At 28.5% G+C, this 72,089-nt stretch overlaps 1 protein-coding gene across 1 annotated transcript; it reads left to right on the top strand.

The window, feature by feature from the left end:
- The first annotated feature begins 42,509 nt into the window (after nucleotides 1-42,509).
- Nucleotides 42,510-59,281, top strand: LOC129956450 (techylectin-5A-like). The gene is made up of 7 exons (XM_056068332.1): nucleotides 42,510-42,588; nucleotides 43,458-43,621; nucleotides 48,231-48,353; nucleotides 51,460-51,641; nucleotides 53,114-53,216; nucleotides 56,172-56,336; nucleotides 58,172-59,281. Coding segments are annotated over exons 1-7 (984 nt in total). The 5' UTR covers nucleotides 42,510-42,586; the 3' UTR covers nucleotides 58,417-59,281.
- The last annotated feature ends 12,808 nt before the right edge of the window (nucleotides 59,282-72,089 follow it).

Below are 72,089 nucleotides of genomic sequence, written 5' to 3'. Positions count from 1 at the left end.
GCGGCAGAGCAGAGTGAACCAGAGCCGTCGTCGTGAATTGGGTTGTGAACCAGGGGTGAGTAGAGTGGTGAACCAGTGGTGAATTGAGTAGTCGGAAGCGACAGAGAAGAGTGGTAGTGGACCAGTGGAGTCGTCGTAGTCGTGAACCGACCGTGAATTGAGTCGCGAACCAGTGGAGTCAAAGAGTAGTCAGAGTAGCGACGGAGAAGGGTTCGTTTTCCAGGGACTAGAGGAGCAGCGACGGAGTAGAGCTGCTGTGTATACTGTTGTATGCTGCTGTGTATGCTGTAGGTCTCGGCTGAAGATAATCGTCTTCTGTGCTGTATATAGTTGTCGTCTTTGTGCTGTCCTGTGTGTCTTCGTTTAAATAAACGTCGTCGTTTCATTTTCTACTGCCGCCTGCTGATTGAGCGTTCTTCACACCATATAACATCGACTATCCGAACGAACCCCGGGCAATTTCGTAACACTATATCAGTGTTGAAGTTAAGAAGAAATTTAGTTTTTCGTTTGCAACAGTTTTCATTTTTTCGATCTAGAATTATGGTCTTAAAATATTTTTGCTACTATAATTGCTGTATAATCATAATCTTCACAATATGCTCTGTATTGCAGTTCTACTCGCACAAAAATTCTAAATGCTCCCAAGATCTTTCGTATTTTCTAATTATAGTTTGAAGACACATGTTTGTCTATAATATTCATTTCACATATTTTGCAATATCTCACCATTGATTCTTGATCTAAAAAATTCTTAACATCTGCGGAAATATCTGGGACACAACTTTTCAGAGAAATATGGGCTTTTATGTTCTAAACTCAAATTTAAATTTCAAAAAAGTAATCCCCCCCCCCAAAAAAATATAAAGCAATAAAAAATAAGTAAAGGAAACTCAGATTCATATTTTCAAGCAATATATTGTTTGACAATAAAATAATAACTGTTGTAATTAATTGCTAGCACTTTTACAGTGCTTTAAATGTCTCATTCCGGTTTCAAAAGTTTTTCTTCCGGTTTATAATTTATACCATATTTTTGTTTGTACCAATTGTAAAATACCCCCGGGTGGTACCTCGAAATGAGTATGAGAAGTTTCCAGCATGGTGGTTGGTTCTGGAGGATAGACTAAAAGGTGGGGGTCTGGCTCCTGTCATTGATGACGGGACATATTTCCCTAGGGAAGGGGTATACCGTAGCTGGTGATGGCCCTTAAGACTCAACCACAGTTCTCGCCAGTATTGCTGTCGCGGCTGTCCTGTGTCATTCAGATTTTTCCGTATGCTTTCGGGTGGGTCGGAGAATCAGTGATATGACTACCAATAGTAAAAATAAAAATAAAGCATTTTCGAATACTTAAATGTATGGCCCAGCTCAGGTATTGCCCACGTCCTCTGGCCGCTACTCAAAATTACGAGGTCCGTTCCTAAATAGTCTAGTTTTGCTTTAAAATCTAATTTAAACTCATAATTTTCGGGAAAAAGGCATGTAGAGTAAAACAAATATTGAAACCGTATTTACTAACAAAAAAAAATATCTGAAACAAAGAAAATCTTATAAAAGATTATAACTTTTATTTGTAAGAAAACTTGTATACAGACACCAAAAATAACCAGATATTATCTACAAAAACGGTAAGAAAAAATATTAGGGTATCTTCAACAAAACTGTGTATTCCTTTCTGACGATGAAAGCAATTTAATGGAAAAATGAAAGTAATAGAGAAAGAAATCTTTTTCTGGACCTAAAACACCCTTTCTTCTCCTTGGAAAAGTGAAAATTGTTATTTTTTTGTTTCAGAAAAATGATTATAGTTGTAATTTAGTGCTTTGAATGGCACCAGACTCAGAAAACCTCTGTAATTTAAAACGCATTAGATGACCGTCTTCTAAAATTTGTATTGACTGAAGGAAACTAAGGATTCTAGAATGTGTTAGAATCCAATTTTCTAAAAGCCAAGAATTGATATTTATGACTTTCAACCTTAGGCGAAATCATTTCAAACTTCAAGAAAAAAAGACAACATTATTTATTCTCGGCTACTTTTAACTTACATGATGAATTAGAAAGTAGCATTTTTTAGCGTATTTGAAATTTTTATAATTTGTCTTCTACATTCAGTGTCATAACAGAAATGTTTACATTTAATATAATTAATAACGCAATTTTTTGAATTTTATACTGAAAAATTTATTTTTTTTACTAAATCAGTTCCTAAAAATGTTAATTTAATGTAAATTTAACATTCCTGTATTTTAAATATTATTTTAATACTGATACATTAATATTATATATTATTATTAACCAATTATTAGATATGGGCTTTCATTTTCGTTTGTATCAAATATAGATTTTAGCTTAGTTATATTATCGCCCTTTTTAAAGCAATATTAGGGCTGCCCTCGCCATTTTAAACCGAGATCAGATGACGAGGACGACACCTGAGCAGATATTACCTCTCTAAACTTCAGCATACCAGGTACGGAGTATAGAGAATATATTGTAATCATTAATAAATTCGAATTCATAATTTGATCGCCTTTTTTCTTGAAAATTTTGAAATCGAATTTCAAAGTTTTTCTTTCAAACCTTTGCTAGATTTACACCAAACATCTATATATCTAAAATATTGTTTTCCAATGACATGCAAGGCATTCCAATCTTGTGACTACAGCTGAAGTTCCATGCCCAGTTGGTTACATTTATCGGAGAAAACAAGCATCAAAAATTTAGATTACCACGATAGATTCAGTAAAATTGTTAGATTTACACTAAATATTTATATATCTTAAATACTGTTCGTCAATGACATGCAAGGAATTTGAGGCCGTCTAATCTTGTGACTACAGCTGCAGTTCCCTGCCCAGTTGGTTACATTTATCGGAGAAAACAAGCATCAAAAATTTAGATTACCACGATAGATTCAAGTAAAATTGTTAGATTTACACTAAATATTTATATATCTTAAATACTGTTCGTCAATGACATGCAAGGCATTTGAGGCCGTCTAGAAGGCATTAGAATCTTGTGACTGCCCAGTTGGTCACATTCATCGGAGAAAAAAAAATACTCAGAATTTAGATTACCACGATAGATTCAGTAAAAATGCTAGATTTGTACCAAAGATCTATATATCTAAAATATTGTTTTCCAATGACATGCAAAGCATTCCAATCTTGTGACTACAACTACAGTTCCATGCCCAGTTGATCACATTCATTCTAGAATAAAAGCATTCAATATTTATATTAACAGGATGCATTCAGTAAAAATGCTAGATTTACATCAAAGATCTATATACCGTAACTGTTTTTCGCTAATGACATGCAAAGTATTCTAAACCTTACTCAAGGTCAACAATTTTATAAGGGGGGGGGGTAGAGAAATAAGCTCTTCTTTTAAAAGTATACGAGAGACCTTTATTAAAGTATTTAGGGAAAAAAACTCAAATTGATTCAAAATGAAATTTAAAAAAAATTAATAGGACATATGATTTGATTTCATAGTTTATATCAAAAAATAAATAATGAAACAAATAATCGGCTTGATTTTAACTGATTAAATATAATTCAAGTTTGGATAATATTTTATTGAAGAAAAGCGTTTTGAGTAACCAAAGTTATCAATAATAAATGAAATAAGGCATTAAGGAAAACTTCTTCAGTTTTTAAATACCGTTTAGAATCCAAAATACAAAAAATATTTTCAGGAAAATATACTTTAATATTTCTTTTACAAAACAATAGGGGGTGTTCATCTGAGTATTTTTAAATTCTTAACTGAATCCAAGCGAATAATTGATGTTTAAAAACGAAAATTTGAAGTTTTTATTTTATTTCCGTCGGTATTCAAAGCGATGCACAAAGGCTCCTTTGCTTTTACTTGAAGAAATGAATGATCCTTTTGAACATTACTCTTTGGGGAAAAAAAAAAAAAAAAAAAAAAAAAAAAACCTTTTGATAAATCTTCTCACTCCATCTCTCTCAGTCAAAGTTTGAAGATAACTTCAACCGTGGGGGAATAAGATGAGATATTACTAGTGAATGTGGAAATTGAAATGTTGCTGTGAGACATCGGAGCTTTTGAAAAGTTCGAAAAGATTTTTCAATGCAGACTTTTCCTTTTGAGATAGTATACTAAAAAAAGATAAAGAAATCCTCCTGTAAACCACACAATGGAAGTAATTTATTTTATTTTATTCTTTACTTTAAGCCTGTGACGGTTTTGTCACTTTCTATCTACGTTACATGTACATGCGTTTATATTATTGATTTATGTCCTGCATTTTATATATGTATTACACTGAAATCTGTGCATATCATGTAATTTTGATTTTGCAGTTGAAATATCCTAACTGAGTGCCCGAACTTTAATTCTCATCGTAAGACGTATTTTTACTCCTTCCTCATAACTTAACATATGAGAAATAATGGAAGAATCTCCCCATCAGTATATTTTAGCTTTTTTAAAGGCTATTGAGTTTTATCATTTTAAATATATAGATGTTTATCGATAATTCACTTGTTTTACTTAAGTTACCTCTCAAGTTTTGTTTATCGCTGTTTCACCGAATTATTTTTAAGGTGCTTGATTTATTTAAACTTTAAACTCCTCAGGTGGTATCATCTCAAACCACATGATTGGCGCAATATAGCCTATTTTAGGCTCTGGCGTTATTAAACGAATTAACCAACCGACTACACTGAAATATGTTTGATAATTTATGCATTGAGTATTAAAAGCATATATTTTTGTGTACGCACAGTATGAACCAAGATTGAAGAGTTTTTAAAATTAGAGAATGTAAGAAGCTATACATCAAGTGCTCAATTTGTTTGATCTTTTATTATTACACCTGGAGGGATATAGTTGATAATTCCCGTTTATTTCCAAAATCCTTGTGAAATTTAACTATTCCAAGTAGCACATAATGTTTAACAACATGATACAATATTATGCGATATTATACCGTATTATTCAATATTCAACAATATTATACCGTATTATTCAATATTCAACAATATTATACCGTATTATTCAGTATTCAACAATATTATACAATATTTCGAATAAGTTTAATATCATTCAATAATGCACACTATAGGTGCGTTATTGGGGATAAAGATATGGCTGGTTGGAAAAATTTAATTTATATATATATACTTTTAAGCAAATTGCGTTTTTTATGAAGTTTGATTCTTTTATGCGATTTAGTAATATTAAGACAGAGACGAGCCGGCGTCCTGGCATAAGGGTAGCGCGTCTTCCCCGGGATCTGGACCTCCGGGGTTCGAGTCCCGGTTTGGGCATGGTTATTCGTCCATTGTTCAATGTGTGAATGTGCCCTCTTGTAAAAAGGGGTTGTGCAAGCGAATGCGTGAAGCGTGAGTAGATAAGTCGTACTCTTGGCCCTAGTTGGCGCTACTAAAAAAACAAGAGACGCTCTCCCACCGGCTTAAATCGCTGCCTTCGAAACAGCGGGCTTGTCCATGGCAAGTACCATAAGAAACAACAACAAAAGACATAGGCGAAAAATAAAACATTGAAATTTGCTTTCAAGATTAAAACTATTTAAACAGATATAATTTTGAGAACTACTTTTCTAGAAAACTTCTTTGTACGATTCTTAATAGCAAAGGGAAAGCTGTGACATTTATTTTAATAATCAAACAATTCTATTATATTAACAATGAGATTATTAATGCTGCATCAGAATTTATAACTATATTAATAATATAATTTTCACACCCAAATTAAAAGCAACATTTTATGTTGAATTTTTTGGAGAAATTTGAGATTGTTCAAATGTACATTATAATAATAGGTGCATAAAAATTTAATGTAATAAATAGAATACTTAAGATTGAGGTGAAAGTCAAATGGTTTTCTTTATCAATTTCAGTAGGAATATATCGATATAGTAATTAAAGAACTAAGCATTAATTTTGGTACATTATGATTCTCGAAAAATGTTTTTCAGTCCATATTCTAGTATTGAAAGAATTTTAGGCCAAATTAGCAACTCTGGTACTTTTCAAGATATGCGTAACAATAGAGACTTAAATTGTACTTACATATTCGTTTGAAATTGATAGATACATTATGGTAACATTTTTATCGAATGTAAAATGAAGCAGTTTTGAAATTTGGCAACGAAGGTAGATATTGTTCTGATTACAACTTTCTTAAATATATTGTAGATCGATCAAGAACTCGTTTCATTAACAAATGTTTTCAGAGAATAGATGTGTAATTAAAAATAAATAAAATTTCAAAACTTTATTTTTCGATTCTGTGTATGGTGCGTTGTAGCTCTGCTGAGATTAATGATTGATTTTTTTTCTCCTGTTGCTGTACCTATTTCTCATTAATGTGTTCAGACTTCATATTTTGTCATTTTGGAAATTTATGAATTTGATATCATTGGATATTTTATTCAAATAAAGATAATTTTTTTTATATAAATGTTATTTTTCATATTTCTTCTCTTTTGTTTTTTCATCTTTTCTTCAATCTCTGTGTTGATTTTTCTTATTTATATGGGTTATTTATTTATATTTTTTAACCTATATAAAATACTTATAGATAAATTCCATTCACTTTTTTGACAACATTCTTCTACTAAAGAAAACTATCTTAAACTTATCAAACAGATTAATGTTAGTAATTACTAATATCTAAACATTTTAATGAAGATCTTAAGGCATACGTACACAATTGAAACTTCGAAAATCGTTCAAAATATCGAATATTGTTTTTATTGCTTGATAATGTTTTCTGAACCTTTAGCTTTCAAACGATACTACGATATTGTCCATATTCGGAATATTTCTCGAGTTATAATTATTTTTCTTGATGTATTTTTAACTAACAATTCTAGTTCCAGTTTTTTTTAAAACTCATTCTATGAAGAATGATATTTTCCCATTATTTTGCTTCATTCAAATAATCATAACTCAACAAGAAATTAACCAAATATAATTATTTATACATCAAAATAATCTGTATAAAACAGTGGATGTTTTGTGCCTCAATCAAAGTTATATTTATAGAAATAAAGTTTTAACAGCTATTTAATATGTTAAAATTACAGAAAAAAACTCGCTTTTTCTATTTATCGTTGATGAAAAAATTGTTTATATATATATATATATATATATATATATATATATATATATATATATATATATATATATATATATATATATATATATATATATATATATATATATATATATATATATATATATATATATATATATATATATATATATATATAAAACTTGATTGAGGCAGACAACATGAAGACTAATATTAGGCATAATGTCCAACTAGAATTGGGTGTCTGTACAAATTAGAATTTAAGATATCATGTTTAAAAAAATATGCTAATTAGCTCTTTAAATATTAATTAATTAATTAATGATTAGTGTAATAAGGTTTTTTTCTCCCTGAAATGAGTTTAAACATACATTAATGACCTACTCGGAAATAACTGGATTTTTAAAGTTAAAATCTTCTAGTTTGTACATATACCTTAAAAATTGACTTTGACAATTGGCAATGACATCTTAATGAACATCTTAAACATCTTAATGACAATTTTCATCTTTTTTGATATTAAGTTTTTTTAAAAAACACTGCAAAATAAAACCTTAAACTAAAAGATATTAAAATACTTTCAGTTCCACTACATTTGAAATTTGTTTGTTTGGACAAGAGGAAATCCATTTTGTTGAAGGTGCCAAACACTTGATGCAATATCATACATTCGTTTAGGTTGGACACATGAGCATATGAGCTATATTTTAGAAAGGAATTCCAAGTTACTGAAGTAGCTAGCATTTTATACGTAAATACAATCGTCGAAATGTGCTAGTCCTGAGTGTCCTGAAGAAACAGCCTTTTCTTCAGAGATTTAATAAAGTTTTCTATTTTTATACGAATATATCGGTGAGAGAAAGATACCTCAGAAATATCTTAAAAATATAAACAAATTAAGGAAGTTTTAATTTTTCTTCTGTAACTGTTAGAATGAATATGAAATCACAATATGTGTCTTTTCTAAAATATGTTAAAAATTAATAATATTTATATAATTTAGAAAGTCAGAGTGTTTAGATGTAATCAATCACCCCTACCCAACAGTAATCTTTTAAATTTGTCAATGAAACTTTTGAATTTAATTTTATTTTATCGAATTATAGAAACATGAATAATTATCGTACTAAAAAGTGAAATTTTGATACGTAAATGCTTTGTTTAATATACATTTGTTTATGAATTTTCAAACAGAAAAATTGGGATTTATTCATTTTCTGTAGAGATACGTGTTTATCTAAAATATAAGTTTGTTGGAAATGTATACTAACGAATATTATGAAAATCTATAAATATATTGAAAAAATTACAAAAAATGTTCTTAAAATTTTCTTAAGGGAGCTAGTTGTTAGCTCATACGGAAGTTTTACTTGTTTCATAGTTTAGGCAGATAAACTTATCATGATAAAGTAATATTAAATTTGATTGATCAGTTCATTACGATTTTGTGACTGAAGACTCAACATTCACTAAGGTCGACAAATTAATATACAAGACGAAGAAGTGTGGGAAGAAACAGAAGCTTCATACGAATTATAAGTTAAAAACCCCTCACAATAAAATAGGAATGCTCCCTTTTTTTAAAAAAAGTTAATTTTAAAAAATGTTTAAAATTCTTATAAAATAGTTGCAATATAAATTCAGATATTTATATATAATTATAAAACATACATTTATCTTTAATATTAAAACAAAGATTAATATTTGGTAATAATAGTACTTTGGAATATCTTATTCATCAAATATACTTATTTTTAACTACAACAGCACTCATATTATTAATATACGAAATTTAATGTAGGAAATTTACTAATTTATTAGTTTTTCTTCCTTTTTATACATCTACCGCAAGCGCAAAGATAATATTACATAAGAATCCAGACATAAGAAGTCAGGTTTCAGATGAAGACAGTGCTAAATCTGTAACGATGAATTCCACTAAGAAGATAAAATTTCGATGCAATATTTTATGCAGAAAGTAAGACCAGATCATTGAAAATATAATCCTAAGGTTGAGTAACAAAAGAATTCTTTTCAATGAGTTTCACAAAGCATATAATTCATATGTGCATTTTTCATAACTTGAATATTGATGAAATGTTGCAATATCTATTTCCTTTGTAATTATTTCTTTCAATATTTTCCTTCCGACGGCAACGAAATCTCCCCTCTTAGTTAATTTACTATTTTTTTGTTGCAAATATTTTTTGATGAATTATTTGGTGTTATTTTTATCGAATTCCATTCTCCAGGCTTTTGACAGACTTTTTATAAAATTTCGTTCCATTCCCTTTATTAGTTTTAGATGCAAATACCTCTAAAAAGTGAATGTTTTTAGGGCACACTGCATTATTTATACAAATTTAAATTTTACATTTAAGAAGTATTTTTTATCTAAATTGTATTTTCTTGTGTGTTTTACTCCCGATTCTAATTTTACATTAGATATTATTTATTTTGCATCTATTCTCTTAGGATAATAAATTTGAATTTTATCTTAAATTTTTCTATCTTACGATACGTACAGTACGGATCCTTTGTTATCAGAAACATTAGCTATTCAAACAACTTTTCATTATAATCTAACAATTGTTAATTCTCTGGTAGACATTTCAAATGGACAATGGATAAATATTTGCCTCAATTGTTGAGACAAATTTAATTTAAAATAAACAAAATACTTGGTTAATATATTTGCTCAAGTTCTCTGTGCTAACAACCGGTTAATAGATAAATATTTTATGTATTCGTAAATGTAAAACCTGGCTAGTAGTTGCTTACTCTAATACTTTACTATAAAATGGAAGGCAAATGCTTTTGAATTCGATAAATTGACAACTTTTGGTTTCAGAAAACGAACAAAATGCTTTATTCACGATAATATTCATTTCAAATTAGAAAGAAAATATTTAACGGGATAATCGTTCCGAGATATAATTTAAATTTCATATACATCTCAAAAATTTTGATTTAAAAAAATAATGTAAAACATTGCTGTAAAAATACGTGCATTTTTTTTGTCAAAAACTGCATCATTAAATTCAAATTTGTGAGTATTAAGTGCAAAAACAATACAATACAAAAGTGCATTCAGAGCCTTCGCTGCAACAGGCAAATAAATAAATACATTCGTTTTAATATTTTTTTTCTAACTTTTAGCAGTGTTTTAGTATTTTTAATATGTTATTAATATTTAAACATTATCTAATGTGATCTTATTATTGTTTTTCCAAGAATTTTTATCATGCAAAAAGTTATAATCTAAAAATTAAGGAGCAATTTTTAAAAGAACATGAAAGAAAAATAGGAGTTGTAATCCAATTTTTATAGCACTATAAATCACTAAAAATAACTATTATTGTAAATTTAATTTAATTTATTCAGGTTATTCATTAAGACTTGATGATATTCATTGCATTTATTATTTTGCAATCATAAAATGTTTTGACAAAAATATTTAATCAATCTTCTTTTTATTTCTTTCATATTTAATTAGATAGTTCAAATAAAAATGATTTTCTGGTTCTCTTCAAACACAAAAAAGGAATAAATTAAAACGGAAAACATATTTTTCTTACGCATATTTAGGTTTTCAATTTCTTAATTTCTTTTTTTTTCGTTTGCTAAATACACATTGCAAAGTAAAGAAAAATGTCTGAAAAAATCCTCAAACGATTATATTTATTTGTTAAATTAAATGCTGGTTCCAAATGCATTATTTCCATAATATTCTGAAAGGAAATTGTCTTGAACCCTAAATGGTTTTTTATAATTCCACAGTTCAATTTTTTTAGGAAATTTTGCTATTATATGATTGGAAGTAAATAATTTTAAACATTTTTAAACGGTTATCGTTTTAATAACTTGCAAAATTTTTATACGAGATTTCAGCAGATATAAAAGTGCATTAAATTTTAAAATCGGCTTAAATTGAATTTTTAAAAATGCCTATATGTAAGCTTATGAAATGCAGTACTATTTAGAAAATTTAAAAAAAATCGAAAAAATTTAATTTAGAAAATGGAATTTTGCCATAGTTAACTATGCTGGTAACTTTGATTTATCACAAACTCATAGGATTGGATAGGATAGGATAGGATAATATTTTTGATATTGGGTATTAATATTGTGTATTATTCAATATTATATAATATTTTTATTATGAGACTATATGTACATATTATATTATCATTATATGAATATGATATAGGTCATATTTTTATTATATGAGTACGTATTTTCATATTAATAGTAAGAAATAATTTAATATAGTCTTCATCTGACTTTATTAGTTGTTATTGTCAAATTTCTTCTGCTCTTCCGACGTAAAGCTATCTGAAAAAGCAATTTGAATAATCTTTGTTCCTTTGCATATCAGAAATTTGAATATCTAAAATCAAAGTAATTTGTTAAGCAATGGTGAATGCTTTTCTTCTTTCGAGTATCGTTTTGCTGCAAATTGCTATTGTCTACGAAAGATGGAAAATACATTCTTTTTGAGAGAAAATAAAATAAAAAATGAGAATTCCAAACTTTTAAAACAATTACCATTTTGTGTTTTGATAAATTAAAGCACCCTATGCAAACACCTTTCATCACTCATAATATAGGAATTATCGGAATCTATAGTATTAATTTATCCAATTGTTAAAATAGCAATTTGGAGAAAAAGATTTTTTTTACAAATGAAGCTGCTAGTAAAATTGTTTTTATGCTACTCCTCATAAATTATTTGATATTAAAATGTTTTTAAAATGAACAATCGTTACAGATTTTTTATTCAAATAAATGCTTATTTTATAAATTGAGAATTTGTCATCAATTTAAATTCGTATTGACAAAATAAAAGAAAAAAAAAAGAAAAAAAATTCAAAACTTAATGAATTATTTTATATCTAAAATTATTTAAAACTAAAGTGATTTATTTTATATCTAATAATTATTTTAAGGCTAATGCATATATACCATAAGCTTCGTTCGTAGCATTATATAAATAAATATTTACACACACACACACACACGCACACACGCACGCACGCTCATGTACATTGCAAATTAAATATACCTAAAAACATTGTCAATATTTTACATTTAGATATCAATTACATTTATCACAAATGTACTTTCTATATTTTTAGATGATAAATTAAACTAAAAAAAGGGGCAGAGTTTTATATCACAGAGTAAATTAATTGAAAGGATAGAGTCCTTAGGTAAGTTCCGACATGAAACAATTCCAGTAGGATTATTTCTGTGGGAGGAAGAAATAATTAATCTCTTTGGCTTGGATCCACCTTCTGTGTGATTAAGGACTTTACTTCCCCAAAACCATGTGGGATTATTCTATGCTGTCCTGAAAATCCAATGGGGTCTATCGAAAGCATCTGAATTTCCTCTTCTGCTCCAAGAAAATCAATAAATCAATGACTAAACTATTGTGATAGCTTAAAGAATAAACACTGTTCAATAATTTACTAAGCATTTCTTGAAAAATTTGTTAGAAAAGATATTTTTGAAAGCTAATTACGTTTGGATATACTCTTAAATATCCAATTGGGAAATTCTCTAAATTACGTCTGGTTGTTGCTTAAATATTTCGAATATAAATGACTGTAATATAAAACTCAATGTATTTTTGCATTTATATGCATGTACTTGCATATATTTTTATAAAAACAGGAATCACAATTTATGATAAAGTACAGTAGTAATTTCAATTAGGGAATATATATATTGGATTTATAAATATAATTTTTTGTTAAAAAAGATATTTTTCTGTAATAAAAATAAAGGATTCCTTTATTGAAAAACTTTCCCTCAGAAACTATAACATTTTTCTATCTTCCTGGCAACAAATGAAACAATTTTTGATAATTGTGTGAAAATTGAATCTCCTTCCAGAAAGGGAATTCTGTATGGAGCGAATCAAATAATAGTTTGAAGGAGCAATATCTAGTAAATATGGTGGGAGAGGCAACAAATCCCAGCGAAATGATTCTAAAAAGTTTTTGTGACTTTTCTGGCAACCTGTAGGTGGCCATTATCACGCTAGAAAACCATCTCGGTATGTCGTCTTTTTAGAGATGTTTCTTCGTCAATGCTTTTGCATATATTTGGACATAAATTCTGCTTATTATCATTCCCAATTATTGATAACATATTATATTAGATTTGAAATGCAAATGTTAATCAAACTTTTTATAAGTGTTCTTCAAAATCGAAAATGTTAGATACTAACATTTAATAAAATTTTCAGTAAAAGAAAATCATACATATTTTTCAAAATAATAGATTATGGTGTTGAATTATATTTGCTTTATTTATTTAATTCGACAAAATCTTCAACTTTTTTTTTCACATTTTTACTCATAGAAATAGCTTGTAGAATCTAAATTTTGTTGAAAATTTATTAGTTTTATTTAGGAATGAATTTTGTAATCAAAATGCCTAAATGAAAGAGATAATATTTAAGTCTGCACATTGCTCTCTAGATTTCTATTTCACATTAATGTTACGACGTTTGACATTCGCAATCAATTTAAACAATTCTACAGTCTTACATTATGCGGTATCGTCAGTGGTATCAAGTCCTGGGTCCGCTGTCTTCCCTTTGTGAAGTCAAGCATTTACAAACTGTCAATCGCTGACCTCAGAGGGTATACTTTCTAACACAAATGCAGAAAATTGTGGTAGTGTTTATTCTAAAAGGAAGTGAAAATAATAAACACGTAAACTCAGGTCTTGTTGCTATTCGTTTATTTTTACGCAGTTAGTATTCAAACATCGAAACTTACAGTGAATTTGAAAAATAAAAAAAGAACTAGAAAAATATTCTATTTTGTGTTTAATAATTGAAAAAGAAATATATTGTAAATTCTATTGAAATTAATGAATAAGTTTATTAACATAAATTTATTTAGCGAAGAAACAGACTTTTTTTCGTTCCAGCTAACATTTTCTGGATTCATCTAAGTCATTTTTTTTTTATTTCACATTATCTTTTCATAAAATGCTAAAACTAATTTTTTTCTTATAAGCTGTATTATTATCAAATTTGGTTGCCTCAGTTTTACTTGTCACTTTATGTCCTCCCCCCTCCTTGATGGTAAGTGCAAATATGGATTGATTGGTTGCTACAATTATTGATTAATTGCAATATAATTTGTTTTTTATAAAACTGAGATATTGTTTGAAGTGATTAGCAAAAATTGAGTCACCTCTTCGTGAGAAAGCAATTAGCCATTTAAACTTCCATAATTTTAAGAATATAGAAATTGAATATTTTCATATATTTTAAAATATACAATACATATATGATTCAGAAAAAAAATAAAAAATTATAGGCCCCTTTATTATATAAAAATGATTTATGAAATATGCGTTCCATCCATTAGCAATATGTTCAGTATATTCTTATGGAAAATAATCCAAAATCTGTCGAATGGGTGCACTATAAGCAATATAGCAGACTCAATGGCAAATGAGAAGCTTTATTCTATACAAAAGCACGATGAAACAGGAGACTTAGCTGAAGCATTCACAAGAACAGCATTTGCAATAAACAACAGCGCTTAAGCAGCAAGTCAGATAAGTAGCAATCAACAATAACAGCACAAAGCGCTCAGAGAGAACACGCAGGAGAGAGACTTCGTACAAATACTCCTGTCTCTCTAATCGTCTGCTATTCTCAATTGACTACTCGCTTCAACTAATAGGAGATGTCGACTGATTATAGTCAGACTCTGAGCTTTGACTTTTGACATTTTAAAGTTTTCATAACAGAAATGTCAAGAACAATTGGAATATCTAGAGATCTAATGAAAATATTGCGATCATTTGGGTATCTTCTTGAATATTCGGTATTATGAAAAGTTGACAAATTGGCCCTCAAATTACCAAAAGACCGCAAAATTCATAGTCAAGACCGGTGGTCATTGACTATAGATTGGCTCGAAATACATTTAGTATCCATCAGAGCTATCAGTAAAACTTTCGTTATCTCGCTACTCGTTTCCTTACCACGAAAGCTACTGCTCAGCCAAACAGTATAATAAATGTTTCACAATTAATGAATATCGCTAATGCGATAATGGATATAATAATAAAGATAATGACAATATTTATGTCTTTTTGTGCGAACCTCTTAATAGAAAAATTACAGAAGAAGCAAGATTAAAAAAAAAATATTTCTGCATTTTAGAAGAGCAACAACATTCAGCTAAAGGAAGGAATCTAATTTGAGTTTAAAAAAATTAGAAAAAGATTTATCATCTCATTTCTTTTTCCACTCCGAAATTTTACATAAGAATTTAAAAATATAATGTCGACATAATGAGTTTAAAACTTACTTAATTTTATTATTTAATGATTTTCCTCAATCTGACATCTTGATGGAACAACATTTCTTCAGCCCAAACAAAGCTAACAAAAATGATTTTCTTTATTTAATTTATTAAGAAGCAGAACATATTACTTAATTTTAAGAAAAAGAAGTTAAAGATTAAAAAGCACCTTTTCTTAGCTTTGACCTGAAAAATTTCTATCCTCTTAACCTATTCCCTAAGAGATTTTGATGAGGGATTCTTTGCTTCTTGAGCTTCAAATAAATTTGATTAAAGGATTACAGAATCTCTGAAGCATAGACTGTTTTTCTTCAAGATTATAAATAATGAAAACTAATAATAAACTAACCGTGTTTTAAAAAGAAAACATCTTTTCGAATAATGTATAAAGGATAGCATTTTATTGCAGTCTTTTCAAAAGACTGGATCAACGAGTTTTCAGAGAGTATTTATATCGATGGGATGTTTAAATTTCTCTTTCAATGACAGATAATCAGATTACAAAATTTTTTTTTGCAAAAAATTATTGTTTCGGATAAAATAATAGCTGCTTTTGGTGATCAGCTGATTTTCTCGGAATATCGGTCTCTATATTTTTCAGTGAAGCACTTTTTTGCGATTTACTAGCTTCTTCAGCAAAATATTTTAAAGCTTTAAATTTTTATAGCATATAACTTTTACTGCTTAAAAAGTTTTATACCGGTTTTGCTCAGTATGTTATGCATTTCTCTAATTTTCTCTAATCTATTCTGAAATATGAACTTTTAATTTGAACTGGTAGTTATTAAATAAATTAAAACAAAAACGTTTTTTCTGGAACTAAATGCGTTTCTTTATTTAAAGAAAATATGAGTACAGAAGACAAAAATGTTAAACATTGAATATTATGTATACTATAAAACATTTTTATAATTAATGCAATATCTTGGAGGATTATTCAATAAATTCTTATTCCACATACAATTCAGCATATTACAATAATAAAGCATTAATTGAATATAGTTCACTATGGAATAATTTGATTGGCCAATGAAAATAATTGCAAAAACATCGCACATATTGCTTATTAAATTTAACTAAAATTAAATTTAATAATTAATTTAATTAACATTAAAATTAATTTAATTAAAGTTAAATTTAATAATTGATTTAATTAAAATTAAATTTAATAATTGAATTAATTAAAATTAAATTTCATTAAGTTTTAAAATTAAACTTAAAAACTTGTATGGAAACGGAACTAATATAGTTAAAATGAAAACTTTTCTGAATTTTAAGATACTGTAAAATTAAGTTTGTTCAATATTATTTTTACAGGATATGACAGAAAAGCATCATACTTGCTAACTTTTTGAGTAACTTATAATTAAATTTAATTTTTGGATGTTGTAAAATTTCGGTCTTTTATCTCCAAAAGTTTGTGTGCCCCAAATTTTATATAGAACGAAACTCTGTTGATTTATATAAAAGACATAGAAACAAATTTTCATGGATTAATGTTTTGCAAAATTTAGCACTTTTTGTCCTGAAACTTTGTGAAAAAGGTTGATGCTCCTTTTTTTATGTTATGCTTATCTCCATATTAAAGTTTTTGGCTTTCGTTATGCAGCTGAGTATTCTATACCGTTTAAGAGAAAAAATAGATATGATCTTTAATCTTAAAAAATCTATTAACAAGGATAATCATAACCACATAGTGGATCTGTAATTTACCTTGTCTAAAATTTTTCTCAATGATATTCTATATTCTTCTGTAGTTAACAATTGGAAATAATTGGAAAAAAGGATTGGTTTGAATTTCTAATTATTATTCAAAAGTAAAGTGGACAAGTTCTCATTTTTGATAGTGCATACTTCTTTTTCTATTAGTATTGTTACGAATAAGTAACGTTGCTTCTCAGCGCAGTTATAGTAAGAAAGACTGTTTACAGAAATGATAATACGAGAAGAAATTGATGTTTTGAAACTCGACATGTAGCATTGTACAATAAATTTAAAAAATAATATAAATAGAACAATATATAAATGAATTATTAAGAAATAATTGTATGTACGCAGTAATTATAGAATTTTTTTATGTTAATGTTTGCAAAGGGTTATAGATAAGGAAGTCATTTCTCTTTCCTTTTAATTTGATATGATAAAAACATATCATTTGATATTAACCAATTCTACTAACCTATTGGTTAATAAAATCAAAATTCCCGTATCCCGACATGATTACATAAAGCAGCATCTACAATAACAATAAATTTGTACTGAATTCTACTTATGTGGCGTTATTTAACGATCTTATGAAAGCCTGTATCAATATATCTTCGAAATACACTATTTCTATCAAAATATCAACTACGTAGAAAGAGATTTGGATATTCTTATTTGTGGTTGTAGGAAGTTATTTGTAAAACAAACGTGCTCTAAAAACGTCCTATATATCATTTCTTTATTTTAGCTTCTGTTTTCTAAATTCAGGTTTCTATGCATGATACACGAAGTATACTAAAAACATGATGACTTATTTTTTTCTGATTTTAAAATGTTATTGGAAATATTTTTTTCTGATTTTAAAATGTTATTGGAAAAATAAATGCAACTTAAATTATTTATTTAAAAAATTTAATCCACTCCACTATTTTATGATTTTGATATATGGAAACAAAATCTGACAAAGGCACTTAGCAACTGCAAATACAATAGGATTTCAAAGATTATATTTTAAGAGACACATATATTTTTTCTGTGCAAAATATGAACATAGAATTGTCAGAAAATCAATAAAATGGACAGAACAATATTTCGGCTGGCCATTGAAGGGCCATTGAATAGCTATTTTAGGTTCTAGTCAATTTTCTTATTATACATCTATAATGAAGTGAAAAATTTGAATACCTCCATAAAGTTCGGTTCTTCATTACTAAAGTAGTAAAGCAGAGCGGGGGGGGGGGGCTCCAAAGAAGTTTTTGACCCGAGCCCCAATTAGTCTAAGTCGGACCCTGACTTTAGAACATTGCTTTATTCTCTTATTCTATTCTGCTTTATTCTTTATTCCTGATTTATTCTTTATTCTATTATGTGATAAAGGCATTTACATATTTTTGTTTTTATTATTTATATCATGGATTTGAATTCTCTATCTTTCCAAACTATGATTAGAATCTATAATTAGACGGAATATTTATATAGAATTACATAACTGAGGAAAAGAACACAAAAACAAATCTTAACTAGGTAGAGCACTTGAGAAAATTTTAGCAGAATGTAACTCTCTAAATGATCTAAATATTTAGAAAAAGGAAAAGCTTTTAAATCGAAATCATAAGCGCCTGAATATAGACAAGATTTATGGACTTAAATCAAAATTTATAACACCTTTTATGAAAACTTCACGTCTAGCCCATATCTCATGAAGGTAAGCATTAAATATTTATTCTATAAATATCGTTCGTGCCACATTTATTCACGCTTAGTTGCACAGTGTTTCATTGAAGGTAAAAGTTGAGAAGAACTTTGTTTCACTTTCTTACTATTTATTTTCCAAAAATGAATGATTGAAAAGCGGTAGCATAATACTTGAGTAGAAAGATTTATATATCTCAGCTCTTTTGTCTGTAGTTTAAAACTTTTTCTGTATTTATAGTATAGTGAATAAGACAAATAATACAAAAATAATTAAAAAACGAATAATCCAACTGTCAAAAAATAATGGTAGTAAGTAATTATTTGAAAGAGAATTATTCGCAAATGTAACTATAAGTTATATTGTAGGTCAAAATTAATTTTTGACCTACAAAAAAAGGTCAAATTAATTTTTGACCTATCTTTTTTATTATTTTATTAAAATATAATAAAAAAAGAATAATTCATCTGTCAAAAAATAATAGTAGTGAGTAATTATTTGAAAGAGAACTATTCGCAAATGTAACTATAAGTTATATCGTAGGTCAAAATTAATTTTTGACCTACAACAAAAGGTCAAATTAGTTTTGATCTACGTTTTTTAATTATTTTATTAAAAAATAATTAAAAAAAGAATAATCCATCTGTCAAAAAATAAGAGTAGTAAGTAATTATTTGAAAGAGAATTATTCGTAAATGCAACTATAAGTTATGTTGTAGGTCAAAATTGTGAATTCTTTAATCAAATTAAATGTTTCATGACATCTGTCATTTTTTTTATATTTTTCAATTTTTCGATTAACCTGATTACTAAGAATTATAATTGTTTTTTTAATTTTATCGATTAATCGAAATGAATTGTTTTGTTTCAGACGAATATCAACCTATCCTGGAAGTAAAATGAAATCAGTGAGATAGGCGTTCTGAGATACAGATTAGAATCATTAACTAGAATGCAGAGAATCTAAGATTTGCGAATAAAATTGCAAGAGGCAATGAATACAATGATAGCAGCATTGCGAGTTCAATTTAATAATTTGACAATTTCTTCTAAAAAAAAGTTTTTACAGGTATGATGAGTGGCCAAATGGAAAGTGGATAATTGCGATTGTGTCAAAATGACTCGCCAACGAAGAGGAGCATAACATATGCACTGTATGAACAGGGAGGTGTACATTGCATACGGCATTTAACAGTGAAAGCTGTTCGTGTTAAAGGAAAATGGTCGAAATTAATGTCATGCTTTACATGGATGCATCCAGATCGAAACAGCGCACGATAGCGCGGTTTTTGATTCATCGATTTTCTGGACCATTCTTGATTAATTTCCTGTCCCAAGGAAACACTATCAATTGAATACAATACTGCAGTACTCTGACGGAAGTACGGAAAGCAATTAAAAGCAAACGGCCAGGCCTTCTCACACAACAAGTGGTCTTTCTCCAAGCCCACACACAAGTTTCCCATTAAACACAGACGACCTTCAACACTCCGTTGGAAAGTGTTGCAATAACTGTCATACAGTCCGGATTTGTAACCCTGTGACTTCCACATCTTTGGGCCATTTAAGAGAGCATTATAGGGGACACATTTTTATTCGGACAACGAAGTGAAGGAAGCTGTACAGGACTTCCACAAGAATAAATAAGCATCATTCTACAGCAAAGGCATAGACCTGCTACCTTAACGATTGAACTTGTGTTACACCGCCTACGGCAATTTCTTTTGATTTCCAATGAGGATACCCTTTTCATACAACTTGTCCACTTTTAGTTTGGGCAACCCTTATAATTTCTGAAAAGTAATAACTTATATTCGCAAAAGTGCTAATTTCTTCAACCGGATAGAACTGAACTAATAATTTTTTTCTGAAATAGAAAGATCACAAGCAGTGAAAATAGAAAAAAACACACACATTAACTGTGATCAATCTAAAATCTTTTTCAAAAATACATAATCTTTAATTTGGATAACCGTATCATTAAAAAAACTCTTTACTTCGACTTCTGCAATACCTAATTAAAAATATTTCCTCAAATTATACTATTTGAGATTACTCGTGCCATTTATTTACTAATTAGAAAGCTGTTTCGTTTAGTTCACATTTTCGAAACTATTAGTTTGAATTTCTGAAAAACATATATGATCAGAAATAATTTATTATCAAGAGGTATGAAGTAAAATTTAGAATAAGGCTCGAATCAATGAAATAATTAATTATTCTCAGTAAAAGAATTAAAAATTTTGAGAATCAAATATTGTTCTCAATTTTTCGGGATACTTTTATTCTGATATAAATAAGGCCATATGGCTTAGCTTTTAATTAACATTAAGAAACTGAAATAATATTTTAATATTTTTAGGGGAATCTATTCTGAAATTTCCCATAAAATATCTAAAGAAACTCTTCAAGTTTCCTTAAAATAACCGATCCTTCAGTGTCAATTAAAGGCATATAAATATGTTTGTCTTATTTAATCTTGTAATCTACTTTTCTAGTGTGGTGAATAGCATATAAGCCAGTTAACAACTACGCTGCACGAGCAATCGCTTTTGCTATAATGGTTATGTTACTGGACTGCGAACCACAAGGTCCCAGGTTCTATCCTCAGACGATGAACCTTCAACCTTCGTACGGCTATTGTGGCGCCATCTACCCGCAACCAAAGGCGTCAGACTCACTTGCGCAGCAACATCATCAGCAACCACTTACACGCTCGCCATAACGCTTGGCGCTACTCAACTCTGTACAGGCCCATTAAACAACAGTTAAATGCATCACCACTAATCAGCCATAACTTCGACTCACTGGAGCGAGAGTCCGCGGTGAATAGCACATAAGCCAGTTAACAACTACGCTGCACGAGCAATTGCTTATGCATAATGGTTATGTTACTGGACCACAAGGTCCCAGGTTCTATCCACGCGCATCTTAATTCCCTAAACTAGCATATAAAAATAAAGAAAAGAATAAAAGAGAGAACAATAGTGATATGAATTCTTTCTAATCAGTATATTTTCGTCATTAAAAGTATGCAATAAGTTTTTAACTATGACCTTTTTGCTTTTTTATCTATTTCATTAAAATGGAAAAAACCAATATAACATAAGTTTCATAAAATAGGTCTCATTGGGTAGCAAGTAAAAAAAAATAGTGCAAACACAGAACGTAAATTTATAAAAATGTGTGAAGTACACTACCTAGAGAGGAATTTTCCATTAGAGAATTTTAATCAATTCTCAAAATTTACGGCTCGATTATAATATAAATGTAATAATCAATTAAATCATAAAACAATTAAAATTATAAATGTAATAATCAAGAGGCAAGAAAATGTGTCCAGGTTCTTAAAATCAGTGCGAGTGAAATGTTTCTTTTCAACAACTTTTTGGGAAAGATGCTTAAATTTGTCAACGCCAAAATTTTTAGAAGGATTAAATGAAAAGGATTTTTAGTTGCTTGCAATGCAACAAAATCTGACATGTCTTTAGTGAATGATAATTATAGAATATAAATCTTTAACTTGAATTAAGCATTTTTATTGAAATTATTGGCCAAATATTCATTTTGGGCATTTTATTTTTGACCGATTGACACCAAAATGTGACAAAAAGAACTACAACTATAGACATAAAATTAAATAGAAAAATCCATATACTTAAGTCATTGTGCCTTTGAGACATTGAGCTTTTTTTGCCTGTGACAGACAGTGCAGATGGACAGAATCAACAGCATGATGGATTTTGTCTAAAGTTTGATAAATCCCCACATTTTCGATCGAATATTTCTGTACTAAATTGTAATTTTTAAAAAAAAATTTATAGCTATTTTATAGCTACTAAATGTAGAAAGGAGTAAAATCTATACTTGCAGAGGCTTATTCTGAATAGATTTCGATCAAAACTTAGTAGAAATCTACGAAGTCCATATATAAAATTACATTCGTCTAGCTCAAAGCGGGGTTCAGTTTATTGTTATCGTAGACGTACAGGCAAAATGTGAAAAAAATATGTCCTTGGAATTCAGGGATATCTGAATGTTGCGGTTCAAAACCTCGAATTTGAATTTTTTTATGATTAAAATACTTACTTCGTATACTAGAAAGTGGAAATCAAAGCCGGGATACTTCAAAGGCTTTTAAGATCTTCAAATAAAATTTATTGAATTACGATTCGATTTAGTCTGATATACTTTTTTTAACCTCTTCGTCTTCCTTAACATGTATGGCGCGTCTTCATGTGAAACTTCTGCAGGGTGGCCGTAAAGCACTTCAAACGTTTTTCTATATTTAAAAACTTTTAAACATTTAAAACAGTTTGTAAATGTTTAATTGTTTGAACTTTTATTTTTGGTTGTTCTAATGAGGTGAAAACTAGAGAAAAAACAGAACTTTTCGCGTACAGGAGAGGACGGCGAAAGGGTTAATAACTGAGAAATAGTGAGAAATTATATCACTCTCATTTTATGAAACACAAAAATGAATGATGAGGTACCCCAAAGGATATTCTGTCTTTAAAAAGCTTTAATCTAATGAGATTTAAAGGTTAAGAGTTATTTTATGGTTATTAGTTTTGAACGATTCTTTTCTATATTACATTAGCAGTAATTAAGTAATAAATCGGCATTCCTTGAAGAATTAAGAAAATACCATTTCTCTCTTAATTAGTCACAAACAAATTTTTAAAATGCAATTAGAAAGGAATCATTAATGCTTTGACGCAATTAATAAATATTAATATGCTATTGAATTTATGCTTTGAAATCTAATTTAAAACTAAAATTAAAACTTTTGCCGCTATGTGGTATTTCTTGCTTGGAAAAAAAAACTCTTGAAATAAAAACAATGGTCACATGACACGCAATTTATATGGAGGAGATGCAAAATTAATTACTTTATCGGCTTAATCTTAAGTAATTAATTTAGTTCATTAGTCCTTTTAAATACTTAAGGGATTGAATTAATACATTAATTATTCTCTAGAGGAGCCTTTTGAAAGTTGAAATGTTTTTTTTTTTTTTTTTTTACAAAGTGGAGACGGAAATGTAGTCATAATCTTTTCCATTTGTACGATTAAAATTAAAGCATTTAATTAGCTTTCTTTCAATAACAAGAAAACATTTTAAACAGTTTCATTAGAAAAAGGGTGAGGTTTTAATAGTATCAAGAAACAAAATTGGTTTGTTAAGTATTGTCTTGAAGACTTTTGAATGCACAAAAATCATAATTTAATGAGCTGTTAAATCTGGTTTCTCGCAGTAAATTGATTAAATGGAAGTATTCGATTGATAAAAGATGAAAATTCGGTGTTTTTTCTTACTGTATTCAACAATAAAACATGTTTTTGTTATAGTTTTCAATGACTTATATAGCATTCTTCCATGATGTAATAGTTTATTTGATTTGCACTCGCATACTATTTAGCTATGTGTAATATATACTTTTCTTACTAGGGTATTTTATAAGTATTATTTCCTCTTTTTCTCTAAAATGTGAGAGGCATTACAGATCTGAGTTCTCTGTTGCAATTTAAGGTTAGTTTAGTTTAGCTATAATAATGTCCCGTTTTAAAGCCACACTAGGGATATTTTAGGATAGTCCTCGTAATTTTAAACCGCTCTCAAATGATGAGGACGACACCTGAACTGGCTCCCCCCACTCCTTACCACACCACGCCAGCGGGAGGACGTTTGGCCCCGACGGATTTAGCGTGCACCAAACCTGCTTACACGACGGTATTTCGGTGGAATCGGTTCACAAACCTGAAACCCACCGATTCCTATCTTACCACCAGGCCACTGCGACCCCTCTTGCAATTGAAATAATGAGTTAAGATTCATTGTCTTGAAAAGGACACAAGTTAACTCTGGAAGAATGCGTATTTAAATTTCTGAATTTATTGCAACTTTTATTAAATCTCTTTATTTTTACCTAAGTATTGGTTTCATTAATTTAGTTTCGATTGATGTAGTTTTTATAGTTGTCTCTCACATTTTCAAAAATAACTCTACTTATAAAAGATGAGAAAGTGTGTGGGTAATTTTTTCGGTGTTTTATCACTTACCATATCGTACAACCTAGAAATATCAAATTTGGAGTAGGTATTATTTTTAAAGTGGAAATATTCCCCATGGATAAAATTATTTTGTCAACGGTTATGTATGTTTTTCAAAATAATTTATGAAGTTGTACAAAACTGATTTTTGCACTAATCGTTATTTTAATTTGATTTGATTTCAACTTCAATAATAAAATTCATTATTTCATTACTGAAAAACAGTAAATATGTTTAGTCTTTTGGATTTGCATGCTTCGTAAAGGTGCATAATGGAATGCCAGGATCAGAAATCATAAACGTTTAGATAACTGATTCTTGAAGTCAAAGGATATCAAGATATATGATGATTCTAAATTGTATTATTCATATACCAATTTTATGTTTAAACATTACGTTTCAGAATTCATTTTATATTAATAAAAATAAGAAACCATTTTCTATCCTTCTAATTCTAGCCAATTAAACAAAATTTCAATTTTAACCTCACAAAACAATTTTATTTTAATAAATCTGCTGAATGTAAGTTCAGTCACTAATTATCAGCCATTATTGAAGTATAGGAAAGAAATTAGCTTTGAATTCACGATTCTTTTTATAAGTTTTCCATATGAAGAGTGCATTTAAATTACAAAAACTGGATTTGCCATAAAGATGAAAAGACGATTTTTTTTTTAATCTATGAAAATTAATTAATTCAAAAATTTTAATTAATTCAAAAATTTTACTAAAATTTATACTTTTCCAGTGAAATTCAAACTTATTGCAGATTGAAGAAAAACATTGTTTAACAACATTAAAGCAATAATGTATGTAATGCATTTATTGCATTAAAGCTATATATGCATTATATACATATGTGCGTATATTTGCATATTTCTGTTTGAGTGATTCACTAATGAAATGTGAATTTTACCTTATCAAGAAATCAGAGTAGAAATGAGTACAAAATTAAATAGTACAAAGTGGTAGGCGTGTGCTAACAATGCATATTTCATTTCCTTCTATTTATTTCTAAAGCATGCTTTAGAGTTCACCTTAAATGAATTAAAATTTTAATATGCAGAACTTCCACTTAAATCGTAGCCCAGTAGTCCGTGGAAGGGTATATAGTTCAAATTGGAAAACACTTTAGGCGATGTAAATAATAAAGTACACATTGTTGGTTTCAGTAAATTTAATATTAAAAAATCGTTTTATACAATCTTGAGGTTATATAAGACGTATGAAGTAATATTATTTTTGTAAAATAATATTTTAAACAAACTATTGAAAGAGGTCTGCCCAAAATTTTCTCATACACTCTCTAATGATTGAATTATTATTTGTATGCTATTGATAACTAATAGTTACTATTAGATTGCAACATTTAGTGATTTTTATGGGAATTAACTACTGGGTATGGTTAAAATATTCTCTTATTTCGTGATCCAATTCCACTTTCGGTTTAATTAATTCCTCTGTAAAACTAATGCGCCATCAGTAAGTACTACGTATTAAATGAAAGTGATACTTCATTTGATAATTTTACCCTTGTCGAAGGTCATCATATGTATTCCAACCGCGCGTGGCCAGAAATTCTATGTTATATAAGGCTAGTGATCATTTGTTCGGCCCTTTTTTGCCTTCTGTTTTTGTGCCGCTCTGCGCCTTGTTGTGAATAATCATGTTTGCCTCCCCAGAGAGAATAAAACGAAATTAAAAATACCAGGTCTCTTCACTGCATATATATATATATATATGCAGTGATATGCATATATATATATATATATGCAGTGATATATATATATAGTGATATGCATATATATATATATATATATATATATATATATATATATATATATATATATATATATATATATATATATATATATATATATATATATATATATATATATATATATGCATATGCATGCAGCTGTAAAATCACTATTGTATAAAATTTAAGACCATTTTAATGATTACTGCCCATGGACTTTAGTTGTCTGTGAGAAAATCATATTTTATTACTTGCTTCTTTCAAAACATTTTATCAGATTGCAACTATATGATTATCTCTAATGGTGTAAAAATTAACCCTAAAATGCAAGATTTTTTAATTGTTTTTTTTATAAAAAATTCCATGTATGTTGAATAGCTGCATATAATTTAGGAAAGTTATTTAAAAAATATGTTAATAATTTGTTTTTTCCGAGGAAATTATAACAAAATAATTAATATATGCCAGTTAACTTCAATATGAATTAAACGATCTTCTAGTGACACGAATCATATTATAACTGTTCTAAAATACAAATAAAAGTTCCCCTTTGGCCAATACCCTTTTTACAATGGAAATAAAATATTTTGATAGTATTTTTAACAGTAGAACTATTCGTACAACAGATATTTTTGTATTTTTGCAGTTTAAATCTTATTCTAGTATCTCTATTGCCCTATATCGATCTTTTCTACAAATTTTATCAAGGAATAACTAAAAAAGGTTTCTAAACACTCATTGTTGTCCTTTCAAACATTCATGTGAAGCTTATAAATGAAAATAAAAATGTGTAGCCAAATGGCAACACGATGTACTACTGTAGGGTTAAATACTTTTTTGGGATTACATTGGGCACACTGTGAAACATGCAAATGACTTCATATTTATTTGAATAGCAGGTAAAAATTTTATTGCTTCAATTTTGGCATGAACGCATTTATTTATTTATTTTGAATGAAATTGATGCCATCATAGAAGCTTTAGGTTACTTCTATATATCAACAACACAAAAATTTGAAAATGTAAATATTTGATATGTATTAAAAAAACCCTTTAAATATTACCTAAACTTTAATTATTTTATTAATACTACAGGCAAATTTCTATAGTTATACGATGAAAGGAATCATCATCGTAAGTGATTTGATTATTTATTCAATCTAAATTTTACAGCAGTGTCTCTAAATGAAAGATACACTTCTTTTTTTGAAGGAATTTTCTCTCGAGAAAAAGAAAAATGAGATATTCTGTAAAAAAAAATTACTAATTTATAACACTTTTCCCGGCAAAGAGTACTAAAAGCAATCAGTATGCAAACAACGATAAAGATAGCATTTTAATTTATGACACACTTACAGTGTTCTCATTATTTTAATACATGAAATTTCGCCTAAAATCCATTTCATAATTTCTAAGAAAACCCAAAAGCTGTTTAAAATTTATGAGCTATGACTTTTTTATGCTTAAACCTTTTAGAAAAATTAATTTTAGATACAGTGTTTGCAAAAATGTTAAAGAGCGTGTTGTATCGTGATTAAAATCGCTTTAAGCTTTTCATTTTTTTAACCTAATGTAATAAATCTTTTAGTGTAAACAGAAAGAACGACTTACATTATTTTTTCTCAAAAATAAGCTTATAAATCTGAAAGATGTGAGGAAATAATGTACGATTATCATTCAGAATTTTTTATGGTGTATCAATCAATAATAAACTTTTTCAATGGAAAGTTGAAGAGAGAAACTGATCTTATTTGAAGAAATTGATTATTCGATTTTATATTCATATGTATTTAAAATAATTTCAACGATTGAAAATGTCTGTAACTTCCTTTTATGCAAATTTAAGTAGAAAAATTTTGAGTCAATACAGTCAGAAACAAGAAATTCGTCTTTCTCATGTAATTGCGCAATTTCTCGAAGTCAGTACAGACAGAAACAAGAAATTTACCTTGTGGAAATGAATTAAGATAGTTAGAAGGTCTTTGGACATAAAATTGTGTATTTAAAAAAAATATTTCTTCAATTTATCAAGAATAGATTATTAACTTATTTTGAAAATATACACCAATTCGTTTCTTTTAAATATACAATATTTATGCATATTGTATCATCTATAAAAAAAGTCGAATTTAATGCATAAATTTTACTTGCTAAAAATAATTTATTAAAAAAATATACTTTGTATAAAAGTAAAATCTTATTTAAAAAAAGAAATAATACAAAAGAGTAATAAAATCATGAACAACTAAATATTTAAAAAAATACATAAAGTTACATTAGAATATATTGTGTGTTTATTGTTAAACGAATAACATCGGAACAGAATTTCTAGGAAATACATCTAAATTTTGAAGAAGAAGCATTTAAAAGCATCAATAAGTATGATATTTTTAACGTATAAGAAAATTGTATTTTGAATGAGTAAACAAACGCTGGAAAATGCCGACTTATTCTAAGTAAGTACAGGGTGGCTTTAAAATAACATAAAATATTCAACTGTTATATATATATATATATATATATATATATATATATATATATATATGTATCCAGGTTCGTCCAGATAACTATAGGGGCAAGATTATTATTTGATTTTCATTTTGTGTAATCATCTATACATTAAAAATTATTAAAACCTTTGAAAAAATTAAATTTCATTGTTCAGCATTTATAAAATATTCACCTTTTCTTAGAATTCTTAATAAATGAAGCACTTTATAATATCGTAAATAGAAATGCTTTAGTAAATTACGTACATTTTTAAACTAAAGAGCATTTTTCGACGAATATATTTAGTTATTTATGTATGATATATTTTACCTGCTTTTAGTGGGTGTGAGATTCTCCTTTGTTTATATGATATAAAGTAGCAGCAAAATGCGTCAACGCGTAAAAGCTTCTGAGAAATGTTTCTAAATAATTTATTTTATATGAATTTCTATCAAAAATTTGTTGCTTCTATATTAGCTTAATGCATTTTTAATGTTTTTTTTTATGGTATAATGTTATCTTATTCCGAGTAAAACACTTGAAACAAATAAATATTTTAAAACATCTGAAAATATTATTCGACAAAACTTGAAAGTTTTTCTAGTTTCATAATGTGATTTTTGAATCGAAAATTCTCTAATTTGTATATTGATGAAAATTGTTATTAATATTTAATACCCACCACTTCTAAGTATTATCCTATTTAGCACAATATATCATCAGCGATTTTCAGCATAATGTGCGATATTCTGATTCTATGCAATATTGTGAGCATTTTGTTGGGAATTTTTTGATATTAGGAACAATTTTGCTGAATGAAATAAACACTTAGAGAGAAAAATATTTCATTCATATTTTGGACCAATATAAAAGTGTATTGATTCTACGTTGTATATAATACTCAAATTTGATTATTCGGTGTAAATTTTTTTCTAAGATTGCATTTGAGCTGAATTTTCTAAGCTAATAGCACTAATTAATCATTTTTAATCTTTGGCAGAATATTTGAATGTAAATATAATGACTAAAAACTCACTCACTCAAAAATGTTAAGAGTGAAGTATGAAAATGCTCTTTCCACGTCAATATTGTTTAACCTTTTTAAAATGTCAGCTTCAGGAAAAAAAATTTAAAATATATAATTTTTAATTTATGTAAGAGCAAGTTACAGATAAAATACAAGTCATTTATTTAGCAGAATTTACAGATTTATAAGAGATCCGCTAACCTCATGTTCATTTTCTGCCTCTTCTTTCCCTAGCAATCTTTTAAGGAAACCCTTGATTCTTATTTTCTGTATTTATTCCTTTCTTCTATCTATAACATCATTCAAGGAGTTCCGGGTCCCATATCGATTCCTATAACACTTTCCCTAATAGCGCCATGAGGTCATGCTTCTAGAAAGAACAATGCAGAAACGTGACCACAATCCTTTGGCTGCTAAAAGTATTCCCATTTGAAATCGTCGTTTTCCTTTTCCTTTTATAAAATTGCATATACATCATAAAGGCACAGTTTCAGGACATAAGTGGTCCTAGAGGGCTCACATCGTGAAGTAAACTTCATACAAGTGTGCATTTTTACCGGCTTCACAGGTCATAAAGTTGATATTTCAGTTTATTTCGTTCTGAAAGAAATATTCAATGAAATATTATTGACACTTTCAACGCTACCAAAGAAATATCTCATCTTTCTGATACTTCCAATTATAGGTTTCTGTGAGCAAAAATTTGTCTCTTATGCCAGTTTGAATAAAGAAAAGGTATTTTTAAGATATGCATTAGAAAGTTCAACCTATCTAAACTCGCATAAGACATAAATTTTAGTCCACAGTTTTTTAGTTTAGTTTAGCTATATTAACGTCCCGTTGTAAAGCAACACTAGGGCTATTTTGGGACGGACCTTGTAATTTTGAACCACGATCAGATGACGAGGACGGCACCTGATCTGGCACCTTCTCTCTACATTTAGCCCACAGAAACCTGTAATTGGAAGTATCTGAAAGACGAGATAGCTCGTCGGTCGCGTTGAAAGTATAAAAATTAAAAAAAAATCATATAATTTTTACTTTTTTTTATACGTACCACAGAAAAAGTATAGTAATCGTCAGAAAAATAGGAACTCGGGATTGTGATGAATCTCCATTTTTAGATCTACCGGAGCTCAAAAATTATTTATTTAAAAATATACGTCTGTCTGTGACAAATATTACTCAAAATAGCTTTGAGCTAGGATAGAAATTTGGTTTACGGTCTTTACCAATTTTCTAGATTTCTTTCAAATTTTCCTTTAAATCCTTTCAGAGGAAGTCCGTATGTACGGCTATTTGAAAATAAGTCAACACGATAATTTAAAACGGAGACAGACAGATGTATTAAATTCAGTAATCAGATTTAATATCTGCATTGTTGGCACCTATCAAATTTTGATCAAATCTAACTACGAGTTGACTGTCTGTCGGTCTGTAATTTCAGTAATGTGTAAAGGCTATAATTCAAAAACGCAATGATTCAAATATATCAAATTTGGTATGAGAATTTATGACTATATATGCAATTTTCAGTCAAAGTTTCGTTTCAACCGATTGGGAAAAGCATATCTATATCACGAATTATATTTTGGGAATATTATTAACGGACGGCAAGGATTAATCGCCAAAACTCTCCTTAAAGATGGCTTGATAGAGTCATTAAAAAAGCTGATTTTACGCCAAATGAGAATGTTCCGAAACTATTGTACGCCAATGCCATGTAAGGCGTACTCTGGCGTGAACATGTATTACAGAGTACGTGAGAAAGCTTTGGAAAGACCACTTCTTATTTTTTAATAATGAGACAATCATCGCAAAATGCCTTGTATCTTAACAAAATTCAGCTTATTTGAGGATTATTAAGTAGAGTAAGTTAAGTAACTTATTTCACATAATTATATTTTCACTACAAAAATTCAATCACACTCTAAATACTTTTATTCTCATCTCTTTATAGAAATCGTTTAAAATAAGACTTAAATTTGGTATTTCCTTTATTTATTTTGTTATTTCCATAATCTACATGATTAAAAATCAAATTTGAAACAAAAAGTTTTTAATCGACAATATTTCGGAACTGAATTTCTTAAATATGAAACGTAATTCTCTTTGAATTGTAAGTACTCCCAAAGAAAGGACTTTAAAAATTCATATTAAAATTTAAATTGTAGAATTATCAAAATTTAAATTTTGCTCTCGAGTACATAGAGTTTCATTGCTGCGCAAAACATCCTTAAAATACTTAAAAATTTAAAAAAAATATGTATTCCATTAATACCAATTCTTTCAAGTACCAAAAAAAATTTTTAGTGGGCAATATTTTGGAGTTGAAATTGCAAATTTGACATGTAATTTACTATTTGAAATATAAATGTTCCCAAAGAAAGGATTTTTTTCAAAATTCCTATTGAAAGTTTAATTAAAAAGTAATAAAAATGTAACATAGTGCCCCTTTGTTGCATATTACATTTTTACAATAAAATTTAAAAGAAATATATACTTTCTATTATATCAATTTTTCTCAAATTTTTCCAAATTTTTAAAAGTACATTTTGTATATTTTATAACAATAGTTTACATTGATTTATTAAATGAGTAACTCAAAGTCATAGTAACGGTATTAAGTGATTCTTCTTACGTGCACATATTTTCGATATAATATTTTAATAACCTCTTTTAAAAAATAAATAAAGACAGACGATCAAGCTGAAAATTATTATACTTCAATGTCTCGAACAAATCTTCTAATACTCATTGATATATTAAAAGAGTAACTTAACTGCGTAGTAACGGTTTTATTCTTATGTGCGCACATTGTTGATATGGTATTTTAAGAACACATTTTAAAATATAAATAAGCACAGACTATCAAGCTGAAAATTACAATGCTCCGATGTTTCGAACAAAACTTCTAATACTTTTTAAAAATTTTCTTTTCCTCTAGAAAATCTCAGTTAAACACTTAAAATGCGTGTATTTTACTTTTCTTCTGTATATAGAAAAATTTTAAAGGTAACACTTGATTTTCCTGCATGCCGTATTTGTCCCCCCCCCTGACCATATCGCCATTCAAGGTGTAACCTCCCATATCGATATATCGATATGCACATAACTCTTCATAACGATTCTATGTGACTGGATTTTTAAAAAGAAATTCCTCGAACGTGACCCAGGATTCTAGAGTACTTAAGAGAATTCCCGTTCCAATCATCACTTCCTGTTGCCTTCAGTTTTCATAAGGCAACACATCCATCAAGAATGCACAATTTCAAAATCGTCCAAATGGCATCATTTTTTTTCAAAAAAAAAAAAAAATCTTTTGTCAAAAGATGTATTTTGGCTCGTGTGGTCGATGAAAAAAAAATCGATATTTGAAGCTACTTGGCCCATGTGGATACTCCGTTTCCAGTTTCTAGTGAGAAATTTCAAGTCAGTTTAACTTTCTCTTTGATCAATATTTTGTGGACATTTTGTTTGAGCGTTTGCGTGGAGTGTTGAAATACAGAACGATAAAAATTTATACTCAGGCGGATGGTTGTCGATTCATGGGATAAATTTTCAATTTATTTGTGCATGACAGTTATTATTTCTCAAAGGCTTTATATGTATTAATCATCATTATGTGAAATAATATTTTAGTTAATAGTATGATAGCAGATATAGTTTTCTAACATAATGTGGGGCCAATAGTTTTATTATATATTTCTAAAACTACAATTTTTGTAAGATACATTTTTTAAAGATAAAAAATATTAACCCTTAACTGGGGACGTGCGGTCTGTGAGACCGCTAGCGATGAATTTTCTGTCACCCCTATTCTATTTTTAGCTCAATTGAATGGATTGACCCTGTAGCGCGTGTATTCATGACCTTGAATACACGTGCACTTTTTCAACCGATTTCAGCAGATGCTTTTTAAAATAATTCAGTTATTTCTTCGAGCGCGGTCTCTAAGACCGCATCTCCCTGTTAGTGTCCCAGTGATAAACGAGGCTTAGCAGATGACGCTAAAACTTGGGCCGCGAAACATTATTTAATTTACTGATCCTATTATGCAGCAGTGCTCCAGACACTTTTAAATGACACAGAAAGGGATTTTTAGTGATAATGATGATTGAACAGAAGAGTTTTTCAATGAAAGTTCGCATTCAACTAATTCTGATATGTATGTTCGAACATAATTAGTATGTCTAGTGATAATGTATTTTGAAAAAATTTATAAATTATATTAATGTACCAAGAGATATATATGCAGAATTTATAGGTTGATTTTTATACTAGTTCTTAACCTGTATATTTAAAATGCCCTAGAAAATCGTTTTATCAAAATCACACAAGCCGATATAAAAAGGGCCAATTTTACCCATTGTCATTTTTTTTATTTTTCATATAATTGTAGAATTTAACATTATATTGTTTTCTATATACCTTCATAGACTGTAAAAATAAATATTATTTAAACAGTAAACAGTAATATGCTTTTTCAAGAACATTATTTATTGTAACATGTAATTTGAGAAGAAAATGTATATTCCAATGCATTTATTTTTTCAATGATAATATATTTTGAAAAATTTCTGAAACATGTCTATATATCAAGAAAAATATCTGTAAAATATATTGGCTGTTTTTCATAATAATACATTCATTAGAAAATTGAATTTGAGTGCAAATGAAATGCGGTCTCTTAGACCGAACCTCCCCAGTCAAGGGTTAAGATGTATACATACTATGAAAACATTTGCGTTATCCCAGTGTCCCCATGCTTGTAAAATATTGCGGTATGATTCTAGGAAAATAAATCTGTAACGATCCATTTAACCCTCGGCACTTGAAAAGTTTTGAGAGGAAATCATATATTACTTTCAACAAAACGGTTTTATGGCCCAATTAGGCATTTTTGTTAAGAAAAGCATCAATATTAAACATTACAAATATTTCCACAACTGAGAAGGATCCGCATAAATGAGTATGCAGAGAATATTGTTTCGTTGAGAATGAACACATATAGGGAGAAAAGGAGTTTCTAATTAGGTGGATGGACTCTGAAATGACACGAGCAGCTTGTTTGCGTATTGCGCTTCTTTGTCGTGCTCATGCAATATACCGTAATAAAGATTTTAAGCCCATATCAGATTTTTGTAAATTGCGAAAAGAAGACTATACATTCAAAACTTGCTGCAATCCTCCAAAATTGTCACGCGACTCACCAATTTACCATTTTTTTCTGAATCACTAGTATAGACAGTAAACAATAAACATTTAAATTTCAAAAATCAAATAAATAGTAGGAATGCAGATTTTTTAAACTATTGTAAGCATTCAAATGGTAAACTCAGGTGCTCCGAATTACCCAATTGATGGATTTGTGAACTTAGCACTGTAGATACTAATTGAAATTTATTCACAATCTCGGGTGAATCGTAGTTTAACCTCCTTCTTCGCCGTTGGCGATAACGCGTCAAAGCTGGCAACCCGAGTTTTCTCTAGTCTAGGAATTCTCCGAAAAACACGGTGTAAGTTCTTGGTTGGCGAGTTGGCGATTTTTGAAAAGTGCGCCAAGCAGGGGTGTAGCTACGACAGTGCCACAATCTGTTTGAATGGTTGCTCTCAATACGCTTTGCGGGCCGCGGTGGCCTGATGGTAAGGTCTCGGCTTTTGAGCCGTAGGGTTTCAGGTTCGAGACCCGATTCCACAGAAGAACCGTCGTGTGAGAGGGGTCTGTTGCACGTTAAATTCGCCATGACAAACGTCCTCCCGCTGGTGTGGTGTGGAGAGGGGGGTGCCAGCGCAGGTGCCGTCCTCGTCATCTGATCGCGGTTCAAAATTACGAGGCCCGTCCCAAAATAACCGTAGTATTGCTTTGCAACTGGATGTTAATATAACTAAGCTAAACTCAGTCCGTTTTGCAAGTGGTAATTAGCTACAAGCATGCATTATATTTCAGTTCCAAGAAGAACTAAATCCATCGAAATGGGATTTGGTGATCTTGTAGAAGCTCGGTGGAACTTCTTGGGTTTAACAATGTGTTCATATGAATTCCATCGCAATGGGTGCTGATGTTGCATTGCTCATATGAGATTGCTCTAACATGCTAGAAACGCTTTTTTTAATTCAATGTTTGTTTCAACTTTTCCTAACAATTAGTTCAAATAATCATAACCACCCATATAGAAATAAATAAATAAAATAAAGGACCTGATTAATTCAAATACTAACAAGCCATGTTTCTCACTGAATTCATTCAGAGAAATCAAGCATCAATCAAGGATTACCATAACTATAAAATTAAATTACGATTATTAAATGAGCTGTAAGATTTTTGAAAAAGTATTCATCCAAATGTAATAGATTGAGATTGCAGAAATACATCTGGTGAGTATAAGGTTAAAGGAGTCCAATTCATTCGATTATGAAAAACGACACTTTATTTCACGAATAAGAAGATACAAAAACACTGCTGATATATACGTAAAGAACAGAATTTGTAAAAATCAAGAGCTCGCTTGTAGATAACAAATTATTATTAAATAGCGTCTAGTAAGGTCTCACCGAAAGCAGCACTCAAAACCAAGGAAGGATTCACTAGATTCATTCGCTTTCATTATCTTGCTTTTACTTAAATTTTTTTGACAGGGCTTCAAGTGCGTTATAAGACTCGGCTAATAAAGATATTGCCATGATTCTTGCATTTTCTGAGATATTCAATATTGATGACAAAATCGCCAGGGAGTCGCCAATTATCAGGATCTGAGCCAATGACTTGCAACAATTTGGCATTCATTCCGAAATCTCTCTTCCTTCCTATGGGACTAATTAATTACATGTTTGTAGTAATAACATTTGTTTATTGTTAAGGTAATTCGTAGTAATATATATATATATATATATATATATATATATATATATATATATATATATATATATATATATATATATATATATATATATATATATATATATATATAATATATATATATATATATATATATATATATATATATATATATAATATATATATATATATATATATATATATATATATATATATATATATATATATATATATATATACCATTAAAAGGTCTGCACTTTTATATATGACAAATATTTAAATGAAAATATCATTCCTAAAAATAACTGGCTTCAGTTATGTGATTTTAATATTACTGAAAATTACGTGTTTAATGGTATTAATTTTTATAAACAAGTCAAGGGCATTCCAATGGGAACAGCTTTCTCAAGTGCTTTAGCTAATATATCCCTGCATTACTATGAGAAAAAAATAATTAAATATAATTTAATAAACGGGTGGAGATATATTGATGACCTACTTTTGATTAACTTCGACAATACTAATATTATTACTAATTGCTATCCAAAAGATTTAATTCTAAAAGATACAAATAAAAATCAACTTGAGGCTACCTTTCTGGATTTAAAAATCGAAATTGCTAATGATAAAACAATAGTTGGTATATACGATAAAAGGGATTATTTCAACTTTAAAATAACAAAACTATGTAACTACCATTCCAATCTAAACTCTAAAATTTTCAAAAATCTAATTTTCTCACAAGTTAACAGGATCAAAAGGGTTTGCAATAATAAAAATTCTTATATTGAAGCATCAAACAACCTCCTTAAAAATTTAATTAAAAATGAATTTCCTAGAAATTACTGTAATGTCAATTTTTTAATTAAACAAGGTATGGTTTGGCATTAATCCTTTGGCTTAAATAAAAATAGAACTTTCCTTGCATATTGGATCACTCAATAGATGGCTCTGGGAGCCTACATCTGTTTACATAATTTACCGCTAGTTTTTTAAAAACAGGGAATCACAATCGATAGTTTAAAGTTTCCTTGACTGTTGATGGTATGTACTGGCCTTTTCGTTTTTAATTTTTAATTTTAGTGCTATTTTTTGTTTTTATTATTATTTTTGTTATTGTATTTTTACTTTGTTGTGGTTAATTTCTTCTGATTTGTTGTTTTATATTTCCTTTCTGTTAAAATGGTATATCTCTTGAGCATAATTTCAGGGGATTTTCGGGTCACGATGAATTATTATTAGACAATGTCTTTATTTCCTCACAGAAAAAATCCCTTTCTTTGAATCCCTGCTTGAGGGTGACCCTTGAAAAAGTCTTCAGGTCGGATTCTTTTTTTATATTTTTTATAATTTTTTGGTTTAATTTTTATTTGATTTTTTGTTTTTCCTATTTACTTGATTCTAATACTTTTGTATATATATATATATATATATATATATATATATATATATATATATATATATATATATATATATATATATATATATATATATATATATATATATATATATATATATATATATATATATGAAGTGAGAGAGAGAGAGAGCAATCTTGACAATTTTGACAAGATATTAGAACTGTATACAAATTAACTTACTTGTGTCTTCGATGTATTTGAACTATGTAAAGTAATTACGCATATATCATTGTAAAATAAGTTGAAGAATGTTCACATTTTTCAATATCTTGTATGAACAGTGTGAAGTTCTCTTTCAAGAAATTAGATAAATGCCTTTGCTTTTGTGTGGGTTTTATTAATAATTGCTATTGCTGTCTATTTTCATTGTTATTATTATGCTGTTGAAAGTTAACGACAGCAATGCTTAATTTAGATAGCAAATGAAAGTGATTGAAATTAATATAAGTAAAACTTATAGCAATGTGAGCTTTGACTATTGCAATACTGAAAAATGTTTTTATTAGAGTATTTAACATTAAAATTATAGGATAAACTTTGAAAGTAATTTATTTACTTTAAGCGAAAATAAAATATTTCCAACAATTATTATTCTAGTACACAAGTGAGAGTGATCTCTTAGAGATTTTCTCTCCTCCCTCTAGTAAAAAGTTTATCTCATGACCTCCAAAAAATTGTGAATATTTGGTAAGGCCACAAATATTTTGCATCGCATTAACGAACAATAGCTAAGAAATATAGAACTTCGATGATAATCGAATTATTTTATATATAAAAAGAATATATATTTTGGAAGATTTTTTAAAAATTTTTTGCCAACAAATTGCAACAGAAATTTGATATGGGCCTACAGTTATAGTCACAAGGTCTTATATAAAATTTTATTGATTTGTGTCATTATTTACAGACATTAAGTACAGACAGACAGGCAGTCATCAGTTCGACATGTTAGGTTCAAAATCTGGTAAGAATTTACATTTCAGAGGCCAAACTTTGAGAACTAAATAAATAATTGAGAACCAAACATGCAAATAAGCCAAGCATGTAGATTTCTACTGAAGGAATTTCGTTCGAAGTTTTAAAGAACTTATCTTAAAGAAATTCGATCTAAAGTAAATGTAAACTTTTTCAACCGTCTCTCCCAAAGCATTTATGCGATCGTATTTAGAGACAGATACACAGATATAAGGCAAACTAGTAGGAGTAGTCTCCCGAAAACTTTCTCGCATACGCTCTAATACAAGTGTTATCTGAGAAAACGATTTACATGTCACTAGCGCTCAATAATTTCAAAACATTAACCTTTGGCATGAATTCAGCATTTTTATTGAATTTCCCTTGAGATCCTTGGCAAGTGTTGTGGCGATTAATTATTGACATGCGGTCAATAGTATATGAAAATATATATTTAGTATTGGTTATTAATTTAGAATTAAAGAAGAAAAGGCGAATTATTAATTCACATAAATAGGAGTTGATTATACAGAGTGTCTACAACAGAGATATTATAAGGGGTATTCAAATGAAAAGGCACGAAACGACACTGTTGGTATAAATGAAGACTTCATTCAAAGTATACACCGCCTGAGGACAGCTATCCCACTGATTAACGAGCAGAAGGATTCCTTGTTCACAGAATTCCTGTGGCCTTGACGAGACCCTGGCCTTCACAGCGTCCTTGAGTTTGTCGTCCAAGTTGAAGCGCTTCCCTTTCAGATGTTTTTTCAGGGGACCAAATACATGAAAATCACAGTTCGATAGGTCCGGGATATAGGTCGGATAGTAGAGCTGCTCTTACCTGAACTTGGCCAGTTCCGCGTGTTTCACCCTGAAGACGTTTGGACGCGCGTTATCATGGAGCAGAACCACACCCTCCTTGAATAGCCCCAGTCTTTTATTCTTGATGGACCTGCGTAGTCTTCGAAGTGCCTCACAGCACACATCAGAGTTAATGATTATACTGTGCTTGAGAATTTCAACATTATTATCCAACTGAACGGCGGTCTTTATAAGAGCATCTACACTCTCCTACGCTTGGGGGTACCCGCGCATGCTCCGATCTACGCCGGAGACTCCAATCTAGATGTCTCGCTACGTTCTTCCACAGCTGCATAGGCAAATATGTTAACGGTTACGTTGTTACGACGTCTCAAACCTTTTCATTTGTACACCCCTATTATTAAGAACAATAAGTGTGGGAAAATTCAGAAATCATCTTTAAGAATAAAAGTATAAACAAATGGCGAGCAAATAATCTAAATATTTGGAGATTTAGGTTTATGCGTCATGATTTTTGAGTATTCAGTATAATTCAGCCATTATTCCATTCTACCATTACACATCTTTGTTGCAGTTTTGTTTTATTGTTAACACTATGAAAACTGCTGGCTCTGACTATTTATGCTTTTAGTGTTTATTTATTATCAACTAGTTCTGAAACTGCAACCTTTTTGTACTTATTGCTTACAATTTACTTCAACATGTGATCAGAGATTTTCATTTTTTACTAATTTTAGCAATACAATTTTACACTTTTTTTTGCTTTCTTTCACTATGAAATAAAATTAACTACATTTTAGAACTTAGAGAATAATTTTATATATTACCGCGAGTTTCAAGCTGCTCACTCATATTTTCTCTTACTCCACTAAACTTATCATTTTGTTCCTTCATAAGATTAAAGAATATCTTTGAAAAGTGCATAAAGATGCAGCCTATGATGTGAAATAAAGAATAATATTTTACATTTTAAGACATTGAGATTAATTTTATTTATTACCGATTGTTTGAAGCAACGGATTCATATATTCTCTTGCTCTTAATATCAATCTTGTGTTTCTTCATAATATTCATGAATGTCTTTGATCCCTGTGTAAAGATTCTAGAATGTGAAGTATATAAAAAAAAATGCTTGTACATTTTAAGGCAGTGACAATAATTATATTAATTAACTAGTGTTTCAATCTGTTAGCTCATATTTTCTCTTATTCCTATAAACTTATCCTTTTGTCCCTTTATAAAATTAAAGAATGCCTTTCAACGGCGAAGCCTACGACGTGAAGTAGCCTCACGCCGTAGTAGATTCAGCCTACGACGTGAAGTATAGAATGCGCTTCTACCTTTTAAGACATTGAGATAAATTTTATTTATTATCAAGTGTTTTAAGCAGCGAACTCATATATTCTCTTGGACCTTATTTGAACCTTGTGTTTCTTCATAATGTTCAAGAATATCTTTGTCCATGCATCAGAATTCAGCCTAAGATGTGACGAAGAAGATGAAGTAAAGAACGCGCTTCTACATTTTAAGGCAGTGACAGTAATTTCATTTATTACATTCTTTATTCCTTATTCTTTATTCATTTATACATTCTTTATTCCTTATTCTTTATTCATTTATACATTCTTTATTACATTATTTATTACATTTATAGTACATACATATATTCTCTAACAGAACTAAACTCAACCTCTTGCCTTCTCATAAGTCTTTAATCGATGGGTCAAGATTCAGCGGTGTAAAGTGTAAAATAAAGAATGCGCTTCTCCATTTTAAAACAGTGACTGTAATTTCAGTAAATGCCGGGTGTCTCAAAGAGCGCGTTCGTATATTCTTTTGCACTTAATGCCAAATAAAAATTTAGTTAAAAAAACGCAAAACTAAAAAAAAAACCCAAATGAAACACTGATATAAACAATAGAGATTGCCTCTAAAAAGCAACATCTTATTTAACAAAAATATAGTAATTTTCATTTACAAAATACTTTCAAATTATTTATTTCTCATCGCATTATCCTTTTTAGAAAAGGCTAATCTCGATTGTAATCAAATTTCTTTGAAGATAGGCAAGTAGATCTTTAATTCCACAATAAGCTGTTGAGAAAGCAAATAAGAACTTAAGTGCTTCCATATGTTTTTTACTTGATAGCGATTGTTTCGCTTTTTGCTTTCAACAATGATAGCAATTGGGATGGAAAAACAGCATCTGCATGGGAAGAATTTCAAGAGTTTCGGCCTTTTTTGCATTTTTATCTTTAGATAAACCGAGGAAAACGAGATGCATTTTCATATAAAAATGATACGCTGAATATCAAATCTACTCATGTGTTATGAAATCGAAGTTCTCTCTTTATTTGGATGATAATCTTTCCCTCTAAAATATGTAAGTTCAATTTATTCATATAATTTCTTATTTTGATAAGATTGTTTAGAAATTGATCAAAATATGACTTAAAAACAGTCTTCATTTTTAGCTGTTTATATTGAAGCAAAATACATGACATTTAAAGAATGATTATAAAGCTCATTTTTAATCAAAGGAACAGTTGATTTCAAGATTTTTGATCAATTCTGAGATTAGTCTTCTACTCTTTAATAAAATATTTTACGAAATGCTAGAAATATTACTTAAAAGAAGTTTTCAATTTTAATTGTTTGTATTGAAACAAAGTATCTGACATATAAAGAATGGGTATAAAGTACATTTTATATTTAAATGAACATTCGATTTTATCATTTTTAATCAGTTCTGTGAATAATTCATTTAAACGTATATATTATCTCTCTCAGTATTAGAAAATAAATAAATACTTCGTTACGACAGATGTTTAATTCAAAAAATATATTAATTTTTAATAAAACAATAGGTAAGAACTATAAAAGACTATAATGAGAAGTGCTCGAGATTTTGCAACAATGTATTTGCACATATTTATTACATTTATTACAATAAACATGTACAGTATATTTTGTACACTAGCGTTACATTTTAATACCGCCAGAAAGTTTTCTAAAATGATTTATTTCTCTTTATTTAATCCTCCGTTTTTTACATTTTAAAAATGAAACGTTTCCCTTTTTTGCTTCCTGCACCTTTTTAAATTTAAATTGCTTCATGCTTGCAAACAAATGATGTTTAAATGAATATCCTACCATTTAGTGAAATTATAATGTTTTAAATTCCTGTACAATTAGTTACTACTGATATTTGAAGTAGAAACTGTATTTATATTGAAACTTTTTATTCTGCAGGTGGTTCTCAAACAATTCGTTGAAGCTGCTCTTTTGTATTCTTTTGGCAATCGTCAGATCGCAAGCAGATTTATCAGCTTGTGAACAGAAAGAAAAGCACCTCGTAGCTTTAGATCTTGCCAAAGAATCTATCTCAAAAGCCAAAGATCTTCAACCTGCTTGTGGTAAGTGCTACAAACTTATTTCTTCTTTGACATTTCTGATATCGCTGATATGACTTCCATCCGTGTTGCAGAAGTGTATAATATCAATACCGATCATTCTACAGATAAGTCTGTGAAATGCAAGGAAGTATAAAATTCATTTTCCCGTTTATAATCTAAAAAGCAGTTTGAAAAGAAATTTATTCCCAAACCATAAAGAGGCAGTTTTATTCTACAAGTCCAAAACTTGAAAATACGATACAGCTTGTAATAAATTGGCCAGGATTGGCCAAATAAGGGAGTAGTATAACAAAATAATTATCTTATTTATATCCCTATTTATTTACAAAGAACAACTTGTTCTCATCCTAGGTTAATATTATTCACAAAAATAAATTGACAGTTCAATTGTTTCGGTGCTTCATTGATGAACTTGAGTTCCTTATCACCCAATAGCTACTAAACAAAGCATCTTAATGGTCTAAACTCAACTGAGGGAATGTCTGTTAAAGAACCATCTTTGTGATCGATTGCCTCTCAAGCACATATCAATTACAAGCAATTCGTAGCTAACTCCGGCTGAATTGCACTTGGGTTTGACATTTAATGGCACTGGTTGCTGGTAATCGATTGCTACTTGAGGAGTCTGTTTATAAAAGGAAAAAAGTTTAGCATCTGAATGTTTCGATATTCCCCTCTCTTGAAAACATGATGAATCTATTTGAAACGACAGGATACACATTGGTTTTCCCAAACTTAAATATAGTAACAATTGACCAGACATGATGTCTTTTCTAGTGAAAAGGATCCACATCTGGAGGTCCATATGTACTTAACTATATGTGGGAAAGGAGGAGACGTTACATCTAATCTCGATGCTCTTAACTTTGTGTGGGAAAAGGGGAAGCGCTATAAGTTTTACATCCAACAACTGATTGCTTTTTTACATTAAAAATGCCCGCTAGCATGCCAACCCTGTGCTAGATGAATTGTTTTTTATACTGTTTTACATCTTCTGATACTGTAAGAAACGACATCCATCAGTAATTATAATTCGAATTCGTTTATCTTATGAGAAACTCTTGCATATAGTTCCTGCTTTATACTGGGTTGGCAACTAAGTAATTGCGGATTTTAAATAAGAAGAACAATTCTAACTTTTTGCTTAAAAATATAACTTTATTCAGTTAGGCATTGTCCATCTTTGTCGATGACCTTTTCCCATCTTTCAGGTGGTGTCGTATTTCCAGGTTTATAAAATTTCCGATTTCTACAAACAAAAAAAAACGAATTAAATATGATTTTACATCATGAGATTTATTCAAAATTTTACCATTTAAGGAATTCTGCATAGAACGAAATAAATAATTATCTGAAGGCCCAAGGTCGGGGCTATATGGTAAATTGAGAAAACATCCCAATCTAGTTCAAATAATTTTTGGCGAGTGACCAAACATGTGTGAGGCTTTGCATTATCATACTGAAAACAACACTTTTACGATTTGCCAATTCTGTCCGCTTTTCTTGAGCTGCATCGCTCAGTTTGTCGAGTTGTTGCATGTGCCGTTTGAATTAATCATTTGGTTTCTTGATAAAATTTCAAAATGCTAAATTCTTTTATTACCCCACCAAACTGACAGCATAATCCTTTTTAGATGAATCTCATCTTTTGGTATAAAGTTCCAGAAAGTTAGTCGTTTCAGAAATGGATAAATTTCGTTGCGTTTCGGAAACGAATTGCAGAGGCTAATGCGTTACATTAAATGAGTTTTCTTAAACTTATGAGGGATCCATAAATCGAGTTTCTTGACACATCCAGGCTATTTGAATCTTTTTTAATGTATGTGTGCGATACATTGAGGTTCTCTGCAATCTCATGTGTTGTGCTATGACGATATGAATCGATAATAGGTTTGAGAGGGGTCTCATAAGCGATCAGATAGTTGCTCATTTTTCAGTGAAAAATCATCGTACCTATAATTGGCAAACTATTTTTGACACTGCCTTACTTTCAAGGCTTCATTCCCACATAACTTCTTTTGTGCTTTCGATGGGTTCTTGCTTTTTCGGAAATAATACAATAAAATATGTCTGAAATGTGCGTCTTGTTCTTATATCTTGAAATTGGGCTAACAACGAAATCAAATAACTAATCTCTGCATATTTTTTTTACTAAATTAATGGTGGAAATTCAAACAACAAGAAAACAATATAGATTAGTTTCTTTGAACATGTTGACAAAACAAAAGAATGTATTAAATTCATTTATTGACAAAATGTGCAATGACTTAGTTGCCAACCGAATAGGTATATTCAAATTTTAAAACTACACAATAAATAAAAAAAAAGCCTTTAAAAATACCGATTGTTCTCAGACACATTGGAACAAGTTCAAGATAAGACTCAAAATTTCAGGAAATTTTATCTCATAGAATATTTTACTCCGCATCTATACATGATGATAATTACCATAATGCTGTACCTGTAACAAATAACACAGCCATTTCTTATCATAAATCTTTTCTCTCTGATCTATTTTTCCCCTTCTACATCAAACGAAAACATGCCACCTAATAAAGCCGCTACGGAAAGGAGCATTTTGAATGTTTAATAACGATGCGTCTAAGCGTGAATTCAAGCGAAAACTTCGAGAAGACGTCTTTAATTTCTTAATATTGATATAGTCTCTTTAGAAACACCTCAACTTCTAAGAAAATCTATATATGAATGATGCCAAACCTCATTTCGTAAAAGTGGTAGATACTCCCATATATTTGCAATCAGGCTTTTACAGACTTATCTCAGGAAATTAAGAACAGAAAACCATATTAGTTTCATTTATTATTATTTAGCTTAGCAGCTTATTTTCCTTTGTATCTTCACTGAAGTTAATAATAATAAATATTTTAATAATAATTATAAAAAATATTTTAACATAATTTCAAATAAAAATTATATTAATAAATATTTTAACAGAATTTCAAATAAAAATTATGTTAATAAATATTGTAACAGAATTTCAAATAAAAATTATGTTAATAAATATTTTAACAGAATTTCAAACAAAAATTATGTTAATAAATATTTTAACAGAATTTCAAACAAAAAGTAAGTTAATAAATATTTTAACAGAATTTCAAATAAAAATTATGTTAATAAATATTTTAACAGAATTTCAAATAAAAATTATGTTAATAAATATTTTAACATAATTTCAAATAAAAATTATGTTAATAAATATTTTAACAGAATTTCAAACAAAAATTATGTTAATAAATATTTTAACAGAATTTCAAATAAAAATTATGTTAATAAATATTTTAACAGAATTTCAAATAAAAATTATGTTAATAAATATTGTAATAGAATTTCAAATAAAAATTATGTTAATAAATATCGTAATAGAATTTCAAATAAAAATTATGTTAATAAATATTTTAACAGAATTTCAAACAAAAAGTATGTTAATAAATATTTTAACAGAATTTCAAGTAAAAATTATGTTAATAAATATTTTAACAGAATTTCAAATAAAAATTATGTTAATAAATATTTTAATAGAATTTCAAATATGAGACCAAGATTAAGAATTGAATTATAAAATGATTCAACAATTGTTTCACCTTGTTTGCAAATAATTTCTTTCTCAAATAATTTCATCGTGATAGCATTAATATGCAGTTCCATTTCATCATGACCTCTATATCTCTTAATTACTGTAGGTTGCATCGTTAAATTAGACTTTGGTTAATTTCACTACTTCGTAATGTATGTGGAGTATAATTTTGGGGCATAAAATATCTAAGTGTATAAAAAAATTTCGAAAATCTTTTTAAAATTCAAGAAAAAAATAAAAAAGGAAATTTTCTGGAAAATTCTAGAAAAAATGAAAAAAATTCAAAATTCTAATCTATAACATCTTAGTGTGATATTGTTTTAGGATCGGTTTGTTTATATTCAAATTGTTTTTAGAATTTACTTATTTGTTACAATTAATTTCTAAGTAAAATTGATTTTAGTAACTATAATATGTAAATCCAAATTTATTTAATACCCCTACAATGCATGTGTATATATACGCTCACTAAGATGTGTGAAGATGTTCATTTCATCGTGTGCCTTGACACAAGCGATGTCATGTTCCTTGGTAACACAAGTTTACTATATCTCATGGATTAATATTCGATAACTATTTACATATATAAAATTAAATTACGATTTAAATTTAAACACATTTCTCGGAGCTCTCACCGGAGTTCCTATCAATAAACACTTGTATCGACATCAGCTTCACACCCCCGGTAACACTTCCTCTATCTTTGTTTCCTTTCTTTCAGTCTTGAGGTAGAAACAGCTATATAGAGTAATTTTTTTATTTTTATTTTTCTATAATATGGAAAGGCTAGTTGGTTTTCAACCACAAGCACTTTACAGTCAAAATAGAATTTTCTTATTTTAGCTTTTCGTATTGACAATCTAATATATATTTGATTTGAATTAAGGTCTAAAGTTTGATTAAAATTTGATTGTATTGTGATTGATTGAATGTTACGAATTTTGATTTGAATTTGGGATATATTTGATTTTAAACTGCATTCTTTAATGGAATCTTTATAATATTATATTGCAGTTAATGACTCCAAAGATATTTCTTCAAATTCAAGTGAATGCGGCACAAAGGAAAAAATCTCAGCTTATTTGGATTTTGCAAGAAATTTGATTGATGAAGCCAAAGAGAACTTTACAACTTGTGGTAAATGAATTAAATTATTTGCACATTTTTTTTTAAATATAAAGTACAAATAATTTATATTTTAATTCCTTTTTTTTTACTTTTAGCTCAATGCATATTTGTGAAACTAATTGTACTAAACTCATCAAGTTTTATGAATATATAAAAACTAATAATAAAAATACAAAACTAATAATATATATATATATATATATATATATATATATATATATATAAACTATGTATACTATATATATAAAAATGATAATGAAATATATATAAAATATATGTGGAATATATAAAGCTAATAAGAAAATTATCTAAAACTATTATTCGACATTAGTACATTGCCCTTTTAATGAATGAAACAGCATATATAATTGCATTATATAAATCTACCCCTAAGAAATTTAATAATAGAGTAAAGATCTATTTGAAGAAATTTTATTAAATCAGTTGAATAAAAAGGTTGATGTCGTAAAAAAAATAAATTTAAGGGACTCTGTATGTACTAAATGTGATATATACGTATTGGAATTGAGATTATATTGATTTTGATGCAGAGTTTGATTTCACGAAGGCTGACTTTGTCGGGATTTCCATGCGTGTTCTATCTTAGTGAGTAATAGGGAATTGCACCGAACTCTTTGATTTGAAAGATTAAAACATTCCTCGTAATTAAACTAAATGTTTTGACGCGTCATTGCATCGACAGTGCATACATTTATTGCATCTGAAAATAACTTATGAAAAACTTAAATAGCGTAATGTTTTCTCCAGTTTTTTTTTTTTTTTTTTTTTTTTTTTTTTTTGCAAATTAAATGCAAAGGAAATAGCTTACAAACAAAATAACATAGTTTCAGCATTATTGGATTGTTCTATATCTCAACATTATTAAGGGATTTATCACCAATTATTACCGATAATATATAGATAAGTCCAATAATAAGGTGGTGGTTACAGAAAACAAACGCTTATTATTTCGTTATGAGAGATGTTTATTTCCCAATATTTCTTATGATTTTCACATAATTACAGGGTGTCCCACGAGGTATGCAGCGTCTAATCCTTACATATTCGGATAGAACACGTCAAGACAAGTATTTTGATGAGAAACATGTGGGGTCCTATAATTCTAACAAGTGGAGTCATAGTCTAATTACTCGAAGAACGTTAATTACCAATCCGAAAGTCTGTATTCCAAATCCCGATACATAGACGATTGCATAATATTTAAGCTTCCCTAGGTGACTATGCAAATTCGTGGCAACCAATGAGAGAAAAAGCGCTTCTGCAAATGAATATGCAAATTCCCACAGCGGCATATATGACTAGAAAACGGGTATGATAAGAATGAGCAGCGCGTTCTCGTTAAGAAATTATTATGTACTGTACGTAATCATTGTGGTTCTAAAATGATCAAATATTCGATTGAACATCATGTTTTCATGGTGTTGACTTTGCATAAATTGCAATCACTAGCTGCTGAGATGAAAAAATTTGGCTTTACGGAATATTTTCACCATAAACTGATCAGGTTGGATTGCATTCTAAAAACATGCAACGGTGTAAAGTGACCATTTTACTCTCCGGATCTTAATCCTTGCTACTTTCTTTTATGAGGACGTCTGAAAGACACAGTGTATCTCCCACAACTCTCAACAATGGAAGATTTGAGAGTAGCAATTGAAGCCGAAGTCAAGGAAATTGGAGCAGATGTTTTGCAGAAATCAAATGCAAGCTTCGATTCCTGATTTCACCTTGGCATTTGTTGAAACGGCCGACATTTCAAAAGTCTATTGCATTGAAAGTTCTCAATACACAATGATTTTCACTTTTTTTTTCTTCTCATTTCTTGAAATTTTCTAAACATGAGCCTCTTATCTTAATTAGACTTGACACTATATTCAGAGACCCCAAGTTATACATCAAAATATTTGTTTTGACGTGTTCTATCCGAATCTGTAACAATTAGACGCTGAATACCTTGTGGGACTCACTGTATTAAATAATCCCATATTAATGAGCAGATATCATATGGTTAGGAATAAATTTCATTTCAGAAAAATTACACTTATCAGAGAAAAATTGGCATCATAAAACTAACTCGTATAATAAGAAATTATGTAGATTCTATTGCTTATCTTGTTTGGAATAAATGATTTTTAAGGTATTCAGTTTTTTTTAATTAAATATCTATTCTTAACATTACAGTATAATTATACACCAAATGTTTTGTTTTTAAATTTCATACATTTTTTACAGGATCTTAAATTTATTTATAAACTTAATCTTAAATTTTGTTCATAATCCAAATTTATCTTGGTTTGTTTTGTATAAAAATTAACCAAATTAAAAATTGCTCTTATATCTGGATGACATTTGTAAATAAAATATAAGATTAGTACACTTACTTTAATGAATTAAAATTTGCAGTTATAATTTATATTGTTTCAATATTCAAAATGTTTTTCGCACGTTTTTGTAATTACCCAGTTTTTACTAAATATTTGAAAACATTTGATGGTTAGTAATGTTTGAAGATATACTAATGGCTTGAAAGTACTTTTATATTTATTATAAAATAGGTAAAATAAAATGAAAAGCGTTCTACATATTACATAAATTACATAAAACTACTCATTTTTAAAGTAAAATTTGAAATTTAATGAAACATTACGAGTAACATCTTGGAGACCAAGATATAAAATGATATAAAATTTTGTCAATGAGAAGAATTTCACAGTTATAAAAATATTATCTTTATATATAAAAGTTGTTAGTTGATAATGATTTAATAATTAAATAAATTGTCTTTAACCTTTTTTGAAAAGTAATTATAGATCCATAGCATTTGTAAGGTTATATTTGGAAACTAGGATTTCTATAATGTGCAAATTATTTAGGAATTTTCGATTTTTATTTATACAAGTTATTTTTTTAAAAGTATTCCAAAGAAATAAAATTTTTATCTAAAGTTTCTAACTTACTGTTTAATTCGCTGGATCTCAGAGGCATGTGCTATGAGACAAAACAAATATGCTGGATTTAATCATTTTATGAAGGAACCTTCTTTGAGATAAAATTTTCAATGATTTAATGAAATGAAATCAATGTTTTCCCATAGATGTAACCAAGAATCTTACAAAAGTTGTGCTTCTTCATAAAAAGCCAGCGGATTGCTTAGAAATTTTGGAAAATGGAGAGAGCAAAAGTGGTGAATATACAATATGGCCCAGACATCGTATTTTTAATGGCAATCAACTGACAGTGTATTGCGATATGGAAACTGACGGCGGAGGATGGACGGTAATATAAAAATATTGCATTATTGCTGTATTCCTGTTCAATTTGCAGAAAAAATATATTATTTGCTAATCTATAATATCAATTGATTTTAATTTCATTGATATCAATTTTCCTCTTATTTATTCAAAGATAAGACACCAAAGATTTAATGGAAATAATTTTCTGATTTATTTTTATCAACCGGATTTTTTATAGTAGATTAAGAAAATGCAATAGTAATAAAAATTGTAAAATTTATTAGGAAAAAAAAGGAAACAATGAAATTGTTGCATATTGTTGCTTTTTTTTTACCAAATCATTTCATGGACATGCATGATTATATTAAGACACGCTTTAAAACTAATAAGATAGAAATGAAAAAAAAAATGACTTCTTGATTTCATTTGACAATTTTCTATGTATACATGTTTCTGGTGCTAGGAATATATTTTCGTGTAATTGTGACAATCATGTTTTTAATAGTAGTTGTCTTCCCGATGAACTCTAATTGGCATCAAAAGCCCTTTACCTTACCATCTTCTTAAATCCTACTGAATAATTCTTTTTTATCCCTTGACAGAATGTATTAGGTATTTCCTAATACATTCTATTATTCCTAATACATTCAATTATAAAATAAATATATTAATCTTAAATAATACTTTACTTGTTACTTGCTAGGCATCAAATGAAAAGTTCTAGGGTTATACTTTAATAGTGGTAGAGGCTAAAAAAAGTAAAAAAGATTTCCTTCATATTAACCGAAAAACTTCTTGTCATTTATTTTTATTATGGAGCTAATATCTAACAATTAAAAACTTTTGATTTTTATAATGATAATTACATTCAGATATTTGATTTTTTTTTGATTCACTCATTTTTAAATTTTAAAAACCCAAATAGATACATCCGGCACCACCAAATCTATTTCAAAGGTCCATTTGGAAGTAGTCTTGCGAAGTCATATATTTCAAAGCATTTATTTTGCTCATATTCTATCATACCACCAAAAGATTTTTGAAGCTGTAAAAAAACTTTTTATCGTCTGACAGCTGAACTTCTAAATGGACTGCGATAGAGAAAATACAAGACGGCGGTTTTCCATACTCTTTAGTAGTGAGATTCTTCCCTATGACAACTGAAGAACGATCTAGTGGTTGAAACTTTAAAATAAAAAATAAAAGGACCAAATGCTGGTTCTATTTCCGTATATTTTGTGCAAAAACATTATTCCAATTTTTTTATTTTCAACACTATTTTGAATTTTTGTAATATTGTACACATTTCTTAGGAATTAGATGTTTACTGGAGAATGTGACATAAGTCAAGGCTTGTATCTTTTTATTTGTATAACTTTATAAATATTTCAAGCAAATACAAATTTTAAAAACTTTTCAAAAAGTATGTAAAATATCATTTATTTGGCTTAGTAACTAAAACATCTTCTTATTTAAACAACTAAGGAATATTTTAAATTTTTTTTCGAATTTCAGGTGATTCAAAGAAGAGGAAATTTTTCAGAGACAATTGATTTTTACCGAAATTGGACGGAATACAAATATGGATTTGGAAATATATCAGAGGAGTTCTGGATAGGTGAGTGCAAGTTTCAAGTGAGCCTAAATTATTGTTTATTTTTATCCAAGGTGATAAAAATTATATTTTTCAGCAAATGCATTATTTTTTTAATACCCTTACATATTTAATTTATCCCATCTTATTTAAGCTGATATTATCAGAAAAATTTCAGAACAGCAACAATTAGTTACAAATACTTACATATTAGAACTTTTACAGGATTGAAACCGACACTAGATGTCAGTTTTACGAGTGTTTTCCTCTTGTATAGTGCTTATATTTTTGTCGGTTACTAAATCCTATTTGGGGTGAAATTTAAAAAAAAAAATTAATTATAATTCGTCAAAAATACAATAGTTCCTTGAATTTATTACTATCGTGAAGTTGGAATAATGTCTTGTCAATGCTAATTTTAAACCAAAATAATCAAAAAATATAAATATATTCTTATTTCCGAATTGTTGTAGCCAATTCGAATCTAGTTTCTAATAATTATGTGTGCATTACTTTTTGTCCTAAGTAAATGTATTAAAAGATAAAATCAATTTTTTTTTCTCTCTTTTCTGAAATTTTTTTAACATTTTCTAAAAGCTTTTAAAAGGCTTTAAAGCTACACAGTATTTAGTTTCAAAGCGCCACATACTATTTATTTAATAGTATCTATTATTTATTACTTATAATTATAAAATAATATTTAATTTTAATAAAATTATCCCATATTAAAGTAATTAATGTATAAATGTTGTGTATTGTATTATTAAACATTATAATAAATTTAATTGAATTAAATTTAAATGAATATTTTTAGCTACAGATTGTCGTCTGTTCCTGCATTCATTTTAGGATCCAATTTTTATAATATTAATTGTTTAGATAAATCAACTTTTTATATTCGTGCTATCTTAGAAAATTATAAACATTACCATTATATTGTAATTATATATTTTAATAAATAAAATGTTAAATTACCCTTCACGATTTTTTAATACGATGCATCTCGATTGCATTTAATATTTTTTTTTTAGTTTAAATGCGTTGGCTGCACTAAATTAGTTGGAATGTTTATGAATATAGTAAGTGCTTTGATATTATAATTAATACAAATACTGAAGATTAGAGAAAAGATAGAAGATAAGGATAAAAATGCTCTCATTCAAACAAATCTTTGCTCAAAATCAAATAATTGCTATTTAACAAATTTAAAATTTGCTTTCAGTAATCTCATGATACATGAATTGTCACTAGGTAAATAAAAAAAATATCGATGTATCAAACATTCGAATTTCCACAAAAAAAGTCAATAAATCAAAATTTTTAAATACAGTAATTCATAATGAAAATTGTATGCTAATTTCTTAATAAATTCACATAAGTACAAATAATTTTTAGCATTAAAAATTGATTTAAAACTATGCCGTCAGAGATATTCCTTTAAGAAATTATTAAAACAGATTTTTATAATTGCTGATAATGTACTATCAAAATTTCATTAATTTTGTCACATCTTTTACGAATGTGTTTTAAGTCACTTGAGAACTTGTCTTTTACAGTTAAATACTCTTATTTTGGAATGAGTCACAAGAAAGAACTCCCAAGTTCAACTTAATTGAAAGTAAAAATATTGTTCTAAGTTATACTTACAAGCAAATGTTAATTGCGTTTTCATAAACTATTTTCTGCCTTCTGATAATTTAACTTGCAATAAAATCAGTGAAGAACAGTTTTTTATTTAAATTGCATTACATTTCTAAATGTTGTTTTCTGCTTTGCAGCAGATACATATAATTTTTATTCATCAATTTTTGCATGATAAGTATAAATTTTATTCGATATATGGAAACTTTTTTAAAAAAAAAATAATTCAAGATTCCTGAAAACTGTTCGATATATAGAAATTCGATTCTTATTTCTTTTACCTTAATTTAGACAATGGTATACTGTTCTAAACTGTCCTCCCGCTGCTGTGGTGTGGTGTGGAGAGGGTGTTGCCAGCTCAGGTGTCATCCTCGTCATCTGACCGCGGTTCAAAATTATGAGGTCCGTCCCAAAATAGCCCTAGTGTTGCTTCAAACGGGACGTTAATATAACCAAACCAAACTAAACCAAACAGTTCTAAACGTTATTTTATGTTTGCAATAAGTTCATATAATTTTTATTCATCAGAATTTGCATGATGCACAGAAATGTTATTCGATATACATAATTATTAAATTCAAGATTCCTGAAAAAAATTCTATCTATATTAGGGTGTCTCAAAAACTTCTTTCAAGTTGGGCTTTGAATGATTTTATCTGGCTCTTATGTGGAAGCATGCAGGCTTATCTATTAGCCGTCTATGCCATCGGTTTCAGTCATACCAGAGCTCTACTACATCCTATAAAAGTCCTTTTGTACATTTGGTGGGATTGGAAAGACGTAATTTTATACGAGCTCCTCCTCCTGAAACAATAAATTCTATGAAATACTGTCATCAACGGGAACAAGTGAAAGCTACCGTAGCCAGAATTAATGAACGGACGAGGCGTTGTTTTTCATCATGACAACGCGAGAGCACTTATTGCATTAGCCATAAGAGAGAAGCTCTTACAGTTTGATTGGGATGTTTTACTGTATCCTGCATACTCGTCAGATCTCGCTCCATCTGATTATTACTTCTTTCTGGCCTTAAAAAATTCTCTTCGGAATAAGCACTTGAAATCCATCAGCGAAATAAAAGCGCACCTCGAAGATTATTTCTTTCAAAATACAATAATTTTGGAAAGAAGGCATAATGAGGCTTCCTGAGAGACGGAAGAAGGAAATAGAGCAAAAGGGTTCTTATATAACAAAATAAATAATGTCAAATAGTAAATATTGTGTATTCATTTCATATTAGAAATATGAAAGAAACTTATGGGACACCCTAATAGATGTTTTCGTTGTGAGGAAGTTCCATATATAGGAATTAGACTATAATTTTTAATCTTATTTTAGGCAATGATAATATATTTGCTTTGACAAACCAAGGAAATAATATTGTGCGTTTTGATATGGAGAATGTAACCAACGAATACAGATTTGCTACATATTCTTCTTTCTGGATAGAAGACGAAAATGCTGGTTATAAGTTACATTTCGGGGAATACAATGGCACAGCTGGTAAGTTTCACTTATTGTTTCTTTAAAAATCAGTGACAAAATTCCTTTCTTCGATTTTTCGTGTACTTTAATCATAGGGCACGTTTCTATTTTAGATAGAAAATCGAATAAGCTCTTTAGGCCTCTATTGTTTCGACTACTGCATTCAAAATTCGACATAAATCTACAAATTTAAGGCAAAGGCAAAATAAGTAATTAATTTATATAGTTCGTAATGTTCATTTTTTATGATTAAATACTCATGGAAGAATTCTTTATTTACTAATTTGTTTCAAAATTTCACTCAGCGGCTTTAATACAAGCATCATATATTAAAATTTATCTACTAGCATTTTTCAATAATATTTTTAACAAGGAATTTGCAATCTCGTGGTGAGATAAATGTCATTCAGTCAATGTTCAGGAAGATTTGTATCACAGTATCACTATATTTATATTTAATGCTAAAACAATGCAGTCATCATGATGACTAATTATGTTTTGGGGATATATTATTCTAATGTATCAAATGCAGACGTTTAAAATGAGGGATAAACATCTCTCTAATGGATCTAATTCAAAATTTAAAGATATCGATAAGTTTACTGTCAGAATTAAATACCAAATTCTATTTCTGCTATTTACTTTGTTTTGCAACCATTACCAAGTAGAACGACATAATTACAAAAATAACTTTCAAATGATGGCAATAACTTTCCGTTTGTCATTCGAGAGATTAAAAAAAAAAGAACATTGATTGTTGGTTGAAAAATAAATATTTAGTGATTGGTTTAGCGGTATTGTTGTTATCATAGTAAAATATCGTTAATATTCAAAACTCATGAAAATCTCACAATCAAGGAACAAATTAACTATTCCCAATGTCATTTGGGACGCCTCAAGAAAGTTTCTCAGACCTTTACTCTATACCATCTTTACATCTGACTTCAACAAGAACAACGACATCACAAAGTGTTTCATTGATGATGACACTACTATCTTTAAAAGCGGCAGTACCACTAATTTTATCACCAAAAGGACTCCTGAGTATTGAAATCAGGTGCACGAACCACCATCAATGCGAAAAAAAAAACTCATACGGTTATGTTCAGGAAAGGGCAGTTAAAGAAGCCGCTACCTACACTGACATTCTTTGAAGATAATTTGTCTTAGAAAAAAGAAGTTAAATCCTTGGACTGATCTTAGACAGTAAACTCACTTTTAGAAGTCATATTAACAATAATAAAAAGGAGTTCTGGACTAAAGTTCCCCTCATTAGTAGACGTTCCTCCCTCTCACTAAAGAATAAAATGTTATTATATAAACTCATTTTAAGACCTTTCCTCGCTTATGCTGCTCAAATTCGGAGTCTAGCTGCCAAAACCAATTGAAACAAAATTCAAGTTTTACAATATAAAATTCTTCTTATCATTACCAATGATCCCTGGTTTATCCGGAACGATATTTTACACAGAGATCTTAAAACTCCAAAGCTCGATGATTTCATCAAAAAACTTTTAAGAAAATTTTTAAGTCAAACTCAAAAGTCATAAAAATCCCACAATCAAGAAGCAAATTAACTATGCCCACTGCAATGAAAAATACGCCTTTCTTTACTCTACTACCAAATGGACTTTGCCACTTAAACCATCATAATTTCTTCCGAAATTTAAGTTGAATCTGTCTCAATTTTCACCTTAAGCGCTTTTAAGCCATCCTTTTTCTACTCAAATAGCACACCGATTGTACATTGCTTCTGTTTCTTCCTCTGCTACTAATTACCTCTAACTGAGTAGAAATGCCCGGGCACTAAGGTTCTTCATACATCTAATTCAAGCACTTTTTTTAATATTTAGGTGATGGCTTCGGTAAAGTTAACAACGTGGAGTTTTCAACAAAAGATAAACAATATGAGAAATCGAATAAACAGTGCCCTTCCTTGAAAAAAGGTGGCTGGTGGTATGAAATGTGTGGCTTGAGTAATCCGAATGGTGTGAATCTTCCAGGAGGTAAAAACGACAAAATCTACATGAATTGGTACCCATGGACTACTTATGATTCTTTGTTCACGATAGAAATTAAGATAAGATCGGAAAACTGAAATTGTCATAGCAAATTTTTCCATATTTCTGCAACATGTCACAGTTATTCTCAACCTATGCAACCAAAATGCCAAAGTATTTAAAAATATTAATAATCGCTATATACCACAATAAAAAAAATATAGTATTAGATTCATTAAAATGAAATATCAGACTTAAATATATGTAAATATACGTAGCAAATTTATATTAGAATCGACATTAATCAAATTTCATTTTTTATGCTTTTATATTCGACGTTATGAATAACTTCTGTTAAAAATATTTATTATATAATAGAATAATTTACTTTAGTTTTGACATCAAATAGTTAACTTGTTTTAAAATAATGTTATGAATAATTTCTGCTATAAATATTTATTATTTTATGGGATAATTTACTTTAGTTTTGACATCAGATAATTGTTTTTGCTTTAAAATTATGTTATGAATAATTTCTGTTAGAAATATTCATTGTAATCGAGAAATTTGCTTTGGTTTTGACATCAAATAGTTAACTTGCTTTAAAATTATAATATGAATAATTTATGATAGAAAAATTTATTATGTGATCGAACAGTTTACTTTGATATTGACAGTTAACTTGCTTCAAAATCTGTGTTTCCTTACATACGTTTAAACAGTACCTTTCTTAGTATTTAAACATACCTGTCTCTTCTAATTTTTATTTCACATAAATATAAGAAGATCATTTGATCTGAAATAGTTAAAAATTAAAAATTCACTCTCTGTAGGTTGAAGAGAAGTGTTTAGTATTTGCATGCAAATTTGTATTCCATGGTGTTCCAAAGGTTGAGACTGACTGAAATATTCCATAAAACTGTAGCAGTAAAAATAAATGAAATAAAATTTGCTCTCAAACGTCGACTCTTTGTCTTTTCTTATTAAAACTAAAATATCAAAAACCGAGTTTATTGCAGAATAAAGTATAGACGCGCTTAATCTAATTGTATTTTCGTTAATATTTGGTCATTATTTGCAGCGAGCTTTTTCACCCATTATATCATTGGATCTAATGTGGCAAAAAGCCAATCAGTTTATTTAGTGATACAATGTATTTGATTTTAGATAAACTGAAAGAATTAACGATTGCTTTAGATCAGGAAATGAATCTGAAAGCGTAATAAAAAGGCAGCATACGTAAAATGAATCAGTATTTCAATAAAATTTTGATCCATAAACGAAATGACAATATTAGAGGATGTCAAAATATTGAAAAATGAAGAGGAAGAAGAAGTGACATCAGACTTATTTTTTGCATATTCAACTTTAAAATCTATGCAATTTTTTCAACGTGTTGGCAATTTTATGTGCTAAAATAATCAAATAATTTAAAATATACACTTTCGGACGAATAAGTATATTAGCTTGCCATTGTTTGAAGCCAATGTCAGGCAAATTGTCCCTTTTTTTCTTCTATAAAATTCTTCCGATTCGTAACGCTTCTCTGAAGAGTCTAAATAAGTAATAAATCTGAAAATGTTACATTTGGATCAAAGAGAGAATATCCAAATACTAGCCACCTTTGGCGACCAGCTTGCTAGCCAAGATTGTTTATTTTTGTAAGTTATTAAACGATTAATATAAAATGCATTTTTTTTAAAATTTCATTTATTTGATACAATTTTAAATGAATGATTCTGCAATAAATTATTGTGGGCAAAAATTAAAAGTGCATAGATTATGAGATATAAGTGGAAGTGAAAATCCTATTTCGGAATTAAAAATTAAAAAAAATATATAACAATTTTTATCTTAATTTTAACATCAGCAAAAGCTCACGACTGAATATTTTGATGGATTAGCTTGAATTTCGCAGCATTAAAAAAGCAACTGAAGTGAGCGTTACTCCTAAAAAGCTTTTTTCAAACAAAACCTGACATTAAAAGCGCCGTAACACTGTAAATTAAATTTGAAGTGCTTATTAAAAGTAAAGAAAAGACATTTGTATCGAAATGAAATCGATATATAAGAAATAATTTTTTGAGCTTTAAGATATTGCAAAAACCTCTTTAGAAAATTAATGGTTTTGGAAGTCATCTATTTTCAATAGGTAAGTCATAGCGAGTATTCATAGTGATGGTTAGGACTGCAATCATTTTCGATTATTAAACTTTCCGATAAAAGTTTATTTCTTAATTTGTTTTATATCTTTTGACTGAATGACTAGTGAGCAGTGTTTGACTTAGCGAACAGTATTTATAATTTTGCGATTTAATTTGCGAAGTGTTGAATTAAGTGCAACTGTAAAAACGTTGAATAGAGCAGTCTGCTGAAATTTTCGTACATTGATATGTTTATATTTCATTGTTGTAAAAATTAATTAAAAAAAATTAATAAGAATTAATAAGAGCGATTACTATGCCACGTATGGTAGCATTTTATATATATATAGATGGTCTGATGAAATTACTTTCATTCTTCTTGTTTCAATCCAGATTCCTGAATTTGTACATTTTCTGAATAAGAAGAATATTATGGAATGGAAGGAAATTCCTTTTAGACCGATATACTGTTTTTATTTTCCAGAAGATCTACAAAAAAAATGTATTAATCGTTTGTTGTTGATGAAGGAAATCGCCATTGGTTATATCCTATTGATTCCACTTATTCCGTACTTGTTCTAAAATTTTCAACTTCTCTAGAGCCATTTTTAAACTATTTTTTGTGTTACCTGCGTAAGGAATCATAGAGCAACTGAACAATCAATCTGAATCAAAATTAAAGATTTGAAATCTTCTTTCAAAAATATTAATCATTACTTGCTGTTCAATTGAAATAGGATTCTTATTCTGAAGAATAAATAAATGAACATTTTAAAAATAAATGATGACGAACGATTTTTAAACTTTAAACATCTTATCATGGAATTATAAGACATTATCATGACATTATATGATGACATTTTATAATGACAATGACATTCAGTAAAGATTTTTTTAAAATTAATCCGAAACTTCAATTAAAATGTAAAAGAAAATATCACAGAAAAATATAATTATTTTTAGGACTTTATTGAAATTTTGTACCGATGCAAAACTCATTCCCAAAATTTTGAAACTACACTGAATGATTGAACACTATTGTGTAAAAAAATAAGCAATTCAATGAATTTAAGTGAATAAACTAACACAATACAAAATTAAATAATAAATTTATACAATTTAATGAATCAAAATTATAATAGTCTTTATTTTTGCTTACAGATTTCATCATTTATTCCGCGGTGATTCCATCTTTATGTCCACTTCCTTAATTTATTGAGCGAATGATATAAAATTTATGGAGCGTTACAAATCCAAAAACGAATTGGCTTTTTTCTTTCAATGAGCGTGTTTCGGGTATTGAAAGAATGCAGATAATCTATATCCTGCTTGTAACAAAAAAAGAAAAGAAAATTATTTTCTTTTAAAATAAATATTCTTTTAAAATCTCTTTCCACCTTAAAAGACGAACCATTAAATTGAAATATTACGTGAAATTTGGTAGAATAGAGAAAATTGTATTTTATTGTTTTAATGACGTGGAAAATTTAGCTATACTAGACACTGAATGCTCTATTATTATAAACAGCACATATGTTCTTTTTTATAATATTTACTTTTGATAAAACAAATTCTTGAACTATTTTATGTGAGACCTTGTACCATAATTATAAAATAAAACATTTTTATTGTTTCATCAAATTTTAATGACATATTTCTAATATATAGTTTTGTTGAATTTTGATGTTTTTGCTTTATATGTACGAATCCTAATATATACGAAGTATACAGAGTGTCCCAAAAAGATTGAAACGCACTTTTAATAATTTAACCATTACAGATAAATCGACAATGTAAATTGCAAAACAGTTGAAAATAAGGTGCAAAATAAGACTGCGTTAATAAAATAAATATTGCCTTTAATGTACAATTTATATAGATACAATTTTTATATTTATTTTTACACTTTTGTAAATTTGTATACGATTTTTATAGACAAATTTGGTCAATTAGAAACTTTTTCTTTTCCATCGAACAAGGACATTAGAAAAAACCCCCAGCATTACTGCATCTTTAAAACCAAATGAATTATGATGCAAGAAAAGAAAAATTGACTTACACCATCTTTCACATCACGTAAAGCGCTGTTTCTGCGCTGAAATTCAGGGCCATATATAAACTGATAGTGCAAATTTTTAGATAAAAAATGACAGAGTGCCTCGAAAAATCCCAGATGTTTGTAAATAGAACTTTAATCTATAGATATAAACAGTGGTCTGTCTATGCAGCAGTGGAAGTCATAAGCTCTCGATTTCATTATATGTGGTCTCGCAGTTGGCGCATATAATTAAAAAAAATCATGCATTTGAATAGATAGACATTCTATAAAGTGTATTTTAGAAAGATTTTATGATAAAAGAAAACGGACTGCATTCGTCTATAGTTTTTAAAAAAAGTTAATAAAAGTATTTAAAATGGCTAAATTACAGTTAAACGAGAAAAAAAAAATCGTCTGTGAATTAATTTGTTGGAATGTCGTTTTGAAAAATTATGATAATTATGACAATAAATAATTTGCATGTATTTATTTTGTATTTTAATTTTAACAAGTAAAAACGACAGTCTGAATATAAAAATATATCCTTAATGAATATGTGACGGTGCTGCAAATGTGCTCTAAACAGGCAAAATTGTTTTAATGTAAATATTGCTATACATTTTATTTTTTTATATATTATGTAACAAATTTTATTTCGATTTTTGTATGTGATCCCTATGCAGCGCGCTCCATTTTCAATGAGCATAACTCACTTACTTTTAAGGATATGAGTTTGATGTTTTTTTGTAATGGCTTTGCTGCATAACAAATTAAAGTTTCCTAATTGACTAAATTTGTTTAAAGAGGTTGCATAAAATTTTAAAACGTATAACGTTTTGAAAATCAACGGGAGTATTTTTATTAATATGATCTTATTTCGTACTTTATTTTGAACTGCTTTACAATTTACATTGCATATTTATCAGTAATAGATAAAAAATTAAGCCACATTTCAATTTTTTTGGGACATTCTGTAATATGTATATGTACTTTCGAAGTTTTACCGAGACAATAATTTTTATTTCCAATAAGAATATCAGATTGATGAAAACGTCTCTACTTGAAATGTATGTTAATGTACACGGTGAAATTTATATTTAGAATAAATTCTGATTCTAATGTAAGACTTTACATTTAGATTTGAGGCATTCAGAACATAAGTGGAACGATCCGCAATTTTCTATAAACTGAGCTGTACGTCAAATTATATAAATAAGGAATTTGATAAGTGTTGCTTCAAGAGGTACTGTAATTAAGCCACATTTGAATCAATTTAATTTGCTCTTTTTTCTAGAAAATGCTTTTTAATTTTAATAGAATACTTATCTCAATTCATTTGGTTCCTCTTCGGGTTTCAGTGCCAAATTTTCTTTGATATTTGAAAAGAGGTTGAATTTGTATGATATAAATTGAATTTTGTCATCAGATTAACCATAAAATAAGAAATAATTCGCAAAAAAATCATTAATAAAATGTAATGTGTACATAGACATTGATAAAAAACCTAAAGAAGTTTTAATTGAACAATGATTATTATTAAATACTATCTATATTAAAGATTACTTTTTAAATACGATCTACAAAAATGTATAATCATTGAAAAAATAACTTTTATTACTGATGACTCTGTCCTAAATCATGTTGTTTTCGAATCCATTTTAAGATGAATTGCACTTGATAATATTACCAAACATTGATTGCAATGTCAGAACTATGTCCATTATATAATTTAAAAACTAATTAACAAAAATTTGAATTGCATTATAACGTTTAACTTTAAAATTCCATGTAGAACATATTTTAAATTCATTATAAGATCAATGGTTTTAATAGATTATTTTCAAAATATCGATAATATGAAATAATTTTAAAACAACATTATGATCCCAGTCAAAATATATAAAGTGAACATTATTTTTTTTGCAATTTAAAATAAAGTTCCAGTAAACATTTTTACTTAATAATTCTTGATAATTCTTGATATAAGAAAAAAATATCGTTTGCTCACTGGAGAGATTTTATGCAATTGATTTTAAAATAATTTTAAATGATTTTTTAGATTGCAAACGATTTTATTTGATACAAAACTTCTCAATTGTCAATCTCATTTTTTAAGACTTTTATAATTCGAAACCAGTTGCTTATGAGTTTTGTTTTAATTCTAATTTTATTATTGCTTATTCTAATATAAAATAGGGATGAATAATGAAGTTGAGATTTTTTTAATACGATTTTATGATGCTCGACTTATTCTGTGGCTGAAAATAGGAAATTCTGTAATAAAATTGTTCTTATTGCAAATGATTTATGGACTTTTAAATAGTTGTATGCATTTGTTAAAAATATTATATAGAAAAAATTTATGAATTATTAATGAGTATTTTTAGAATTATGGTTACGTAACAGTAGCGTCCTCTAGTAGTAAATTTGAGAAAAAAAATAATTTTGTGATTTTTTTTTAATATATAAAATAAAGAAAAATGAAATATATTAAAGATTTAAAAGTAGAAAATGAACAAAAAATTATAAATATGCTTCAATTAGAACACAAAAAAGTTAAAAATATATTTTGGTCAAAAAATATGGGAATCAAAACCAAATAAATAAAATCTATGGCACTAATTGAGAATTAAAATGTAACAAGCCACAAGTTATATTATGAGGTGGAATATTACAAAGCATAATGTAAAGATAGGAATACATATTATAAAACAAAATATTATTATAATGTATGTAAAAAATGTATATCATATGTATGCAAAATATTATGATTCCATGTTCAATTTTCTCACAGTATTTTATCAGATTTTACAGCTTAATTTTAGTAGCCAAATTTTTGACAAATTATTTTTTGCCTTTTAGTGAACAACTTGAGGTTTATTCTTAAAAGATTTTTATTTATTAAATTATTTATATTTTTCTTATTTTGTCAAAATATGTAAAAAAAATGTAATCTTCAACTGAACAAAATATTAAAAAAAAAATTGAATTTATAGCCCCCTGACAACTTGTTTAAAATAAGCTTGTTAAAGAAACCAGACGTTTCAATTCTTGGGTAAGAATCTCAAGGATTCACACATCCCTTTTTATATATGCAAACTTATCAGTTATTATATTTTGAAAGGATATAATATCGCATAGATGTTGACTGTTGAAAAAATTAATTTTAAATTTCATGGAACTTATAAAAAAGAAAGATAGTTAAAAAGCTGAAAAGTAGACAACAAGTCAAATAAGTATGAGAGTTTCTTAGTAAATTAAAAATGAGTTTTTTTTTTTAAAAAATTTGCCTTTCAATTTATTTTGTTGTTAAATTCATAGGTAAACATCAAGATAAAGTTCTTTGGAATAAACGAGGTTAAAACTTGGATGGGTTGCAGAATCTCAATTCAGTTTCAATATCCCTATCATATGTATTTTCTTGTCTTTAAATTTCAATACTTCGTCAATGAGAAAAAAACAACACATCACCAGATATTTATTTTTGGAAGATTTAACTATACTCCATTTTTAGAAAAAAATTAAAAATCTATAATGAATGTGATATGCATATAGTACAAGCGAGCAATATCATAAATTATTTTGCTAATTTGCAAAGTATTTTTAAATATTCGATGAATTTTTCTTAATGACATCGATAGATATTATTATATACATTCAAAGTTAGAATCTGGACAGTAAGTTGAAATTATAACAAGAAACATCATCTTTTGTCGCTATTTATGCAAATATTGCATGTCTAGACTGGAAAGTTATTATTTTGATGAAATTTAGGGCAAAATAGTTTAATAAATGACAAAACAAAACAAAGAAAAATACATTGGTTTTGAAATGTTCTTGAAATTTGTGATATTACTATAATATTATAAATAAATTGATGAAAACCTTTGGCGATATGTGTTATTTCTTGAAATATCAACCACTGAGTAAGGCACATAACATAAACAAACTGAGAAATGCTGCAAACAACTAAATTGCTGAAATTTTCAGACAGTATGCATACGAGATGATTTTTAAGACAAGAAAGCTGTTAAAAAAACAATGAATATTCTAACAATTTCAAAATTTCTTGTTGAATTTTTAGTTATACTGAGTTATCATTATTGAAATTAAAGTGTTCTTTGCAACTGAAATGTTAAGTAAGTGTTCTTTATTACTATGTTAAGTAACTGTTCTTTATTACTAATTGGATTTGTTCACAAACAAATTAAATTTATGTTTAAATTTTTTCCCTTTTCCCTTTGAATAATTAATAAAAAGAATTTTGTTTATTTGAAACTTAAAATCTTTACTAAAAATATCGAGCGTACACTTATTAAAGTGAAAACGAATATTAAACTCAAACAATTGAAATTTTTCATACTTAAAAAAATATTTGGAAAACTACATACTAGTGATACGCAATATTAACTTAAAATATATGTACATTATTGTGTTATTCCACCCCCAGATTATAAAAATAATTTCATTATAAGTAATAAAACTTATTTATTTTGTTTTATTCCATGGAATATTTCTCGAATTATAACCACAAGAAATTAATCTCACTCTTTCAAAATAATTGAGTGACCACGAAAAATAACATCTTGCTCAGTAGCAGCCGGAACCAACCATCATTATGGTTTGCTATGCAGAGATACGACCCGTTGTTAAAACTTTATATGCACCTTTAAAGTCCAAGTTTTTCCGCCCGATGGCGCTGTGCGCCTCTCATGGGTATTGTTTATATTGCGTCTGTTTCTATCTGTATGGTGGGATGTCTAATTATGTTGTTTTCGTCTTTGTGCGTTTTGTTCCACTGTAAATGTGCTATATGCTTCAAAAATAAAATGTTGAAAATCCACTCGTTGCCTCCAATTCCTCTCTGACAGGTAAGAGCTTTTTGAATGATCCATTTTTTAATTGAAATATGAATGTGAGTTTGAATTGATAACTTATTATCCGTTATTTATAATAAACTTAAGGAGAAACACCACCAATTCAAGGAAGTGAGTAACTGATTATTGTTTCAGGCAACATATCTGCCCATTTTCTGATAATTAACCTGTGTGTGTGTGTTTGTGTTTATGGGGGGAGGGAGTCTTAGATTATAAATGGAAATTACTGACAATTGTTCTTTCATGGCGCCCTTTTATTCGATACCTAAAACATTTTGATCACAAAATAAGCTAATAACCACACGGAAAAAATAAGTAGACAATGTAAATTGCAGTTAGTAAAATAATAGCTTAAAAGTTTGGAAAGAGAAAAAAGAACAGATGAAGGGAACGACAATTGCCAGCATTAATACTTAGCATATATTTATTAAGAAACGACATATAATTTAATACATGGGCAAAACATAACTAATAATAACTTAAACGTTTCTTATCGTCCTACCATCGAACTCTCATCTGTCTGTTTTAACGCGAAGCAGTCATGTGATTATCATGACGTAATCAGTGCACAACATCCACCGTGCAGAATATAAGAACTAACAGATTACAGCTCTCACATTAAATTTTATTAGTTCAACATTTTGAAACTCATTATTTTGAATGTTACCTAAATAAAGTGCGGAAAACTGTTATATAATTGATGATTTCTCGCTATTGAGGTAAGTACTCGATAAACGTGTAAGCATATCTGGCATATTTGATATATTGCATGACACTGTTTGTAAAAAAAAAAAAAAAAAAAAAAAAAATGCTATAAGCTTTGCTACGTTTGTCTGAATAAAATAAAGGATATTGAATTTGTTCAGAACTTACAAAAATAGACCGTATTTAAAAAGAAAAAAATTAAAATATGTATACCTAATTCACCTAAGGCCATTTGCAAACTTTACTCTAGCATATAGAAGCCAATAAATATGCTATATACCTGACTTAGACATATCTTTTGTAAATGACTTTTCGAAGAACCAATATGTTTTATTAAACACTGTGACGTCATTTAATTAATACTTTTAAATGAAGTTTTTCGTTACTTTCTCTTAAATTAAAGATGCTTATATATCATCAATTTCTAAGTGATCTCCTGAAATATTAAGGTTTTGAATAAAGTTTTTTTTATATATAGTAATTGTATGGAAATGCCATTAATCTTCGTCAAAATTAATTATTATGTCAGCCACTATTTTTTAAAAAAAATTCACATAAGCAGGTTTCTTTCTTCTGCTTTCTAAGAAAAAAGTCTTGATAAAAGGATTTATCAATTAAATGTAAATGGCTCCACTCAGCAGTTGTAAAACAGCGTTTTTTTCGGAGAAAATATTTTGATACGAATCACATACTGATTGCATATGCATACCAGTAGGTTATCATCCATTTGTAACAATGTAAGTACCACAAATATTTACAAGATGTGTTTTATGACATTGTCTGCATAAGAGCAAACAGAAAAAAAACTCTAATAGTTAGTTAAAAAATGCTTTTATTTTTGTACAAAATCATATTTTTTTCATGAAATGCACCAATATAGAAAAACTTAAAAGGTAAACTCTTATTTAAATATGAAATTTTATTCTAATCGTTAGAGCCACTTACGTGATACAGGAAATAAATTTATATATAATAATTTATCGAATATCCGCCAAATGGGGTGGAAGGGCAGGCCAGATAATTAAGAAACCAGATAGGCCAGAGTTCTGTGAACTGATTTCTTTCCCTACCAATACCAGAAGACAAAATTTTTAATACCAAAGATCACTGTTATAATATGTATTTTTTCACTTATTGAATACTAAACTCTCCATTTATCTCAAGCCACATATAATGTGAAAGCTGCCGTGGGGCGGTAAATCATAGGTGCAGTTGCCGATAACGTATCAAGTTAAAATAGAAGGCTCTGTACTGGTAGTTTATATATGTTTATATAGTGCACGGCACGCTTCAAGAAATTAGAGAAAAAGTTAGTCGAAGGATATAATCTGTTCACATTTTAACATAAATTCTATAACACCTTGCATTCCTCATTTAATTATGATGAAAGAGAACTAGGCCGGATCGTACGGAAGCTGGATAGTGGAGAACTCGACACTCGAGAATGTACTGCATATATAAGAATTGCTCATTTGATATAAGAATTAGATACCTATTTCTACTGTCAGTGATCGAAATGCGGTAAATGAAATTATAATATGTTTTAATTACTTCTGTAAGAACCCGTTAATAATAAAATATGGCATACATTGTGTTAGGATCTATTTATATAAAATGAATTTTTGTTGATTAATTGTATTGCTGCGATTACAAAAGTGGCGATGCTGGGAGGGAAAGATATGCGCAATAACCTTCCACTACCAGTTAACAGCATCCCTTCTGCGAGAAACGTTTCGTTGACAATATCCATTGTTTGTGGAAAGTTGAAGCAGAGAACTGGGTTTCAAACAATATGATTATTTCAATAATGTCATAAAATTAGTATATAAAACTGTATCAATAAAAGATTTTACCTCTATTTTGATAAATCTCTTAAGTTGCTAGAATACAAGATATTTTATTCAATTATCTTCCATTTAGCCTGTAGTTTCAGAATAACTGATATAACAATAAAAGAATCAGATTTCGCGTTTGCGTCAAGTAAGTTTGATCATTCAGACTATGATATCAATACAATGAAAAAAAATTGTATGCATTGCTATTTTACCCCATTGTTTTGATTATTTATCGGTGCAATTATTACAGAAAATTGGAGTATCATTATTATTATATGAAAATGAGTTGGTAAATAAATGCATAGGCATTTTTCGGTTTATTTCCTTCCAATTAAATGTAACCAAAAACTTAAAAAAAGGAACAATATTTAATTTATGCATACATTTCCTTCCGAAGACATACGTTTGCATGATTTTTTAGTTAATTGTATTTTATTTCATTACACTAAGTCCTGATCTGTTTAAAGTTAAAAACATTGAAGTAAAAGGATAAGGGACTGTTGTTAGCAAGATATTACATTATAGTTTTATTAAGAACAGTATCTATGCAATAGCCAGATGCTATGAATTCAGCATAAACCGATGTTGTAAATAAAATATGAAAGTTGAAATTAGGTTTGCTTTCTTATCGAATCTATACTTACTATATACGTGTGACTCAATTCACTAAGTTAACATTATTTCATTAATATAGTATGCTCTCGAGTATCTTCTTTCTTCTTGCTTACAACCGACCACCCCGCCACCACTGAACGTAGCAGTATCGACAGGATTTGTTGTGGCCGACTGCTATCTTGAGCATTGCCCATCCTTGCATTTGCCGATTTGTCAAACTGACATTCTCCTCGAGGTAATTGGCCACAAAGTGGTCAATTACTGTCCTTCTTCCTTATCTACAAACTCTCAAATAGTTGGTAAAAAGCTGACAATTTTTGTCATCATGTCCTTCAGAGTTTTAAGATTACCTGGTACCATCAGTACTGTACTTAAGTCATTATTTATAATTTTCAGATTTTTTCTTAACGCCGAAATTTCAATACATTCCTTTAAATAGTGGTAAACAGTGCCGATTCCTCTACAAATGCATTTATTTTCCTGCATTCTTCCAAATCTTTGGGAATATGCAGGAAATCTCCCCTGTCCTGATATAATTTGAATTATCAGTGGATTGCTCTCGAGTATCCGAGGCGGAAGGACAGGCCAGATAACAAATAAGCCGGATAGGCCGAAGTTCTATGAACTCATTTTTTTGCCCTAGATATACTAAAAGATAAAGTTTTTATACCCAAATCTCACTATTATAACACGTATTTTCTCACTTCTTATTGAGTAATAAGCCCTCCATACATCTGAAGCTACGAAGAATGTGAAAACGACAGCTGTCCTTGAAACATAGAAGCAGTAGCCGGTAACTTGTCGAGTTAAAATAGAAGGTTCTGTGCTGGTAGTTTTTTTATGTTTAAATACTTCACTTCAAAAATTTATAAGAGAAAAAGTAAGTTAAAGTATATAAACTATTCACATTTCAATAGGAATTCTGTACACTGAACTGTGGTATATTAAAAAAAAACAAAAAAACAAAACAAAAAAAAACATTACGCATACCCCAAGAACAATTTACGAATCCTGTACGTAATGTGCAGTTATAATAAGGAACAACGACAACAATTGAGGTCAGTTACACACTGACGAAACAAGGAGCAACAAGCAGAACGCTGCTGATTTCTTGTCACAACTTGTATTTTGCACACGACACTTAAGAGGATCGTAGCAGACGCCCGCTTCCAACGCCTTGGCAATGTTGCCAATAGAATGCCTTGCCTTCCTCATTTAAGTATGATAAAGAAAACTAGTCCGGATAGTCGCGAACCAGATGCTGGGAAGTGTATTGTACTACATTTTATTTCGTTGCAGCTTTGAGCGTACAGAAATGGTCTCGTGAATGAAATGTTTGAGAAACATGGTTGATTAAATGAAAACTCTATTGATAAAATGTAATATGTAAACAATAGATATTGCTATATTTATTAGTGTTTAGTAATTACAGAGAAGAATCGAAATTTTTGGAAATTCGAATGCTCTGTTGACAGCTGCAGTTCACCTGGAAGGTGGTTAAGATAGGGTTCATTACTTTTGATGTAAAAGATTTTCAATCATGAATGTTATCATTTG

This window comes from Argiope bruennichi, chromosome 11, assembly GCF_947563725.1.
Source record: "Argiope bruennichi chromosome 11, qqArgBrue1.1, whole genome shotgun sequence".
Classification (NCBI taxonomy): domain Eukaryota; kingdom Metazoa; phylum Arthropoda; class Arachnida; order Araneae; family Araneidae; genus Argiope; species Argiope bruennichi.
Note: the sequence above shows the minus strand (reverse complement) of the source record. Positions and strands in the feature narration are given on the sequence as shown.

Bases quoted from the DNA above. Each gene is read 5' to 3' on its own strand.
- LOC129956450 (XM_056068332.1), top strand. The intron at 51,642-53,113 runs GTAATATAAAAA...TTCGAATTTCAG, and splicing joins CTGACGGCGGAGGATGGACG to GTGATTCAAAGAAGAGGAAA. The intron at 56,337-58,171 runs GTAAGTTTCACT...TTTAATATTTAG, and splicing joins GGAATACAATGGCACAGCTG to GTGATGGCTTCGGTAAAGTT.